Source organism: Haliotis cracherodii, unplaced genomic scaffold (assembly GCF_022045235.1).
Source record: "Haliotis cracherodii isolate W230 unplaced genomic scaffold, xgHalCrac1.p SCAF_27, whole genome shotgun sequence".
NCBI lineage: Eukaryota > Metazoa > Mollusca > Gastropoda > Lepetellida > Haliotidae > Haliotis > Haliotis cracherodii.
In genome coordinates, this window is record NW_027266283.1 from 3,398,076 (window position 1) to 3,470,164 (window position 72,089).

At 42.4% G+C, this 72,089-nt stretch overlaps 3 protein-coding genes across 9 annotated transcripts in view; 2 read left to right on the forward strand and 1 right to left on the reverse strand.

The window, feature by feature from the left end:
- Positions 1 to 606: 606 nt before the first annotated feature.
- On the forward strand, positions 607 to 42,241 carry LOC139473194 (neuralized-like protein 4). 7 transcript variants are annotated; one of them, XM_071255712.1, is made up of 27 exons: positions 607 to 777; positions 5,973 to 6,327; positions 7,951 to 8,249; positions 9,099 to 9,249; positions 11,308 to 11,396; positions 12,072 to 12,330; positions 13,205 to 13,292; positions 14,669 to 14,942; positions 16,151 to 16,313; positions 17,371 to 17,613; positions 20,169 to 20,237; positions 25,994 to 26,072; positions 26,573 to 26,742; positions 27,490 to 27,624; positions 27,820 to 27,959; positions 28,604 to 28,816; positions 29,625 to 29,723; positions 30,573 to 30,698; positions 31,848 to 32,021; positions 32,618 to 32,776; positions 33,885 to 34,064; positions 35,297 to 35,375; positions 36,556 to 36,663; positions 36,959 to 37,097; positions 37,424 to 37,539; positions 38,656 to 38,803; positions 40,553 to 42,241. In XM_071255712.1, exons 1-27 carry the CDS (start codon positions 607 to 609, stop codon positions 40,755 to 40,757), a joined length of 4,431 nt encoding a protein of 1,476 aa, XP_071111813.1. In that variant the 3' UTR covers positions 40,758 to 42,241. The 7 variants fall into 7 exon arrangements, with proteins under 7 accessions (XP_071111813.1, XP_071111814.1, XP_071111816.1 ...); XM_071255713.1 differs by having other exon boundaries at positions 14,669 to 14,936; XM_071255715.1 differs by having other exon boundaries at positions 12,072 to 12,291.
- On the forward strand, positions 41,320 to 48,428 carry LOC139473156 (uncharacterized). The gene is made up of 3 exons (XM_071255672.1): positions 41,320 to 41,421; positions 47,561 to 47,932; positions 47,986 to 48,428. The coding sequence occupies exons 1-3, from the start codon at positions 41,320 to 41,322 to the stop codon at positions 48,256 to 48,258; spliced, it is 747 nt and encodes a 248-aa protein (XP_071111773.1). The 3' UTR covers positions 48,259 to 48,428.
- A 15,350-nt stretch (positions 48,429 to 63,778) lies between these two features.
- LOC139473186 (uncharacterized) overlaps positions 63,779 to 72,089 on the reverse strand; it is a 19,174-nt gene continuing 10,863 nt past the window's right edge. Inside the window, exons 8-14 of the mRNA XM_071255702.1 lie at positions 71,898 to 72,057; positions 70,576 to 70,687; positions 69,701 to 69,851; positions 66,768 to 66,915; positions 65,816 to 65,981; positions 64,688 to 64,878; positions 63,779 to 63,880 (exon numbers count right to left, since the gene is read on the reverse strand). Of these exons, the coding sequence (XP_071111803.1) occupies positions 63,831 to 63,880; positions 64,688 to 64,878; positions 65,816 to 65,981; positions 66,768 to 66,915; positions 69,701 to 69,851; positions 70,576 to 70,687; positions 71,898 to 72,057 (978 nt within the window). The 3' untranslated portion in view covers positions 63,779 to 63,830. The remainder of the gene's footprint in view (positions 63,881 to 64,687; positions 64,879 to 65,815; positions 65,982 to 66,767; positions 66,916 to 69,700; positions 69,852 to 70,575; positions 70,688 to 71,897; positions 72,058 to 72,089) is intronic.

Sequence of the window (72,089 nt, forward strand, 5' to 3'; positions counted from 1 at the left end):
AACAAGTGAAGTATATCATGTCACCATGGTCGAGTTCCGAGCTCCAAATACGCAAATAAATCATCTTAACCAAACAGATTTGAGCTGCTTCCGTACAAATAAGAATTAAAAATATATATTAAACAATAGTGTGACGACGCTGTCCGTAATTACCCAATGTAGCCTTTTCAGATTGAATATAACAGCATGTGTTAGCAGATCTTTTCTTTACTGATCGAATGCATAAACTCTATTGAATAAGGACATACAATAAATAAAACAAAACAAGATAATAATGACAATAATTTTTTAAAATGATAATTGTGGAATACCTGTGATGTAGATTATAAATCTACATGTGTATGTTGTCGGACCTCTGTTGACATAAAGCCGTGCATACAATGTTAGTGGTTAGGCGAACACTATACATATTTTTGCACCCTCAAAGCAAACTATGTGGATTGCAAAATTGACATATTGTATATAATAGACACTACTTGTTAAGAGTACACAGTTATAATTGTTTATAATAGCGTTTGATATTGGAAAGAAATTGATGTATGATAAAATAAACGCATTAAGACATTTTGTTTAATAGCTTTGCTGGTTCATCGCTATTCCACCACAATGGCGGCGATGGCAGTGTTCCACAGCAGAACAGGGACACTTGTCACACTGAGCAATGGCAATCGTACCGCCCAGAGAAACCATCCCACTCAGGAATTTAACAACGGAGTTGTGCTTAGCGCAGATGCGTTGCGGGATAACCAGATTTTTGAAGTCAAAATTGATAAAAAGGTTAATGCTTTCTGCATAGTGGTTGCCAAGTTTCAGCCTTGACTTTGACATTTTCACAGTCTGGATTTCTTTCTTGTTTACAATACAAGTAGAGAACTTGGTCCAGCTCTTGTCACGAATATCCTCTGTGTAGCAATATGTTCGCTTTACTTGTTGTATTGAATGTGGTTCTGGTATGGTTTGTTATGTCAGAATACTGCACAATACACTGTGTGCACTGTTTTTTGAAAATGAAAATGATAGGTTACACCAGAGACCATATCATAGAGGGACGGCACTCTTGCCTATGTGCGAAACCATCAGTGCTACGGCTTGTACTGCGCAGCCTGTCCGGAAGCGAGCAGAAACGCGTTCACTGCAGTCATCATTGTCGCCTAGTTTTCCCATGCAAAAGATATATTTCACAACCCATATTTACACTCATGTATTTCTTAACGTCAACATTACAGCTGAGACTTGTTGGTGCCCAGAAGCATGTCGTTGTTATTGTATTTGATGACTGTGATCACGCTTTGTCTTTGTCCGAGAGAGCAAATTAGCGCATATGTAAAATCGGCAAAAGTGAAGATTGTGATTTTCAACAACGGCCACTAATTCGCAATGAAAGTCCTTGGTTACCGAGGTGTATGAAAAGGAGATATGTTAAAAATTGGTGTAGTGCCATTGAAAAATCTGGGCCGTTTGCGAAATTTCTAATTTTGACTCAAGAAATGTGACTAAATCCGAATTTTTCCGAAATAATTACACCAAAACTCGCATGCTTTCAGACGAATATGTTCCTGTTATCGGTCCTAATATAAACATTTTTACATTCATCACGATTTCCCCTTATGTTATTTAGGTACGATCGGTAGTTATTTTTGTATGAGTTTTGGCGCAAACCCATACTTTAGTCATACATTTTAAGTTGAATTGCCTTATAGCAGACGACATAACATGCATTTTGTCTGTGATTATCGTCTGCATATATCTTTTACAACATCCTATAAAGTGTCTTATTTTTATTGATATTAAAATACTTTTGTAAGATCCGTATTTTTTTTCCATTGTTTTCGCTATTTCTTCGTAAGTTTAACATATCTATATTAACTTTGTTTCAGTTAGGCTTCTATCACGTATCGCACTGAAGAAAACTTCATGTTTTGACGAGGATTTATATTTTGTATCATATGTAGATTTTATCTTTATTAATCATGACTACATTTAATCTATTTTTTTATTTCATGCCATGTAAATATTTATTATGAACTATATGATCTAGGCCTAAACACAATCATAATAATGCAAATATGATGAAGGTACTAGTTACTTTGTGTATTTACACAACAATCAAAACATCAAATAAAAGTTAAAAAAATAAAAGTCTGTTATATGAAATATTTGTATTATGAAATTATAATTTGCTTTGTAAATGCCAAGAAACAAGAAGGATTATATCGGCAGTTGTCACGAGAGAAGTTTGAGACAACATGGTCCAAGGTGTCTTTCAGCAAAATAAGCAGATGGTCTATTGTCTGACATCTACATATGTCAGAGTTTGTGATCTCTTGTTTTGTTTTAATAGTAATAGTTGCATGCCTTGTTCCAGGTTAGATTTTAAAGTTTGTTTTTGATTGATCAGGTATGAATAGAAAACCATGATGAAACAATTTAGAAAACTACAAACGTAACTATAGGTTACGTAAAATAGTATATATCTGGTACCATGCTTGTTGAAGCTATACTGTTATACCTGAAATACCTAATTATTCGTATGCTGAAATATCAAACTGATCGGGTAATATTAAATAACGATTGTCAAATTACAATCGTCCTCTTTGCTTTGGAATTTAACAGTAGCCTCCCTTTGAAAAAAACATCTCGCTCTGGCAAAACCCATTATCACTGATCATGTGCTAATGAGAGATATGATAAAAAATCTTTGTGATCCGCTAAGAGATGTCCTTTTATTGGATTGTTGCTGGTCGTAGTCGGTGAAATCTCGGCTAAGGGAATTAACTCTAGCCCCGGATATTATGTAATATTGTTTACGTGGTTACCAGAATGGTCAGTTGTGAATGTCTGCGCATCTATTGCGCATCTGCAGCGGTACAGGGAGGTTAACAGCAGGGTGTCTGGGTGTATCAGTTACATGCCAGACCGTAGCACTGATGGTTTATGATAAACTGTTGGTGAGGGCCGTCCCTCTATTATATGGTCTCTGGTTACACTGAGTAACTAACTCTCTTGGTGCTAGAATTTGCAGGCCCATGCACATCCTGTGTTCATTTTATCAGTGCTTAGACAGTGCCTCACTTTTGAAAATAAATGGGTAACCAGTTTTTGTTAATGGCACAACACCTCTAGGTACAGTCTGTGAAGTCCTGATGATCCAAGGCTGAGTCTAGTAAAATTTTGTTTCTGTCAAGTAATCGTAACTAATAAAGGTCCACATAATGACAGACCGCCTCCGTGGTCTAAGGGTAGAGCATCCACCCGGAGAGCGGAAGGTCCAGGGTTCGATCCCTGACCGCGTCATACCGAAAGACGCTTAAAAATGGTACTTGTTGTTACCCTGTCTGGCACTCGGCATTAAGGGGCTAAAACAAGGACTGGTCGGCTCGGGTCAGTATACTGTGTCTGAGTGGGGTATTCATGTTAAACTGCGGCATGGTATCTCAGTGTGCTGGCACTATAAATCGGCATCAGTCCGGACTAGTACAAGCAGCCACACAAACACACACGTGCATGCACGTCGCTATATAAGTGCAATATTATAATCTTGGACGCGACGTTAAACCCAATTTCACCTCACCTCACCACATTATGAAACAAATTCTACTGGAAATGATGCAAAATTTGGGTTGGTAGTTTCAAAAGTTTAGGGCACAGCCTGCAGATGTCTTGTCAATAAATTCATATTTTGTGGTGATTTTTGGACAGAATAGCTTCCACAATTTCCCAGGTTGTTGCAAGAGCTGACTGCAATAGGGATTGTGTCATGATGACACAAGATCTGGCTGATTGTGTTGGTTGGACAGTTGGTCATGACATGTACAACCCGTTTCTTTCCTGTTTAAACTGACATGTTGACAATTTGTCATATTTGGCTTGTAAGCATAATAAAATATTACATTAACAAATACACAACTGCATATGCAGAACTTGTTATTAAATACTGCATGCTCCATTTTCCTGCATTAAATATTTACCTGAAATTCTATATGATATATTCTGATACATTCAATGTCTCAAACAACCATTTTCGTAATCACCAAATTTGTGACATGGAAATTTAGTCAATATCTTGCCGTCCTACTGAACATGCTGAGGCCAACTTAACTTGGTGCAATGGAAGTAAACACCTTTCCATCGATAAGAACCACTGCAGTACTGCGAAATATTCTTGGTAACCATGGTAACATCAATGAATATTGATGAAATGTCATATTAATTAACGAAGACATAATTAACATAACTAAGGCTCAGTTTCTTTTGGCAAATAGGATGAAAAGATGAATATACCACCACTTGAATGAGATGCTGATCCACACTCATTCTTCATTTCAATATGGACCTGTGAAGATTCCGGGGTAGAATAGGTCTTCAGCAACCCATGCTTGCCGTAAAAGGCGACTATGTTTGTCGTAAAAGGCGACTAACGGGATCGGGTGGTCAGGCTCACTGACTTGGTTGATGCATGTCATCGATCCCAATTGCTTGGATCGATGCTCATGATATTAATCACTGGATTGTGTGGTCCAGACTCGATTATTCACAGACCGCCGTCATATAGCTGGAATATTGCTGAGTGCGGCGTTAAACAACAAAGCAACCAACCAATCATTTCACTATGATATGACTTCCACAGTCTGTCGACTGAGAGACCTTTTCTATAATTCTGTTTTTGGCTATTTTCATACACTGGTAGTGACTTGCAGATAATTTTCTCTTTCATCACGTCAGTGCAGGTGCATACACATGATTCTAGATCCTTCTAGAACATTTTCATTATGTTGGCATAATGCTATTATAGGGTCCTACTTTCCTTGTGTTAAGTGCCAAGTGTAAAGTTAAGTCATAACATCAAGATTAAAATCAGTTCGTGGTGCCTGAATGGCACACCTTGGTATCATTTAATAAACTCTATCAAGTGTTGGAAGTTGAATACATGAGTGAGTGAGTACGGTTTTATGCTGCTTTTAGCAATATTCCAGCAATATCACGGCGGGGGACACCAGAAATGGGCTTCACACATTGTACCCATGTCGGGAATCAAACCCGGGTCTTCGGCGTGACTAGCGAACGCTTTAACCACTAGGCTACCCGACCGCCCCATTGAATACATGAAGCCAGTGACAAGTTTACTCTTGCACAGATATTGGTCAATCAGTCATGACCATAAATGTGCTCAATGCACAACATGTTTCATAAAATAAACCTGGGGATTCAGATATTGAAAAGGGTATTATTGGTCTTGATGAAAAAGAGGCAAAGTTTCTCTATTGCAATGGTTTAGAGGATGATGAAATTACGTTAATCAAAATTGAAGATAGATAAAAAATACTGTTCAAGTTTAAGTTCCCAAAGGCACATTTGACGAAAAATACATTTCTACCCCTGCTATTATGATAATAAGACTTTGTCACATTTATGCGTAGACTTGAGAAATAAGACGTTCCCACCGACCTGAACACATTGCAAAAGGCCTTTAAACATGGGACAGATTGCATTTGGCATGTGGGCCGTGTCAACCACCTTCAAATAAAACCTTTTGTTTCAACAAGATCTTTGTCAATTTTCACAACTGTGCAAAGGAATCCTTGAGTCCTTGTAACAGTTTGTTGAGAATCAAATGAAACTCTGTTATAATGGTTATGTTTTTCTAGACTATGACAATTTGTTTTATTTGAAAAAATATGTGTACTGTTTTGTGATAAACGAAATAAATATATGATCATGTCATAGCTTGTTGGGGGCTGTCGGGTAGCCTAGTGGTTAAAGCGTTCGCTTGTCACGCCGAAGACCTGGGTTCGATTCCCGACATTGGTACAATGTATGAGGCCCATTTCTGGTGTCCCCCGCTGTGATATTGCTGGAATATTGCTGAAAGCGGTGTAAAACCAAACTCACTCACTTATAGCTTGTTGATTGGAAAGTACAAACTTTCAACTTTAATTCATGACTTTCAACAATGTTCAACATTCTTTTCACAGGTTAATTCTTGGAGTGGTTCTATTGAAATTGGAGTGACGACATGTGACCCAAACAACCTTAGCTTCCCCATCAGTGCCACAGGATTTCGTGAAGGCACATGGGTCATGTCAGGAAGCTCCATCCTCAAGGATGGACACTCAATGATCGAGGAATATGGGCGGGACTTGGACCAACTATCCGAGGGCGATCGTGTCGGGGTCATGAGATCGTCCCAGGGTGTTTTACACTTCTATGTGAATGGAATGGACCAAGGTCCCGCTGCTACTGGTATTCCTTCTCGAGTGTATGCCGTTGTTGACATGTATGGGAAATGTGCACAGGTGTCAATAGTGGACTCAAATAGCAGAGATGCAGGTAAGAGCAATCAAGTTGTAGTCTTAGAATGGCCCATTGACAAATGTCCAGTTGCCATGTGTATTAGGTCTCCATCTTGTGATGAATGGCCTGCCCTTCTTCAAAGTTACCTGCCCGCATTCAGAAATCAGAAATATTGAAAAGTGGCGAAAACCAAAAAGTAATTTTGATCTTGATTCAGTGGAAATAATGCTAACAATAACTTGAGAATCTATCAGGAGTTATGATAAAACTGGATACGTAAGTAGTCTTAAGATTATCTGCAGCTTCCAAGTCTGGCAGGAGGGACCACCTCCGTGGTCTAATGGTAGAGCGTCCACCCGGAGAGCAGAAGGTCCGGGGTTCGATCCCGAACCGCGTCATACCAAAAGACGTTAAAAAATGGTACTTGTTGTTACCCTGTCTGGCATGGCATTGAGGGGCTAAAACAAGGACTGGTCGGCTCGGAGTCAGTATACTGTGTCTGAGTGGTGTATTCATGTTAAACTGTGGCATGGTATCTCAGTGTGCTAGCACTATAAATCGGCATCAGTCCGGACTAGTACAAGCAGCCACACACACACACACACATACACGTCGCTATGTAAGTGCAATAATCTTGGACGCGACGTTAAACCCCATTTCACCTCACCTCACCTCTGGCAAGAGGAGGAAAATTTCTTGCAGCCTGACAGAAAAGTTGCCAGCCGTGGGTTGGCGGGCAGGCAGTTATTTCGGACATTGGAGCCTGTCACAACCATAGCTCTGTGTGTTGTCTGTTTCAATTCTAAGTAAACAATACAATAATAGACGTTCAATGAAATGACACTGTTCAGTCACATCGATGATACCAGTCTTCAACTCGACTTAGGATGCTGTCTCATAAACAAGATTTGTCCTCAGGAAAACATCTTTTCCAGCTTAGTTCATTTATGACATACTTCTGAGTTTCTTATTTTATGTATATCAAGGGCTTATTCAGTCAATGTTGATCTATGCCAGTCTCGCATTTGGAAGAAGCATTTTTATCGTGTGATGATTCCAAGCTTAAGGACAATAAAAAATTTAAAAAATGCTGTTAGCCTGTCGCTCAGCCTTAAGGGGATAAAACATGGCGGGATGGCTTGAAGTCTGTGTACTGTGTCTGAGTGGGGTATCCATGTAAAACTGTGGCATGGTATCTCAGTGGGCTAGCACTATGAAACCAGGCTAATATGAGCAGCCACACACACACGTGCATGCATGTCGCTATATAAGTGCAATAATCATAAACGTGACATCAAGCCCCATTTCACCTCCTCTCTGACAGATTGGACCCGTGAAGATTCCGGGTTAAAATAAGTCTTCAGCAACCCATGCTTGCCGTAAAAGGCGACTATGCTTGTCGTATAAGGCGACTAATGGGATCGGGTGGTCAGGCTCACTGTCTTGGTTGATGCATGTCATCGATCCCAATTGCGTGGATCGATGCTCATGATAGTAATCACTGGATTGTCTGGTCCAGACTCGATTATTTACAGTCCGCCGTCATATAGCTGGAATATTGCTGAGTGCGGCGTTAAACAACAATCCAATCCAATCCAATCCGACAGATTGACTTCTACTCTGACAGCATGTACTTATCCCTTCCCCTTGTTCTTTTAGCCTGTGCTGTGAATGCCGCCAGAATAACCAATGACATTGCCAATGAGCTTGCAAACGAGTTCCTCGCGGAGTTATCCAATCAGATTGCCAATGACCTGGCTGCCAGTCGGGATTTCGGGGCTGGAGTGGATGATGAACGGCATCATTCTAATGACCGGCTTACATTTCATGAACGCTGTGGAACGCTTGTGAAGCTGAGCAACAGTCGCCGTACAGCTGAACGCCGTCGACCTATGGATGAGTTCAATAATGGAGTTGTCATGACCAACCGGCCTTTGAGAGATGAGGAGGTGTTCGAGGTATGTTTCATACGGATGTTTCTGTTTTATCATGTTGATGACTTACGAGTGTCATTGATAAGTTGAATGAAAACATTTTTGTATGACAATTAATTTTTCACATCCAGATCTTTTGAATGAACTATTAATTTGTAATTAAGCTTTAAGCATGTTTAGACATTAAAACTTGAACTAGATATTAGCCTTGCTGCATAGTTTCATAAAAATGTTTTGAAAAACATAAAAGATGCTTTGATGTTTTGTCACAAAAAGTTATTATTTATTGATTCAGTAAACCTTGGAAACATGGCTTTTCGACACGTCAGGTGCTCATAAACTCTCAATCATGTCAATAACTGCAGATAATGTCAACAAGTTAGCACATTCACAAGAAGCCATTTGTTTTTGAACACACAATGCCATTTAGAATGTGGTCAAGTGTAACAAATACTATATTACGGATAAAACTTTCTCAGCGAAGTATCAGATTCTAGTACTCTTTTTGGTTGAGTTCTATCCGGGATTCGAACCCACACTGCCAGAGAGTGTAAATTGGCACGGCTCCCATGGCCAACAGCTATGAACACAGTATAGCTTTCAGCCATGGGAACCATGCCAGTTTACACTTGTCAGACGGGTACACAAAGTATGTGATCTTGACTACTAGTTGTCAGACAATGTCAGAGTTTCATATTTGTGGAAGCCTTGGAGGCTGAGTGGGTTAGATCACTGACTTTGTGTACTGGCAATTAGGTGCACACTCTGGCAGTGTGGGTTTGAATCCTGGATGGGATTGTTAGTGATACTGGATTGTTAGCTGCACAAGACAATCTTCCCGTGCTGGCTCATGTTGGTGTGGTGGTGTTGCAGATTCGGCTAGACCGCCTCGTGGACAAGTGGTCGGGGTCTATAGAGGTGGGCATCACGACACACAACCCAAACAACCTGGAGTTCCCTGCCACCATGACCAACATGAGGTCAGGCAGCACTGCTGGTGAGGCCCGTCGCAATACTGCACCTGGTATAACTGTCAATCATTACTCCACACATAGAGCACCTGGTATAACTGTCAATCATTACTCCACACATAGAGCACCTGTATAACTGTCAATCATTACTCCACATAGAGCACCTGTATAACTGTCAGTCATTACTCCACACATAGAGCACCTGTATAACTGTCAATCATTACTCCACACATAGAGCACCTGTATAACTGTCAATCATTACTCCACACATAGAGCACCTGTATAACTGTCAATCATTACTCCACACATAGAGCACCTGTATAACTGTCAATCATTACTCCACACATAGAGCAGCTGTATAACTGTCAATCATTACTCCACACATAGAGCACCTGTATAACTCTCAGTCAGTACTCCACACATAGAGCACCTGTATAACTGTCAATCATTACTCCACACATAGAGCAGCTGTATAACTGTCAATCATTACTCCACACATAGAGCAGCTGTATAACTGTCAATCATTACTCCACACATAGAGCACCTGTATAACTGTCAATCACTACTCCACACATGGAGCACCTGTATAACTGTCAATCATTACTCCACACATAGAGCACCTGTATAACTGTCAATCATTGCTCCATACATACTGCACCTGTATAACTGTCAATCATTACTCCACACATAGAGCACCTGTATAACTGTCAATCATTACTCCACACATAGAGCACCCGTATAACTGTCAATCATTACTCCACACATAGAGCACCTGTATAACTGTCAATCATTACTCCACACATACTGCACCTGTATAACTGTCAATCATTACTCCACACATAGAGCACCTGTATAACTGTCAATCATTACTCCACACATGGAGCATCTGTATAACTGTCAATCATTACTCCACACATAGAGCACCTGTATAACTGTCAATCATTACTCCACACATAGAGCACCTGGTATAACTGTCAATCATTACTCCACACATAGAGCTCCTGTATAACTGTCAGTCAGTACTCCACATAGAGCACCTGTATAACTGTCAATCATTACTCCACACATAGAGCTCCTGTATAACTGTCAGTCAGTACTCCACATAGAGCACCTGTATAACTGTCAATCATTACTCCACACATAGAGCACCTGGTATAACTGTCAATCATTACTCCACACATAGAGCATCTGTATAACAGTCAATCATTACTCCACACATAGAGCACCTGTATAACTGTCAATCATTACTCCACACATAGAGCACCTGTATAACTGTCTATCATTACTCCACACATAGAGCACCTGTATAACTGTCAATCATTACTCCACACATAGAGCATCTGTATAACTGTCAATCATTACTCCACACATAGAGCATCTGTATAACTGTCAATCATTACTCCACACATAGAGCACCTGTATAACTGTCAATCATTACTCCACACATAGAGCACCTGTATAACTGTCAATCACTACTCCACACATAGAGCACCTGTATAACTGTCAATCATTACTCCACACATAGAGCACCTGTATAACTGTCAATCATTACTCCACACATAGAGCACCTGTATAACTGTCAATCATGACTCCACACATAGAGCACCTTAATAACTGTCAATCATTACTCCACACATAGAGCAGCTGTATAACTGTCAATCATTACTCCACACATAGAGCATCTGTATAACTGTCAATCATTACTCCACACATAGAGCACCTGTATAACTGTCAATCATGACTCCACACATAGAGCACCTGTATAACTGTCAATCATTACTCCACACATAGAGCATCTGTATAACTGTCAATCATTACTCCACACATTTGAGCCCTATACATTGATAAATAATCAACAGTAATAACATTGTAAATAAATAATTATGTGGAACATTTCATTTGTGATGTGGACATGGTGTCATGTTTCTTGTCGTCCTTTTGATTATGTAAGTTATTAATAAGATGTTCCATTGTGTTGATGATGGTGATATGGCTGCAATATTGCCGATGCGATGTAAAATTATAACTCACTCACTCCATTGTGTTGAACCTGTGTTATACAGTTTAGACAGTAATGATGAGAATCAGTGTAGGTCTCCTCCGTGTTCCAGGGACAATAATGATGAGTGGGTGTGGCATTCTGACCAATGGCAAGGGAACAAGGAGGGAGTACGGCCAGTACAACCTGGATGAACTCACGGTAAGTGATAGTACTAGTAATAGTATTAAACTCTATCATACTATACAAATTAGTCTTAATAGTATTAAACACTATCATACTATACAAATTAGCCTTAATAGTATTAAACACTATCATACTATACAAATTAGCCTTAATAGTATTAAACACTATCATACTATACAAATTAGTCTTAATAGTATTAAACACTATCATACTATACAAATTAGTCTTAATAGTATTAAACTCTTATCATACTATACAAATTAGCCTTAATAGTATTAAACACTATCATACTATACAAATTAGCCTTAATAGTATTAAACACTATCATACTATACAAATTAACCTTATTAGTATTAAACACTATCATACTATACAAATTATCCTTAATAGTATTAAACACTATCATACTTTACAAAGTTGCCTTATTGGATGGTCAGACTCGGTGACTTGGCTCAATGCATTGTATCCCAATTGCATGAATAAATGTTCATGATGTCAGTCACTGGATTGTCTGGTTCAGATTTGATTATTTACAGATATTAGCTGGAATATTGCTGAGTGCAGCGTTAAGCAACAAACATATATCATGCTTCGGTATACATAAACATGTTTCCACAAATTTATTTAAATTATTTATTTTGTTTATTTGTACATGAATTGTTCTCCATGGTTGTTTATCTGACCCTGCAGGAAGGAGATATTATTGGTCTGGTCAGGAAGAATTGTGGCGCCCTTCATTATTTCATCAACGGCGTGGATCAGGGCATCGCCGCGACAAGCACACCCAGACCGGCATGGGGCGTGGTGGACCTGTACGGAATGGCTGTGAAAGTGACGATGCTGGACCGAGCGGACCCAGCGTACCCCAACAATCCCCCGGTCCCAGAGCGGAGGGCTAACAGCATCTTCCGTCAGTACCCCGATATGTATGATGAAGAACCATTGGAAGGTAGTGCCGTGCAGTGATGGTGCCCTCAGCTCATGAAGGAATGCCAGCGTCTTTTGTTACTTACAGGCTTAGGAAATACACTTAGGGATGTTTGGTTAACCTAGAGTTGTGTCCCCTTCTATGCATGACAAGAGTTGTGTCCCCTTCTATGCATGACAAGATGGGCAGGACATAGGAATCCAATCCTCTGTGTCACATGACTTGACATTGCTCAAATATTGCTACAACTAATAAAAAAAGATCAAGGGCCCTCCAGTCAAACACCCAGCATGAAAGTGTTTATTTGTATGGCTTGTTATAGATTTGAAATGGGAACTTTCGAGGCTTGTTGTCAAGGTCATTCACTGGTTATGCTTGCAGCAAAAGAAAGTTGCAGAACTGCCCAGGATTAGTGAAAATTTGCCTTTTTAAATGATATTGCGACATGTCATTATAAGGCTTTATAGTGGACTAAAGGTATTTGTTTCTATCACGGGGCTTGGACCAGTTGTATGATGTTTGACCCTTGGTTGTCCTTTTATGGTATTTATTAAGAATTGAGTAATATTTCTTGTGTTTATGACGACTTTGAGAAGAGTTAAGATCATGTTTTCACATCTCTCCTGAAGGTGACAGTTGCTGTAAAAGGCGACTGCTTGTCGCAAGAGTTGATGCATGTCATCGTATCCCACCAATTTCACAGATCGATGCTCATGTTGTCAATCACAGGATTGTCTGGTCCAGACCCGATTATTTAAAGACCACCGTCATATAGCTGGAATAATGCCAAGTGCAGCAAAAAGCAAACAAACAAACAAAACCCCTGGTATAAGCCCTGGAGTACCCCGTCTGTCTCAGTATTTCATGTATTCATATCTCACCTTCTGGTCCACAGAGGAGGATGGGGAGAAGCTGCTGTTCAACCCACACTGTGGAGCTCACGCTGCAGTCATCAACAGCCACCGAACTGCCCACAGGCCAAAGTAAGTCCACACTAGTGTTCTGGTTACTGGTGGCTTATAGCCTGTGTTTACTGCAGTTGTAGGTAATATTGTTATGCCCAAATATGTTTGACAAATTTGTATTTTAATATCACTTTGTATTCATGATGCAATTGTGTATATATATGTCTCGTTGCTATATGACTGAAATAATGCTGATGTGACGATAAATTTTAACTCACTCACTCACTCTTAGTTAGGAGTTCTGCAATCAGGATGATGCAAAATTCCATCAATGAGTTGATGAAGTGACAGGAGAATAAAATTGAGATAATTGAGGATGATGCCTTGGGTAGCAAATATCTCGTCAGGTTTAGAACCGTGTCAAGCGAAACAATTGCTGATGCAGCATTTTGCAATAATTACTCACTCCCCACTGCATCACTTTCATCTGTGTTTATTATCCCCCTCTCGGGGCGGTAGGGTAGCCTAGTGGTCAAAGCGTTCGCTCGTCACGCCGAAGACCCGGGTTCGACTCCCGACATGGGTACAATGTATGAAGCCCATTTCTGGTGTCCCCCGTCATGATATTGCTGGAATATTGCTAAAATTGGCGTAAAACCTCACTCACTCACTCACTCACCCACTCATTACCCCCCTCCCCAACAAAGTTAACGGGAATTTAGAAACTGACTCTCTCCGTCCATCAAGTCAAGAGTCTTTGTTGTGTTAAGATTTAAAAATTAAAAATGATTTCCTTATTTCAGTGAAGTGACACACCAGTAGACACTGCAACAAACAAAGTTTTATGAGGATTCATTGTAGATATATTAGAAACTCACCCGATTTTGAGGGTCAGCATGCACACAACTTTTGTATCTCATCTGTACTGGGTACCTTCGTCTTAATTAGTGAACTGTGCAGTGCTCAAGGATACAAAATATTCTTAGCCGTCACATACTGGAAAATGATTAAAACTTTGGTTATTAAACAGTCTTACTAAAATAGATGTTGTACGTTTGTTTTTTGTTTAACACCGCACTCAGCAATATTCCAGCTATATGACAGCGGTCTGTAAATAATCGAGTCTGGACCAGACAGTCCTGTGATTGACATCATGAGCTTCGATCCTTGCAATTGAGATAAGATGACATGCATCAACCAAGTCGGTGAGCCTGACCACCCGATCCCGTTAGTCACCTCTTGCGACAAGCATAGTCGCCTTTTACAGCAAGCCTGGGTTGCTGAAGACCTATTCTACCCCGGATCTTCAGGGAGATGTTTGGCAGTAGCTCTTGTATACAACCTCTTCCTCAAGCAGGTGGACAAACTGATAATTTACAATGTCACATTTCATTGCATATATCATTGTCTTTGACAGTGGGCAGGGATAAAGATAATTCGTCTTCTTTTTTCAGTGCTCTTGATGACTTCAACAATGGTGTTGTGCTTACAAATCGATGTTTGCGTGCTAATGAAGTTTTCGAAGTTCGACTCGAGAGAATGGTTGACAAGTGGGCGGGGTCTATTGAGATCGGGGTGACGTTACACTCCCCCGAGGAGCTGGACTATCCCTCCACGATGACCAACATTCGCTCCGGCACCTGGATGATGACTGGGAATGGCGTCATGCACAACGGAACCACCATTATTGATGAATATGGTCAAAACTTGGATCGCTTAAAGGTAGATGTATGTTATTTTTATTGCTTTTTGAAAATATTTCATATCTCAAACTTGTAAGATAATTTTTTAATAGAAGAATAATGGATTACTTATTTTTACATGTCAACATGATTGATTAGATAAGTTGGATAGCATGTTCAGCGTCATTTTATAGGATTTCGTTATTTCCACCCGGTCTGCAAGAAAAATATGTTTCTTATTGCAAGGAATTTCCCTCCTCAATTTTGGATGTGGATTGTTTGCAATCGGATCATATTGATGGCCAATATGTCTACAAGCTGTCTGCCAAGCCAATAAACGTTTCTACTCATGGAACGGAATGTGTATGGCACATTTATTCTTAAATGTCTTCAAAAACAGAAGAAATATCTATTCATTGCTGTTGGTCCATGTATGCAAGTTTTACTGGTTCGTACATCTTCCCGAGACAAGGGATTTGACTGACTTTAAAGGTCCAGTTTCCACACTTGCCGAATTAGGCTGGAATTATGGAGTTTTGGGCTGGACTGACGAGTCTATGCAAAGTCCAATCGAGTGAGTGAGTGAGTGATTGAGTATGGTTTTACACCGCTTTTAGCAATATTCCAGCAATATCACGGCGAGGGACACCAGGAATGGGCTTCCCACATTGTACCCATGTCGGGATTCGAACCTGGGTCTTCTGCGTGACGAGCAAACACTTTAACCACTAGGCTACCCAACCGCCCCTAGTCCAATCGACATCTGATTCATAAACAACATGGCAACTGCGATACCGATTTCGTTCGATTGCAGGATTTGCAGAGCATATGCACCGCCAACTGGGTTTTGACAGATACTTTCCAAAACATTTCATGTTTTTTATGAAAGTTCTCAAGTGATTTAATGCCAATATAGTTTTATGACAGTATAGATTTTGATTATGGATCACATGGTCTTAACTGGGCACCGTCATTTTTTAAAGCAAATGCAAGTGATATGAGGGGTGGAATCTGATTGATCAGTAAGATGGACATAGAAGGGACATAAATCGTAATAGCCACTGATTGTGCCCAGAAATTCCAGCCGAGTTTGGCAAGGGTGGAAACTAAACTTTTAGAGTCTGTTATCTCCCTTGTGTCGGGTAGACGTGGTCCGATGTGTATGTTGATGCTTCAAGTTCACTCAGTTTCATGTAAGAAGATCTCCTACGTCCAGTACCACACATACATAATACATGGATGCTGTTTCTGCAGGTGGGAGACAGAGTGGGCGTGGTACGCAAACCAGATGGGACTCTGCACTTCTTCGTCAATGGTGTTGACCAGGGTCCAGCTGCATCCAGTGTTCCCGAGATGGTGTACGGGGTCATTGACCTGTATGGCCAGGCAGCACAGGCTACAATAGTTGACCAGTCAGGTGGGCAGTCAAACGTTAGCATGACTCCAACTCCTTATTTCTAGTGCAGAAGCCGAAATGTTGCTTTTAGGGTAGACATGTATATTGCCAGTCCCTGCCCCTGGTGATTAGGAGATAAACATACTGTGTTTTCAGTGTATACGTAGAGCTAGGTTACCTGTAGATATAACCCGTGAAGATCCGGGGTAGAACAGGTCTTCAGCAACCCGAGCTTGCCGTAAAAGGCGACTATGCTTGTCTTAAGAGACGACTAACGGGATCGGGTGGTCAGGCTTGTTGACTTGATGGTGCATGTCATCGTATCCCAATTGCGTGCATTGATGCTCATGACATCAATCACAGGATTGTCTGGTCCAGACTCAATTACTTACAGACTGCTGTCATATAGCTGGAATATTGCTGAGTGCGGCGTCAAACAACAAACAAACAAACATTAATACCATCATATAAAACTTTACCTAGCACTAAACAAGTTGCCCTAGCGACTATGAAGTCAATCACTTTTGGAGCCGCCATCTTGAATAAAGATTCGCTCTTGCGAGATCTTTTCTTGCTTAAAAATATGAAAGAATTGCTTCTTAGGCTTTTGAAAATATACTGCCGTGGGTGGTGGTTTTTTTGTGTACTTGTTCAAACTAGTAATTCAGTATGCAACCAGATAAACAGTTGTGTCCCATCAACCTGGGGAAAGGGCCTCCCAACATAAACAAGCATACAAACTCCTATTGCCGCCATGACCATAACACAAGATGCACAGTAAAGCAGTGCGCATGTAAAGGGAGGTAACTGCGTGCTACGTTGGATCGCATTGTTTTTAAGTATCAGGATTTTTTGTAAAATTTAAAATGGAATCAAAAACAAGAGTTGCAGCAGACTTTATGATGATGTGGGCGGTGCCTGAGAACCAAGACTATTATTTTTTTAGTCTGTTGTATTTACAAACGAACTTAAACAGTTAACATTTGGATTACTTTTTCTACATGTGTGTCTGTTGGGCAAGTGATGGGGAAAGCGTTGTTGTCTTTACTGATGACCCGTATTGTTCTGGGTGTTGTAGAAGTGCTGAGTTCTCCTGACCTGGAGTCCAGTGTCTTCACCGATGTTGACGATGTGCGGTTCCACCACCTGCACGGTCACAATGCCACCGTCCTCAACAACGGCAAGACTGCCGCCAGACCAAACGCTACGGGAGAGTTCAATGATGCAATCGTGATGAGCAGTCGTCCGTTGAGAGACAACGAACTGTTCGAGGTGGTCATTGAGAGGATGGTCGACCGGTGGTCAGGGTCGATCGAAGCAGGTGAGTGACCGTTGACTGTAGCTGTCTGTCTGGCTTGTGTGGTCAAGCTAAGCTGTGTACTCTTCAGAGGAATAACAAACAACATGACTGTTGAGAGCTTCACTTAGTTTGGTACTGACGATATGAGGTCTACAGTAACAGAAGTTGATCGAAATCATGTGTTGTAAAGAATTTCTCCGAGTGGCTTCTCCAATACACACTGTTTCAGGGTCCCAAGTATCCAAGATGTATTTCAGTTTTATCAGTGGGAGTCAGGGGACTCGGGGTGTTGAAAAGGTCCAGGACATATTTCTTGACAATTAAGAAAAACGTACTGTGTCTCATCCACTGTGACGTTGCCACATGGGAACAGCAAGCATAGGTTGCACACATAGGGCCATGTGAAAATCAAACTGGGTCTTTGGCTTCAACTATTAGGCTACCTCTGCTTAGTGATTAAGTTGAAGCTGCATGTGTTTCCAGGGATTCCTCTAGACCTCAGAGGTCGATACTCGGCTCTAAATCTTCAGCAAATGTCATTAAACATTTCCAAATTGGATTTAAATTTCTCACTTTTGAACGGGATATTTTCATCTTTTAGTGACACACAAAAATATTTCTCATAATATGTCAAGTGTATATTTAGATAGATTCACATATCTGATACCAGGATCAATAAAGGAAGAGGCTTTATGCAGAGTTTCACACTATTGCATTGACTGCAATCTTCAAATACCAGGTTAAAATACCCCTGGGTTCAATGAAAACAAAAACTTTGATTTCCTTTGCCAATTTGCCTGCCATGGTTAAGAATCCAAGATTAATCCCTTCTTTACATACATTCACTGTCACTGCAGCAGAGGATTCAGAGGAATAGAGATCCCCACAAGATAAGCTTGATATGTGGCGATAGAGAATGAGTAATATCAGTAAGATTCCATCACTGTCTAAACCCTGTGGGGAGTCCTCATCTCAACATGTTACTCTTAGGAGCAAACTTAGGAAGTAACTTTGTGTGGCAATATTCATCTTTATCCATGTTTCCTCTGTGAGTTCTCATCTGTCTTCAGTTTTACATCTTTTGATTTCTATATTGTGTCAGTAGTTCCTAGAATGGCCATTTGCACATGTTAGAATGGACACTACCATCCCTTGAGTACATGCGCACCGGAGTAGTACATCCCACTCTGGTCACAAGACTAACTGAAGGAATGGTCACAATGGTTGTTCACGTGTTTTGTTAAATGCCGCACACCGCAATGTTTCAGCTACATGGCAGTCTGTAAATAATCAAGTCTGGGCCAGGGACCTTTTACTTTAGTGAAACGACCATCTCCATCGCCCTACCTCACACTATCACATTTGTGTGAAATTTGATCAGTGTCATGTCATTTGACTCCAAGTCAATAGGTTAGCCAATGGGTTGTTGGTACTTGTCCTAATAGAATGGGGATATGGTATACTGGATAACTGAGCTCTACTCGATGAAGATCCACTGTCACATTATCAACCTCAAGTTCACCGTCGTCAGACCAAGTTTAACCTTTTCCCTCTATTGCCGAGCCTCAACATCCCCATGATATTGCTGCAATATTGCTAAAAGTGGCGTCAAACCATATTCACTGACCCTCCAGGGGAACGGTCGGGTAACCTTGTGTTTAAAGCATTCGCTTGTCCCGCCGGGTAGCCTAGTGGTTAAAGCAATCGCTCGTCACGCCGAAGACCCGGGTTTGATTCCTGACATGAGTACAATGTGTGAAGCCCATTTCTGGTGTCCCCCGCCGTGATATTGCTGCAATATTGCTAAAAGCGGTGTTAAACCATACTCACTGACCCTCCAGGGGTCCTTTCCATTTCCTTAAGGGTCTGGTCATTTATTATTGGGAGTGGGGAAGGGAAGAATGGTCTTAGAACTGTATCATATTTATCTTTTTTTATTTGAAAAAGTAGATAGAACTGTGTGGTCTTCTTTACTTGAAGACCCCTGTCTGAAACAGATATAGAAGTCCAAGCGCCCTTGTCACGATCCTAATGCTACTGACTCGGTGACTTGGTTGACAATGATACCTACAGTGTGGATTGTTGCTCATAATATCAACCCCTGGCATCCCTGGCTTAGTCTTGTTAACTTACAGGCTGATCTCATATCAATAGAATATTGCTGAGTGCGGCATGAAACAACAAACAAAACAAAGCAGTTTTAAGAAGTTTTCTGTTGATAATTTACATCGTGAAGATCCAGGTTAGAATAGGCCTTCAGCAACCATGCTTGTCGTAACAGGCGACTATGCTTGTCATACGAGGTGACTAACAGGATCAAGTGGTGGTCAGGCTTGCTGACCTGGTTGATGCATGTCATCTTATCCCTTATTGCATTCATTGATGCTCATGATATCAATCACTGGATTGTCTGGTCCAGACTCGATTATTTACAGACCGCTGTCATATGGCTGGAATTGTTCTGAGTGCGGCGTTAAACAAGAAACGAGCAAGCACAAGTTGATAATTTCCATGCCACAATACTGCTGTATTCATATATGTGCTGGGTTTGACTGTGGTTTACCGTGTGTCTCTAGGTGTCAATGGGTGCACACCTACCTGGCCAGATCATGTCACGTCCCTGAAACAACCCGGGGTGAAACTTGGTATGTTGCATCTGCTTAGATACTAGTCATGTTTGCACGTTTGGCCTTCACCTTCATATTTAAGGTTTGAAATTGCGCCCCCAAGTCTGCTTACTCCAGATTGAGGCCAGTGAGGTTTGGACCTTGAATAGAATGCCCTTCCTGTATAGTGCATGCAATTTTTCTGCTTTTTATTGAGTTTCCTGTGTTCGGATGTTTTCTTTTTTCTGGCTTCAAATTTTAATTTTAATTGGTGAATGTTTTGTCTTGTCTTTAAAAAAAGCCATTAAGTACATTATTATTAAGGTTGATTAGGCTGCGCTTCAAGGAACTGCCTGTCTCTCTGTGTAGATCTCATCTTGCTGAACTTGCAAGGTGTCCACCACTGCTTATAGGGTTAAGGCCTGTAATTGTTGCAAATGACTCCGTGGCAAAAATCTACAAATTATTTCATGTTTCTGCAAGGAATGTTGCCTGTTACGTGCATGTGTTTTCTGCAAGAAGTAATGTTTTGAAGAATAAGTTTTGTTACAAAAGAAATTCGGTCCATGAGGCTGGAGTTTATAAGTGGTACAAAGAGAGTTAACAGGTTACCATGGTGACAGGCATGCCTTTTCTTAAGATTGTGTGTAACAAACTTGAATTTCAGTGTAAAACTGGGCACAGTTTCAGTAACGGTAGCCATTATTTTTACCATTGAGTCATGTTTATTTTGTTTTTTCTATTAACGTTCACTACTTTTGTCCAAATCCATCATGTGACCACTGAACCGTATTTGTCCTAAGAAGCACCCACCCCAAGAAACACCCCTGATCAACTTCAAAACAAATCTCAAAGTAATCTTCACGCTGAAACTAAGATTTACATGACACCTGACCTGATTTCCTTGTGTATACAACAGGACCTTTTACATAGGATTACGTTTCATTAAAAATATTTTATTTTCATCAGTATTTGAACTAAGTGTGTTCCACACCACTCGATCTCTGACAACAAATTTGACTTTTGTCAATATACAAAGCACCAAGGGCTGTTATTAGGGTGATTACAGTATGTGACAATTGATAGGATTCAGTTTCATCAAGTTCTGAAACTAACCAGAAACTTCTGTCATCTTTCACTCGTGTTTATGTTGAACAAGGCAGTGCTGGACACCCCGCTTGTTTGCTTTTAACCAATAACCCCAGAACCTTTGTTTTACTAATACCTACATACATCTCTATATATAGAGCTATATATAAGCTGGGCTATTTGACAAGAACCTTTGTTTCATTGCTTTACTAATACCTACATACACCTCTATATATAGAGCTATATATAAGCTGGGCTATTTGACACCAGGACACTGCACCACTGAAACACATTGGGCTGGGATGAGTCCAAATTTACTACCCAGTACCCAACCCCCTATTACCCCACCCCGATACCTGCTGTAGGCCTCAAGAGTTGCCTACAAAATGTCCACTTGAGATTTGTTTTACAGGAGCCCTGGATAAAACTACTTAAATACATGCATAACATGATCTGATGATGCATACACTGATGTTGACTCAAGCTTTATCTTTACTCAGACATGTTAAATTCAGAAGGAAATTTGTGCATCGTCAGAAGGAAATGTGACCATATAGTGACTTGTAGTGTAACCATGGAGTATGATTGTTATTGTCATTAAACAGAATGTCACATGACTAACCACGGTTCCTGTCGTCCTGTGGGTACCCGGGGCCTAATCTGGACCCACCCCACCCGAATACCCGAGTTACCCATCCCAGCCCTAGAATCGAGGCCACCCACTGTGTTCTGTGATGCAGTGCTGTCTTGCAAGAACTAGTTACCCATATTACTAATTTCATTTTGCTGATTTTCTTAATAATTATTGTGTAATGTTTTTACAATATGAAAATAAGCACATAAATAACATATTTTCAAATTTCAGAAGATTTCTGTGTAACATAAATGTTTTGTCTACCAGAGTAGACTACTGTAGAGAACAGGGTATGGATTGACCTTGGTCCAGTTCCACTATGTGATCTTAATGCCATGATGCTTGTAAGTCTATGTTAAAGTATGGGAGTTACGATAGTTGTGGCACTAAGATCACCTTTTGTCTACCAGAGTAGACTACTGTAGAGAACAGGGTATGGATTGACCTTGGTCCAGTTCCACTATGTGATCTTAATACCATGATGCTTGTAAGTCTATGTTAAAGTATGGGATTTACGATAGTTGTGGCACTAAGATCACCTTTTGTCTACCAGAGTAGCCTACTGTAGAGAACAGGGTCGATGCCTATGATGTCAATCACTGGAATATCTGATCTAGACTCGGTTATTTACAGACCAGCGTCATATAGCTGGAATATTGCTGAGTTCTTTGTCAAACAACAAGAAACAAACACAAAGAAACGAGTTAATCATTGAGATACCGAGTATGGATTCCAGGGCAAAATAGGCCTGAGCTGCCTCATGTTTACTGTAAGACTGATTTAAACGTACCGATACACTAAGGCTGACTTAAACGTACCGATACACTAAGACTGACTTAAACGTACCGATACACTATGGCTGACTTAAACGTACCGATACACTAAGGCTGACTTAAACGTACTGATACACTAAGACTGACTTAAACGTACTGATACACTAAGGCTGACTTAAACGTACCGATACACTAAGGCTGACTTAAACGTACCGATATACTAAGAGCTGACTTAAACGTACCAATACACTAAGACTGACTTAAACGTACCAATACACTAAGACTGACTTAAACGTACCGATACACCAAGAGCTGACTTAAACGTACCGATACACTAAGACTGATTTAAACGTACCAATACACTAAGACTACACTTTTTTCACTCTGTGTTTCTGTGCCATCTCCATGACTGTCCCAAGTGCGGCGTAAAACAACATACACTTACTCAATAAAAAAAACACAATCTTTGGTTCAGTTTCTTGTGTCAGAGCAATGTATGTTGTTTGTCAGCGTGTCATGTTGCTTCCTCTATGAACCTATGCTGCTTTTCATGGACTTTGCCATTTATTTTGCTGATGCGGCGTAAAATAATATTTATTCCTCCTTGCCTTTACTCTGCGGCAGTGGGCCTGGTATGTGTTGTCCTCCCCTTGGTACAATGTAGCTGTTGTGAAGCTGTGTAGCTGATTGCCTGGCCTCCCTCCAAATCCAGTGTATTATGTCACCAGTTTATTATGCCCCACCACCAAGTGGAAGGGGGATGTAGCAATGGGGGTGCTGTCCCTCCGTCCTTCCGTCTGTCACGCTTTGTTTCCGGAGCAAAACTAAAAAACCATGAAAGATATCTTAACCAAACTTGGCACATAGATAGGTCTAGTGGTAAGCTGCTGCCTTTTGATTGTTTGGGATTTTTGACCAAAAAAAATCCCAGTTTCCATGGTAACGACTTTGATGTAGACTGAAAATGGCATCAGTGCTGCTTTCTGGAGCAGATCTTGAAAACCATATGATATTTCTTCACCAAACTTGGCACATAGATAGGTCTAACAGTAAAGTGGTGCCATTGGTGGGGGATATGAGCATTTCATGCTTGTTTTGATAAATACAATTCACATAGTCTCCACTGTGGCTTAATTTAGGAATTGATGAGAAGAAATTGCCATAAACTTATGATAGTGGGTTGGATTATGTTTCTAGGTTTGTCAGCACCATACCCATGCTCGTGGGTTTCACCAAAGTGGTAAACGTCTGAGACCTGCATCACTTCGGGCTTTCCCCCAACATCTAGCTGACAATATAGCTGACATAACTGAAATACTGTTAAAGCAGCATTAAACCCAACTCACTCACTCACTCACTCAATAATACATGTTTTACCGCTTGAAGTGCATCAAATTACGTGAGCACCTAGATATAAAAACATGAAAGAATTTGCAAAATGTTTGTAGACACCCAGCTGGCGGTACACATGCTTTGCAAATCCAATCATGCAGTCGACCGAAATCTGCACGTTGAAATGCATGTTGTTTACGAACAGGGTGTCTAGTTCGTTTTGCGATTTTGATAGGTCTATGCATAGACTCGTTAGTCCAGCCAAAATGAAACTCCATAATTCCAGCCTAGTTCGCCAAGGGTGGAAACTGGACTTATACAGACAGTTAACTCCCTTACCTTGGGAGGATGTCTACTGCCAGCCAGTTGTGTGGGAGATGGTACGCCAAGGGTGGAAACTGGACTTATACAGACAGTTAACTAACTCCCTTGCCTCAGGAGGGTGTATACTGCCAGCCAGTTGTGTGGGAGATGGTACGCCTGATTGTTTCAGTCAGGAAGGAATGGTGTAATTTGATTGTATAGCCAGTTTTTGCATTGTGTCAGTGACTACAGTGTATGTACATTAAAGAACAGACAATAGATTGCCACGTGATGATCTGACTGAAATGTCTCACTACTGCCTGTAGTCAGAAATATGTCCTTGCAGAGCAATATAATGTCAGTGGAACAAAAGTAATTTGACACTTCTTGGGCCTTGCCAGGATCTGCTGATCAGTTAGGATCCCAGATTTGCTCCAATTACGACCCTAGACCTGTCAGACATCTCTGTGTTACCTCCCTTTGTTGCACCAGGATCCATTCATTCTGTGTTCTAACCCCCTGGTTTGTCAGCCCTGTCTGTTGTTCATGGGTTTCAGTGGTAAACATGTCTTCCTCCCTAAGTAAGCACACAGGCCGTATACTAGCATGCCCTTCATCCAAACAAGGATCAGTGCTCACACTAAGCTTTGGGGCTGCCATGACATACTAATATTACTGACAACAGCATGAAACTATTATGTGATACTCAAAAACAGTAGGACTGACTGGTGCAGGTTCCTTTAGAATTGTAGGACTAACTGAACTTGTAAACCACTCCACAAAGTGATGTAGCACTATGACTGTCGTAAGTCCCATACTCTAACACAGACTTGTGATCGTTGTAAGCCTGAGTCTGGGACCCGTGAAGATCCGGGGTAGAATAGATCTTCAGCAACAGATTCTTGCCATTAAAGGCGACTATGCTTGTCGTAAGAGGCGACTAACGGGATTGGGTGGTCAGGCTCACTGACTTGGTTGATGTCTGTCATCGATCCCAATTGCGTGGATTGATGCTCCTATGTCAATCACTGGATTGTCTGGTCCAGCGTCGATTATTGACATCCGATTATTGACATCCGCCGTCATATAGCTGGAATAATGCTGAGTGCGGCGTTAAACAACCAACCACCCAATCAAACTAACTGAGGCTGGAGTCGTCTTAAATCAATTGGTGTTTCCTGAGCCTCCAGCTTAACCATCTTTGGCTTCTTGTCCCTTTGGATATATTGAAGATTTACCAAATATTTAGACAATCCCTCAATATTGGCGAAATAGGTCTTGAATTGCAAGTGACTGCTTTCTGGACATATTTCTATATATTTTAGCCATTTTTAGATATTTCACATGGAAACAGTGTATGCACTTTTGATCAGTTAGTATAAGTTTGGATATGTACAAACTATATTTTTATTTTGCATGTAATGTTGATAATTGTAAATCTATGTATATTGTATCAAGAATATCTGAAATGTGCATACAGTTTGCATGAAATGTCAGTCCTGTTTATCACTGAAGATTGCGTTTATGTTGATGTGTTCTTGTCATTTTCGATGTTCATCCGTAGAATAAGTTTCTTCTTCATGACGTGTACACTTATACCACCACTGAATGTGATAGAATGCCCTATTTCAACAACCACTATAATGACCTGGCACTGGTTTCAGGTGTGACTCTCATTAAGCCTGAGGACTTGGACTTCCCCAACACCATGACCGACATCGAGTACGACACCTGGATGCTCAGGTAGGCGTTAGTCATTTGTTTGTTGTTTAGTGCCTCACCCAGCAATATTCCAGCTGAATCCAGCATTGGTATCTGGGGACCAATTCTTACCCAGAATCCCCACAGGGAGACCAGCATTGGTTTCTGGGGACCAATTCTTACCCAGAATCCCCACAGGGAGACCGGCATTGGTTTCTGTTGACCAATTCTTACCCAAATGCCCCACAGGGATTCCAGCATTGGTTTCTGGAGACCAATTCTTACCCAAATGCCCCACAGGGAGACCAGCATTGGTTTCTGGGGACCAATTCTTACCCAGAAGCCCCACAGGGAGACCAGCATTGGTTTCTGGGGACTCTGCGACAAGTTCATTCTGCTATGGATGTGATCATTTATGATTAATGTTGTTGCTATGTTGACTTGACTTTGCGAAGGCTGCTATTGTTATTGACAAAGGTTTATAGTATCGTTTGCTTGATTGCCCCGAGTTGCTCCCATTACCTACTGTTTGTCTTCCACAGTGGGTCAGCGATCATGCAGGATGGTTCGACAATCAGAAACGGGTACCCACTTGATCTGGATGCCATCGTGGTGGGGTCACGCATCGGGATGATGAGATGCTCTGATGGCAGCCTACACTTCTTCCTGAACGGAGAGGACCAGGGCGTGGCATGTCAGGACATAGCCCCAGGTAGGCACATCACACAATGTGGATACAATGTCCCAGATATAGACAAAGTGTCCCAGGTAGACACAATGGCCTCAGGTAGACACAATGTCCCAAGTAAACACAATGGCCTCAGGTAGATACAATGTCCCAGGTAGACACAATGGCCTTGGGTGGATACAATGTCCCAGGTAGACACAATGGCCTTGGATGGATACAATGTCACAGGTAGACACAATGGCCTCAGGTAGACACAGTGTCACAGGTAGACACAATGGCTTTGGGTAGATATAATGTCACAGGTAGACACAATGGCCTTTGGTAGATACAATGTCACAGGTAGACACAAAGCCCTTGGGTAGATACAATGTCACAGGTAGATACAATGTCACAGGTAGACACAAAGGCCTCAGGTAGATACAATGTCACAGGTAGACACAATGGCCTTGGGTAGATACAATCTCACAGGTAGACACAAAGGCCTCAGGTAGACACAAAGGCCTCAGATAGACACAATGGCTTTGGGTAGATATAATGTCACAGGTAGACACAATGGCCTTGGGTAGCTATAATGTCACAGGTAGACACAATGTCATAGGTAGACACAATGTCACAGGTAGACACAATGGCCTCAGGTAGACACAATGTCACAGGTAGACACAATGGCCTCAGGTAGATACAGTGTCACAGGTAGACACAATAGATCCTGCTGCAGGGATGCAGACCTACCTGAGTCATCCCCTGATGTAGATCCGCTGTCTTGTGTTCCAGGTGTGTATGCCGTGGTGGACCTGTACGGGCAGTGTGCCCAGGTGAGCATCACCAGCGGCTCAGGTGTGTTGCCCACGGACAACCATATCGTCATAGCGGACATAGAACAGAGTCTCTCATCTGCTCTTAATTCAGGTGAGTACGACGTTGTGAAGACGAATGGCATTAGAGAATTTTCATTGTTTTATAGCATAGGACATTCCTTTGTCATTACAGAATTTGAAAATATCTTTTTGACAGTTCGGATGATGAACAATGTCCTAGAAAAGGAACATAAAGTTGCTTTAAATAGTATCCTTCAGTGCGTAATCTCTTCCCATATAATTCCAGAAATAACGCACAGATTTAGTAACTGCTGTGGAAAGAATATTGTGATAAAAAACAACGGCTGCACTGCGAACCGAGTGAGGAACTTCAACCACGGGGTGGTGTTCAGCTCCGAGCCACTTAAGTATGATGAGCTGTTTGAGGTGAGTATGGGGAAGTTTCATTCTGGTATGGTACTGCTGCTGCTGGGTAGGGGGTAGTCTAGTCGAGGATGTCAAGGACCGGCTCATGATGTCAATCACCAGATTGTCTGGCTCAAACTTGATTATCTACAGACAGCCGTCTTATTCCACTTCTATCATCATAATGCTGGGACTTGAGTCTGCGCCCATTTCACTCACATATCTAGGCTTTTCGTTTAGAGTGAGTGAGTGAGTGAGTTTGGTTTTAAGCTGCTTTTTGCAATATTCCAGCAATATCACGGCGGGGGACACCAGAAATGGGCTTCACACGTTGTACCCATGTCGGGATCCGAGCCCCTGTCTTCGGCGTAATGAGCAAACGCTTTAACCACTAGACTACCCGACCGCCTCTTTTAGTTTAGATCAAGGATGATCCTCTCACCTCGGTCAACTTAATAGTGGAGGATTCGTGAATGGATCCAGTATACAAATATCAACTGTTACAAGCCACAGGATAATAAATAGTTCATGTTGAAAGTAATGAATTACTGATCTTGAAATTGTAATTCAAATTATGGGTTGTAATCCAAAAAGTACTTGGTAACCATCGTAACTCTTCTGATAAAAAAGTACTTGGTAACCATGGTAACCCTTCTTTCCTGCAGATGAAGGTAGAGGAGGTGTCCAACCAGTGGTCTGGCTCGATACACATCGGCCTGACAACCATGGCCATCTCGGACTCCACCCCGCTCTCACAGATCCCGGCCAGCGCCGAGGACATCACCTCCAAGGTCACATGGATTGTGTCAGGGTCGGAGGTCAAGAAGTCGGGCAAAACTATCAAAGAAAACTATGCCCCTTCCCTGGAGAGATTAGAGGTACACACAGGGGTGTTTGATGGTGGTGGTGTTGTGGAGCTTAGTGTGGAAGTACAAGATGAGGCTACAAGATCTTGTGTTTCTGTTGTCCTCGGCTGAGAGAAAATGTCTTGGTGGTTAAAAGGGGGGCTGTGCTTCATGATGTTGTGCTGGGTTCCAGCCGCAGCCTTGACTTTGCAATAACTATTGAACTGAGACAATGTGTGTGTCTTGGAGATTAGAGGGGGACTGTGCTTCATGATGTTGTACTGGGTTCCAGCCGCAGCCTTGATGTTGCAATAACTATTGAACTGAGACAATGTGTGTGTCTTGGTGATTAAAGGGGGACTGTGCTTCCTGATGTTGTGCTGGGTTCCAGCCGCAGCCTTGATGTTGCAATAACTATTGAACTGAGACAATGTGTGTGTCTTGGTGATTAAAGGGGGGCTGTGCTTCATGATGTTGTGCTGGGTTCCAGCCGCAGCCTTGACGTTGCAATAAGTATTGAACTGAGATTGATTGCTGGAACATTTCAGTCGTCAGACTAAACCAAGTGTTTTGTGTTGACTTGAATGTAACTTTCTGTGATTGCCAGTTGACCTGGAACAAGTCTTCCTTTCAATGGCAATCCACATCAACTAGAATAATGAGTGAGTGAGAGAATATGGTTTTATGCCACATTTAGCACTATTCCAGCAATATCAGGCACTGGGACACCAGAAATGGGCTTCACACATTGTACCCATGTCAGGAATCGACCCCAGGTCACAACATCTGTACTGTTAAACCCAGCTCTTTCTCTCTCTCACTGATGTTTTTCTGTTGTCAGGTGGGAAACAGAATCGGTATCCGCAGGTGTTCTGATGGCACTCTTCATATCTACCTGAATGGGGAGGACCTTGGAATAGCTGCTTCCAACATTCCAAAGGTAAATAAGTCTTTCAGCATATCTTGACATCATAGGTCACACTATTTCCGCATAACACAATCCATTGTCTTCACTGTTTCTCTTTACCATGGTGGCCACAGTGGCTGCCCAACAACAGTGGAGATATTTTACCACAACCGACCAGGGCCTCCTTCAACACAGCAGGGGTATGGGTGGCCCAGATGTCTGAGCGCCCCGCCAGTGCTCATGGGTTTCGGCAAAGTGGTAAATGTCTGAAACAGGGATCACAGTGATGTAACTGAAATTCTGTTCAAAGCAGTGTTAAGCTCAATCTCCCCACAAAGATTTTAGCACTACAATTGTCGTAGGTCTTTCCTTGACAGGTATGATTATTGTAAGTGTATGTGAAAGCACAGGTTGGTTGGTTGGTTTGTTGTTTAACGCCACACTCAGCAATATTCCAGCTATATGACGGCGGTCTGTAAATAATCGAGTCTGGACCAGACAATACAGTGATTTATCATGAGCATCGATCCACGCAATTGGGATCGATGACATGCATCAGCCAAGTCAGCGAGCCTGACCACCCGATCCTGTTATTCGCCTTTTACAACAAGCATAGCCACCTTTTATGGCAAGCATGGGTTGTTGAAGACCTATTTTACCCCGGATCGAAAGCACAGGAGACCCATCAGAGACCCATCAATGCTGAGAAAGACGGTCAGCATGGTCAGTGGAAAGTGACTCAGGGCTCAGGGCATATGGATGTATTTTACCCACAGTCACTATTTACTCATGTTTTGTTTAGTTTACAGCTTGCTTGACAGTAGTCGTTACCTTGGCCTTCTGTAACTGTCTAATCATGTATTGACCTTTGTGTGTGTACAGAATGTGTTCGCTGTGATAGACCTGTATGGATCAGTGGAGTCAGTCAGTATTATCAGCAGTGCAATAGCTGAAACCCCAAGCACCCCCAAGTCTCCTCCCGTCATCCTGGACCAGGTAGATTCCCAGGTGAGAAACTGGCACTCGTCTAGCGCCTATCAGGCAGCTTGGGATTTATACTCCCCAGGGAGCTGCACATACCCCTGAATGGTGTGGACATATGCTCCCTCTACACACAACCCAGACAGCAAATGGGACTTCTTCTTATTATTAACCAATGGTATGCATTACACGGTATGCATTACACTCATCGTTTGACCAAGGAACTGCCTAGTTGATATTTTGAGGGTAGGTGACTGGGGTATTTTTTTAATATAATTTGTTCAAAGAAATACTGCAAAACCAAATTTTACCTCAGGATTTGTAAACAAATAAATTGTTCACTGGTTTACTGAAATATAATGTCTTGTGAAGAAATATAAGTGTGGCTTCTCCTTTCAGAGAATACAATTGTATGAAAAACTTATATGAAAAATTTACTGTCCCTACCAAAACTCCCTGGCCTCATGGGAATAGTAAGTGCTCCTTCGTGAACATTTGGAGGTGTTCTGTGTGGATGATCATCCGGAGAAATATGAGTTGGACAAACACCCCATCATCAGTTTATCTAGACCTGCTCAGAGGCAGATATTCTGCCACAAGTCTGCAGCCAATGTCAGTGCAAATGGCCGCATCATACCAAAAGACATTAAAAGTTGGTACTGATTGTAACCCTGTCTGGCACTGGACACGAGGCACTGTGCACGAGGCACTGACAGGATAGAATAAGAACGGGTTGGCTCAGAATCAGTATGCTGTGTATGATTGGGGTGTCCATGTTAAAACTGTGGCATGGCATCTCAGTGGGCTGCCACTATAAAGGTGGAATATGTCCAGGCTAGTACAAGCAGTCACAACACGTGCACGTACATGCACACGCACACTCACATGCAAACACATACACGCACACACACACACACGCACACGCTCACGCACATGCAAACACATACATGCACACACACACACACACACACGCAAACACATACATGCACATGGCCAGATCAAACCCCAGGGTTTTACCTTGACTTACAAAAGAGGGGGTTTCAGGAGACCCCCAATAATTAATTTGAAGGGTCCTTGTAGGCAATATGAGGGTCCTGTAAAGTAATAAAATGCTGTAGTGCACTGTACGTTTTGATAATTACTTAAGAGCCTGGAATGAATGCTGCTTGTGTGCAGGCTGATCGAGACCAGGACCACGACACCATGGCAGCAAGTATCACCAGTTTCCAAGGCAACCATGGGAAGAATATTCTGCTGAGCAACAACAACCTGACAGCCCGGCGGGTGGCCAGCTACAACCAGGGCATCGTGGTGTCCCACAAACCCCTCACACGCAAGAAGCTCTTTCAGGTAGGTTGGACATTGTGTGCATGTTAGACTAAGGGGGCGTGGTAGCCCAGTGGTTTAAGTGTTCACTCGTCACACCGAAGACCCTGGTTCGATTCCCCGCATGGGTACAATGTGTGAAGCCCATTTCTGGTGTCCCCCGCCGTAATATTGCTGGAATATTGCTTAAAGTGGCATAAAACTGTACTCACTCACTAAGACTGACGTTTGTCCCTGATAAGCTAGTACAAGAGACGTGAGCATTAGGCATGGCATGTGTCTTGACTGAAAGTGGTGGTGTTTTGCATCAGAGGACAATAGTGTGGCTGGAATAATGCTGAAAGCTGCAATATACTCACAGATTTACACAAGTGACTTTAAACTGTGGGTTGGCAGATCTATGAACAACTGGTAAAGTGACAAGCAAAGAAAAGAAAATGCTTCAGTCCTGAGTCTTGGAAGTAACAAAACCTGTCACTTCTTACATTTCTGACACCCATGCCAACACCAGCTGCGTGCTGTGAATGTTCAAATTCAAATCTGTCTCTGTTGGCCACAACTAAATATATTTCTAACTACAGGTGAGCCATGGAATATGAAGTCAAGTTGTCATGTTGCAGGTTCGGATCGACAAGCTGAACCCCCGCTGGAGCGCCTCCATGATGCTGGGCGTCCTTGGCTTCTCCTGCGACCGCTACAACTTCCCCGTCTCAGCCATCAGTATTAAAAAGTCATCACTAGTCATACATGGAGACTCGGTCTTCTCCTGTGGGTGCAAGGTAGGCAACTGTGATGTACACGGGGACACCACTGTGTCTTAGTACACAGACCTCAGAATTGATCCCCAGCAACCTTTGCTGGTCCTAGGAGGAGAATAAGTGGATCTGGTGGTCTGGATTAGTGACCTGGTTGATTGCGTATCTTCATACCCTGTCGGTGTGGAGGATTGCTCACTATATCAATCACTGTTTTATCAAGGCCCACTTGCACAAAGCAAATTTAGCGCTAAGATGATCCTAACTCCCATACTTTAACATAGGCTTACAATAGTCTTAGGGCTAAGATCTCTTTGTGCATGTGGGCCCTGGTCCGGACCTGATTATTTACAGTCCGCCATCATATAGCTGGAGTATTGCTGAGTGTGAAGTCAATTAACAAACAGACACACACCTTATGACAGATCTTCAGGACAGGCCTGTCAGGAGTTTTCTTATTGTGTGATTTCCAAGTCACTGTGGCCATGGACAATAACCCACCAGGCAGGCTAGCTCCAGTTGATTGAATCCATGAACCAAACAAATAGCAGGTGTCACCTTACACACCATGGTGATATGACCTGTGAAGATTTCGGGGTAGAATAGGTCTTCAGCAACCCATGCTTACCGTAAAAGGTGACTGTGCTTGTCGTAAAAGGCGACTAACCGGATTGGGTGGTCAGGCTCGCTGACTTGGTTGATGCATGTCATCGATCCCAATTCCGTGGATCGATGCTCATGATATCAATCACTGGATTGTCTGGTCCAGACTCGATTATTTACAGACCACTGTCATATAACTGGAATATTGCTGAGTGCGGCGTTAAACAACAAACCAACAACAACAACTATGGTGATATAGCTGTGATACTCAGCATTAGGAATTGGCACTAGTCCTGTAGTCCTTGCCAAACTGCCCAAGAGTTAAGGTATCATAAAATCAAAGCCATTTTTGAGGGTCTTGCTACATGTTATCAATATAAGGACGAGTGGACTGCAAATGTTAGTTTCTATCACTGAATTACTGCTCACACACTTCCCCTAAGCGTTACGATGTGTCTACAAAGCACAATCCTTTGAAGCTATCTATTTGTGACTTGAACCAGCTGAATGGGATGTGATTTGTTGTCAGGTGCGAGACCTGTTGTCCTGCAACTTGGACAGCGTACAGGTGGGGCAGTATGTTGGGCTACTGGTGGATGACGAGAACTGCCTCCACCTCTACATCAACGGGGTCGACCAGGGAGTAGCAGTCAAAGACGTCCCCACGCCTTGTTTCGGAATGGTCGACTTGTACGGCCAATGTGAACAGGTAACCAAGAACCAATTGTCCAAATTTGTATTAGTAAACAGAAAAAACACTTTTGGCCTTGATAATTAAGGCACCTTCACTTGTGAAGAATGGATGCAGGTAAGCTGGCTTAAGGTCTAAAATCTATTTTTAGACATAACTACCTGTATCTTGTGATTGTTTCACCTTCATTTGGCATTCTACTTGAGGGGAGCTCAGGTGGCCCATCACCCAATGCACCACAATGCGCTGTGGACAGTTAAGTTCCTTAGGCGTGCCGGAAACCTATGGTCTGAGTTCAAATCTGGGATCACCAAGCATTGACGGCACCAAGCATATGCTCGTGGGTTTCACCAAGCATATCCTCATGGGTTTCACCAAGCATATGCTCATGGGTTTCACCAAGCATATGCTCATGGGTTTCACCAAGCATATGCTCGTGGGTTTCCCAATAGTGGTAATGACCTGTATGCTGACATGACGACATGACGTCATGTAACTAATATCAGTCTGCGGCTTTAGTCACAAGTCAAAGGCCTGAGTCTAGTAAGATTCTGTTCGGTCTTGTAAGCTCAGTTATAATACTCTACATGATGACTGTAAACTGAACATGATACTAAGAGGCACATTTGGGGGCACAGGTAGCCCAGTTGTCTAAGGCACCGCGATTCGCTGTGCAGAGTTGCGTCCTTTGGGCACGCCAGAAACTTATGATTGTGGGTTCGAATCCCGGTTCGCCCTGATTATGTTTCTAGGTTTGTCAGCACCATACCTGTGCTCGTGGGTTTCACCGAAGTTGTAAACGTCTGAGACCTGCATCACTTCGGGCTTTCCTCCCACATTCAGCTGACATGCCGGAATATAACTGGAATACTGTTAAAAGCGGTGTTAAATCCAACTCACTCACTCAGTAGAGCCAATATTCAAGCTAATAGACTCTCAGGTATACTGGTGTTAGTGGTGTTAAACCCATCATACTGACTCAAACCCTGGATATGTTTGTGTGGAGAAATATGCAACTTTGGTGATGTCAGAACAGTTTACATCCATTGAGAATACAGACCTTGGCATCTATGAAACCAAACAAAACACCTTTTACTAGACCAAATTGATTAAATATTTGAACATTTTAAATACAGGGAAATGTCAGTTGATTTGCAGGCTGATGATGTGGTACAGAAGTGGCAGTTGAGTTGTTGTGATATTGTGGTGTCAGACTTTCCTGTTATCTCAGACTTTGTGTGGTGTTGCAGGTGACGATAGTCAGCGAGGAAGGGAACATGCCGCCCCTCAACGTGGGCGACGACCGAGAGAAGGCAGACATTGATGATGGTGAGTGGTCTTGCAACCCATGTTGACAGGGAGTTCAACCATTTGAGGTCTCTCTGTACCACCAGATAGTGTCAACCATTTGAGGTCTGTCTGTACCATCAGATAGTGTCAACCATTTGAGATCTCTCTGTACCACCAGATAGTGTCAACCATTTGAGGTCTCTCTGTACCACCAGATAGTTTAAACCATTTGAGGTCTCTCTGTACCCCAGATAGTGTCAACCATTTGGGGTATCACTGTACCACCAGATAGTGTCAACCATATGAGATCTCTCTGTACCACCAGATAGTGTCAACCATTTGAGGTCTCTCTGTACCCCCAGATAGTGTCCACCATTTGAGGTCTCTCTGTACCACCAGATAGTGTCAACCATTTGAGGTCTATCTGTACCATCAGATAGTGTCAACCATTTGAGGTCTATCTGTACCATCAGATAGTGTCAACCATTTGAGGTCTCTCTGTACCACCAGATAGTGTTAACCATTTGAGGTCTCGCTGTACCACCAGATAGTGTCAACCATTTGAGGTCTTTCTGCACCACCAGATAGTGTCAACCATATGAGATGTCTCTGAGCCAACAGATAGTGTCAACCATTTGAAGCTTGTCCATACCATCAGATAGTGTCAACCAATGGAGGTCTATCTCTCTTCCACTGTACTTCTTGCTTAGTGCCACATTAAGCAACACACAAAACAAAACAACATTCAATCTTGTGGCTTCATTTTTACCCTGGTCAAATAAATGAATGCTAAAACAGCAATCTAGTCAAAGTGCACTTTTGAGAGAGAAATTCTGTGCAACGTTATCAGTGGTTATTGGTAAGAGAGGTTGTGATGTCACTTCCTGAAATCTAACTATGTTAACAAATAGCTCAAGGGTATTTATCAGAATAGAATTAACAGATGAGCATTATGTGTTTCCAATGTAGAGCTAAGTTTCCTTTATATCTGACCTCAATAAACTAAGCTTGGAACCAGAACCAAGCAAGCAGAGGTTGTTATTGTCATTTGAAACCTCTGACCAATCAGAATCAAGTATTATCCTAATTCATGGTAGAAACAGCGACTTCACTTCCTAAACCAAAAGCAGGTGGATCCAGGGCATTTATCCGGATGGAGATAAAGTACCCTGGATGATGGAGGATGGTGATTGTACTGAGTGTGACTGATCTGTTGCAGTGGTGAAGGAGAAGCAGGGAGGCAGGATGGTGTGTGACCTGTCTGTCATGAGGAACTGTGAATATCAGAATCTTTGCTCAAGACTACGCACATCACTGGGCTTGCCAGGTAAGACATGATGGTAGTGCTCCTTCCGGAGCAGATCTTGAAAACTGTACAATATTTCTTCACCAAACTTGGCACATAGATAGGTCTCGTTGTAAACTGGTGCCTTTTAAAAGTTTTGGATTTTAAAAGACAATGTTTCAAGTTTACATAGCAATGACTTTGACTTAGACTGAAAATGGCGGGAGTGCTTGTTTCCGGGGCAGATCTTGAAAACCTTAAATATTTCTTGCCTTGCACAGAACCAGACATGTCATATTGGCGGGATATGAGTATTTCATGCTTGTTATTGTTTCAGATGGGTATTTCGACATGCAGTACAACATGTGTTACTGTGAGACCTGTCATAAGATGAGGGGAGACGACTTCTACGTGCGGAGGGGGGACCCCCCAAGTGATTACGCTGTACCCTTCGGCTGGTGCAGATTTGTGCTCAGGTGAGCTGTCACTTTCTTGTCTTAATACTTCAAAACAGATTCACTCCAGGCGTCTGTGTAAGTGAGAAGTTACTTTTTGAAATGAATAAGTCATTAATTTGTCTTCCTGTATACAAGGGGCGGTCGGGTAGCCTAGTGGTTAAAGCGTTCGCTCGTCACGCCGAAGACCCGGGTTCCATTCCCGACATGGGTACAATGTGTGAAGCCCATTTCTGGTGTCCCCCGCCGTGATATTGCTGGAATATTGCTAAAAGCGGCGTAAAACCATACTCACTCACTCACTCCAGTATACAAAATAACTTGAGATTGGTGTTTCTGACACGCAGAGCTCCCTGTAAAGCGCACTCCCTGAATGTGTTTGAGAAGTGGCACGCGGCCTACCATGGGACCAGGGTGGAGGTGGTGAGACGAATACTGGACTATGGTGACCTCTTACTGCCAGGTACAGCAGCACTAACACATCTCTCTCCTCTCCAGTACTCAACACAGAGGGTTTCATTCCCACGGGATTAACAATGACACTGTAAAGACTTCCTCCAGAGTAGTGATCTAGTATGCAAGGTTCAAATCCCAGATTATGACTACTTACTCCAGACTTCCTCCAGAGTAGTGATCTAGTATGCATGGTTTCCAGACTGGCATGGCAGCACCTGTAGGGCACGGGTGCTCTGTCATCTAAGGTGCAGCAATTCGCTTTTCATCCTGTGCTTTCCAGGATTGTTGATTTTTTGTTCGAATCCCAGATTATAACTAATAACTCCAGACTTACAACATGCTATAGATACTTACTGAAGACCTTGAGAGTGTTATAGAGACTTACTTCAGACTTACAGGGTGTTTTGGAGACTTACTCCAGACTTACAGGGTGTTATGGAGACTTACTCCAGACTTACAGGGTTTTATGGAGACTTACTCCAGACTTACAGGGTTTTATGGAGACTTACTTCAGACTTACAGGGTGTTAAAGATACTTACTCCAGACTTACAGGGTGTTATGGAGACTCACTCCAGACTTACAGGGTGTTATGGAGACTTATTCCAGACTTACAGGGTGTTATGGAGACTTATTCCAGACTTACAGGGTGTTATGGAGACTTACTCCAGACTTACAGAGTGGATTGAGTGTCTCAGTGTAAACGTGTGTATGCAGGGGTTTATCTGTACCTGCTCAGAGGCTGATATGTGACTCCGAGACTGCAGCAAATTCATGGTTGTATGTGACCAATAACTAATTAATAATCTGTAATTCACTGATAACAGGACCAGTAACTAGAAAGAGGCTTCGTAAGGATAAGATTTGTAGAAGAAGAACTTCTTTATTACAATTTCATACTTAGTGCTTTATCATTGCTTTGGATACAATCTAATAATACAATGTTAATATGCCTCTGTTTTTAAGCATTGTTAAGAAAATAAGAATGTTAATATAGTCCCACTTTTGAATAAATGATGATATTTTCCCAGTTTGTGTGCCAGGGTTGGTTTAGAATCCAGGATTAATCCCTGGCAGGTACAGTGACAGGTCTTTACATGAAGTAACTGTTGCTTCCGTCTCCAGGTGACCCAGTCGGGGGGAAGAGCATCCTCATTCCACAGCCACAGGTGTTCACAGAGAAAGCCAAGCCAGACAGCTTCGGGGGGCAGCAGATCTTCTTCTCCCCCACAATACGCTACGCAGGAGCCTCCGAGTTCGCCCCAAAACACAGGTAGGTGTACCAGATCAGGGCTCTGTTATGTGGCTGCGATATTGCTGACTGGCATCACCCCCCATGTCAGCACAGGTGACTCATCACAGGATTGTCTGGTCCAGCCGTCATATAGCTGCGATATTGCTGACTGGCATCACCCCCCATGTCAGCACGCATGCCTCATCACTGGATTGTCTGGTCCAGCACACATGCCTCATCACTGGATTGTCTGGTCCAGCCATCATATAGCTGCAATATTGCTGACTGGCATCACCCCCCATTTCAGCACACATGCCTCATCACTGGATTGTCTGGTCCAGCCATCATATAGCTGCGATATTGCTGACTGGCATCACCCTCCATGTCAGCACACATGCCTCATCACAGGATTGTCTGGTCCAGCCATCATATAGCTGCAATATTGCTGACTGGCATCACCCTCCATGTCAGCACACATGCCTCATCACAGGATTGTCTGGTCCAGCCATCATATAGCTGCAATATTGCTGACTGGCATCACCCCCCATGTCAGCACACATGCCTCATCACTGGATTGTCTGGTCCAGCACACATGCCTCATCACTGGATTGTCTGGTCCAGCCATCATATAGCTGCAATATTGCTGACTGGCATCACCCCCCATTTCAGCACACATGCCTCATCACTGGATTGTCTGGTCCAGCCATCATATAGCTGCGATATTGCTGACTGGCATCACCCTCCATGTCAGCACACATGCCTCATCACTGGATTGTCTGGTCCAGCCATCATATAGCTGCAATATTGCTGACTGGCATCACCCCCCATGTCAGCACACATGCCTCATCACTGGATTGTCTGGTCCAGCACACATGCCTCATCACTGGATTGTCTGGTCCAGCCATCATATAGCTGCAATATTGCTGACTGGCATCACCCCCCATTTCAGCACACATGCCTCATCACTGGATTGTCTGGTCCAGCCATCATATAGCTGCAATATTGCTGACTGGCATCACCCCCCCATTTCAGCACACATGCCTCATCACTGGATTGTCTGGTCCAGCCATCATATAGCTGCAATATTGTTGACTGTCATTACCCTATGAGTGATATGGTTACAATGCATTCATAATCAGCATCATCATTGCCATAAGGGGTGGTCGGGTAGCCTAGTGGTTAAAGCGTTCGCTCGTCACAATGAAGACCCGGGTTCGATTCCAGACATGGGTACAATGTGTGAAGACCATTTCAGGTGTCCTCTGCTGTGATATTGCTGGAATATTGCTAAAAGCGGCGTGAAACCATACTCACTCATTCACTCATGGCCATAAAGCATTGACTTCGTGGGGAGGAACGTGTATATTCTTTTTTAAATAACTAGCATCCCTTCAAATTATGTGGACCAATGCTGGTTGTAAGGGGTGACTCACTGGATGAGGAGGTCAGACTTGGTACCTTGGTCGATAACGATTCAATGCCATGTATCATTCATTGTCACTATAACAATCACTGATTGGATTTTTCCCGACTCATTTATTTACAGGCCCTCGTCATTTAGCTGCACTATTGCTAAGCAGCCGTAATAATTGTAACTACTCCTGTAGTCCTTGCCAATTTGCCCAAGAGTTATCATAAGGACTAGAAATTTGCTCTTTTTAAGGGTTTTGCTATATTGTATCATTGTAAGGACTAGTTGACAAAAACTGTTAGTTTCTACCATTGCTGAGTGTTACTTTAAGCAACAAACAAACTTAAATGATGCATGTAACCATGTTCCTGTTTCAGATTTACAGACCTGAAAACAAAGAAGCTGTACCAGGCTCGAGTCGCATTCCAGGTGTGGGTGAAGCCAGGGTCGTACAAGGTCGGCCCACAGACCATTGAGGCCAGTGACCCCATCGATCCCAAGTTTAACAACAGTGAGCTGGAGTGGTCCACGAAGGAGCGGGGCTCCACCATGTTGTATGCCTTGCTGTTGAGGGTGGAATGAACAAGGCGGTGTATGTGTGTGTGTGTGTGAGAGATAGACCTTGAATCAACTATGGACGTGTGTCCATCCATATGGCTGTGATCCAACTAGGAGACTTGGTTTACCTTACATCTACTTATCTGAACGTGTATACTGTTGAGGTGGATTGTCAGGCAGACAGCTGGAACACCTGCTTGATATTCTACTGAAGCCCATACCTCACATCCTCTGGGTCATGTTTCGAACAAAGTGGCAATCTGTGTGGCCAACAGAGTAGAGCCAGGGTGTAATGATGTACTTCAGTCAATCCTCAGACTTATTCCTGAAGATCCTGAGGTCTTGATGCCAATTGTACTCCAGAGAAATATTAGTGAATCCATTCTTGGAGGATGTATATATGGAGGATATTCAGAGGACATTTAAGACATACAGGAGGTCTGGAGGAAATAGCCCAGGGTTTGGATTCCAAACATTGCCACCGTTGTTTGTGGGATGATTCAGGTAGTGATTTCACGGTCACGTTACGGAGGCAAAGCACGACAAGGCAAGCTTAGCACAAAGATGATAACTCCCATACTTTAACATGGACTTGGAAGTCGGAGCGCTAAGATCGCTTTGTAGAACGGAGCCCTGGTACATCGGCCTGACTGACCCCCACAAGCTGAGAGCATCAATGAATCAGGAGGTTGGGGTTCTTGTAGACAGAACCACAGAACAGCGTAACTCAGGACCTGACAAAAACCTGCGACCATTCTGACATAGCCCTGAGATACCCCTGCAAACACCCCCACACAAAGTGTCCTGGGCAAGGGTCAGTATCAGTCAGAGAAGCTGTGTTCTGAAACTGATCTAGCGATGGCTGGAACTTGGTGTTACCCTGGTTACATCGTGAAACTAAGCCTTTGTTCTCTACATCAAGGATACAATGTCTCCAGCCTGTTTTGGACCTCCTGTCTCGTCTGGACATTGACCAATGCTGATACGATTACTGCAGCTGATCTTCCATCTTCAATATTGTCTGGAATTTCTCCATCATTTCAACCAAAACTCAAGCAAATCAAATATTGGTGTTGTGTTCCTGGTATGGCTAGATGTACTTCACAGGCTTAATGTTGTAGTGTCACAGTGTGAGAGATGTACAGCCTCCATGGAAGGCCCTGCTTCGTCAGTGAGAGGACAACTACCAGCATCTCAGACTTTTCAATCTTGTGATACTCTGTTCTGAGGAATGCCATGTTGATCATTTGTGAACACTTTTAAAGCAAAGACCATTTTGTTTTCAGTATGTTCTTCAAGACTTTAAATTGTATGAATGTAAAAGAAACCTGTTTTACTCCAGTGTTTTTTGTTCCAATGCTGGAATTCAACTTGTTGGATGTGGATACAATGTGTCTCCTTTAAAAGCATGCCTGTTGCATATATATATATTGTCTGTGAATTTTCTGTGGTGCATAGCCACCGGTGAAGTTGCATTGTTGATATATGCGAGATGTGTTTATTTATTTTGTCTGTGGAATGAAAGGTTGCTGAACTCACGGAACTGTTGTCAATGAAACATGTAGAATTGTCAAAGACTATGGAACCAAATAGTATACTTGTGAACGTGAAAATGGGGCATCTTGGAGAGCGAGACTTGATGTGATTCACAGATGTTTTCCATGGACTGTTTCAAGCTGGAACTGTTTTCTACAGCCTGTATTTGCTGTAATCTTCATAGTTCTCTTTACCTCAAGTCAACAGCCTGAGAGATAGTTTCAACTGGTTCACTGAATCTTGCACAAATAATGTGTATCTGTTTTCTGAAGATCATGGGAGCCACAAATGTCTGTGCAGAGTTGCTTCCCTTTGCCTTTGAAAGATCCATTCTCACTGTGTTCCTATCCCACTTTCCCCCGATTATGAACATTAGTTTGCCAGCACCGTACAGTGTTCAAGGGTTAAAGCTGTGTGTCTAGGACCTGTCACACCTTATGGTTTCCTCCGAACTTGCAGACACGCCATCATGACAATCTCATTTAGATCAGATCTTAGTTGTCGCTACCTTGAAGCAAAGATCTGAGAACATCCCATTACAGGTCACGACAGAGTGACCTTTCATCTGACCAATGAGAGTATAGCTGACGAAGTGACAGTGGAAATGTGTTTTTTAATCATGCAACCTCGAATAATTTAACACAGACAACAGTTACGGGCTTTATGACTGAATCCATACAATCTAGGTCATCTCTTAATCATTCCAGAATGTTCTTTTGTTCAGTTTTCAAATTTTTAATCAAGGATTTGTCAAAATATGTTTCAAAGCTTAGTCGCCAGTTTAAAACTCAACTGCCTTCTGATTGGCCAATGTTGACTTCTTTTCAGTCATTCCACTGGTTGGTCAAAGTTTGCCGAAGTTCAGTCTGATGTGACCCATAATGGGATGTCCTCAGATATTTTGTTTAGCGGTGGCGAGAACTGAGATTTGAATGATATTGGCCATCATAAGGTCCTGTTGAACATAGCGGCAGTGAACGAAATCCCTCCCTCCTTGGAACATGTTCTATCAGCTGTCCAGTGCAACTGTGTGATGTCCAGTAGAACAAGCACCTGTTCCGTGTTTGTTGTCATGCTGCATGATATGCCCTCAGGTAATGTGAGTCAGGAATCACAGCCAGTGAATCTTCATCCTCTGTGTTGATGAAGGGAACACGTTCAGTTTCTGTAAAAGATGTGTTCAGTAAGCCCACTTAATCTTCAACATTCGATTTCTAGACGCGAACTTTGAACCTTGCTGAAAGCACAGGAAATTAATTGTATACATTAGCAGATTGTGCAATGTTGATCTGTTGGCAGTACCCTGTGAAAAGACAATGTATGTCAGCTGAAAAAGGGAGAGAGTTCCAAACCCCAGATTTGTGTTTTCCTCCGATGACCCCTGACCTAAATTTGCCCCAGATCAATTCTGCAAACTTTTTTCAATCTCCATTGTCAACCTGCTATTCTTGTCTTTCAAATCCTATAGTCACGGTCATGGCTAGATTACTTGAAAATAAGTAATTTCCAAATACTTTACTGATGAAAACCGTAATGTCTGAAGAAGTTTTTGAACCTGTAATAGTTTTTTAGCTCACCTTATTGAAAGTCAAGTGAGCTTACGATGTGGCACGTCGTCAGGTCATCCGTCCTTACCTTTTCATGTTCAGCCTCTCTTCTGAAACTATAAGGCCTATAAAGCTGAAACTTTGTGTGAATGACCCAAGCTGTAGTGTCTCTCAGCAGCATTTAGAAAACTAATCATGGCATGAACATTCTTGTTAAGGGTTCTAGTTTTCCTGTGGTCCCTGTCAGCATGTTCATGAAGCGTGCAGGTGATTGTTGAACGACATGTCAGGACCCCACGACATTGTAAAGAACGGTGTACCATGCACTGTAAATATCAACTCATGAAGGAGTTTGGCGCACATGCAACAGCACCAGATGACCTATTTCCGCACGCATCACACAAAGGCCGCTCAAACACTACAAATACAGGCTGCATAGAGGTCTGGTTTATTATTATTCTTATGTTTGGGGGCAAGGGTGGCCCAGTCGTCTAAGACACCACGATTTGCTGTGCAGAGTTGCAGCCCTTGGGCACGCCAGAAACTTATGGTTGTAGGTTCGAATCCCGGTTCGCCTGGATTATGTTTCTTGGTTTGTCAGTACCATACTGCTCGTGGGTTTCACCGAAGTGGTAAACGTCTGAGACCTGCATCACTTCGGGCTTTCCTCCCACATTAAGCTGACACACCGCTATATAACTGGAATACTTTTAAAAGCAGCGTTAAACCCAACCCTCTCTCCCTCAACCTCAGCTCGTCGGAAATGTTTCGAGATGTAACCTGAAGTTGTTCAGGTTTTTTCAAACAGTTTTTATTCCATTTCCATTGGCATAACAGCATGTGATTTTAATTGAATTGTACATGGTTGAAGGCATACAGGGGATATGTGGATATAAACATGTATAATGGATAACATTCAGAATTGTAATTATATTATTATATTTTATTAGTGCTTCAATCGATCAGTGGGGTCAGGCACTTGACTTGAAAACATACAAATAATGAAATTTAGATAAGATTTTGTGCTATGGTTGCAAAATTAGTTGTATTAAAGGAATTAATATATGGTGAGTAGGATTTTAATCTTGATCTAACAGATGGTATGTTTAGCAATTTGGATACCATGATATCAACCAAGTCAGCCAGCCTGACCACCCATTAGTCGGCTCTTATGACAAGCATAGTCGCCTTAGAGGGCAAGCATGGGTTCCTGAAGTTCAAATTCTAACTTAGATCTTCTCAGGGCAGTAGAACATGTAGGTATTCTTGTCAAACATTGAATTAAATTAATTATTTTGATGCTGAGTTATCAAATTGTGACAGGCACATGATCTTGGGACCCCCAGTGACCCCAATGCTGACCATCTCTGATACTGCTTAATCAGAAATTTGGCATGCAGGTTTTCTTTTGAAGATATTTTGTGATTTTATTTTATTTTAATTTTATTAAGAATAACTGTTCCCAGGGCTTGGACTTTGTTTGAGTGTAATGAGAACACAGTTTGTTCATTGCATCCTTAAGTTTACCTCAACGATGTCCTGAACAAGTTAGCAAAAATACTTTCGTTTTACCACTAATTTTTCTGTTACATTCTTTTAGATATTTGTACAAAGATCTAGTTAAAGTGTAACAGAATTGTAGCTTCATAAGTCAGGTGAGCTACAAAGCCTTGTGGCTAAAGTGTTTTATGTAAAAGTTGGAATTTGACTTTTCCATCCCACTGTTCGACTTCTTGAAATAGATTTATTTGTGATATTACATTTAGAACTAGACGTGTGAATATTTTGATACATCAGCCAATGCTTGCACAAATCTTTCACAATGCATTGCTCACAATCCAAGCCATCCATATTCCAAGTTCTGTACAAATTATTGATCCTATATTTCTGCATGAGCAATTTCAGTGTTAGCCAGTATGTAAAATGTCCATATTTGATATGGAGAGAAAATGCCACAAGATACCAGTCCCTGATCGGAGATGATACATCGTCTTTTGATCAAGTGCTGATGTATTTGATGTTGAAATAGTGTGTGTTCTGAGGTAGTCCTGGATATATGGTAGCCGTGTCCATGTAATTTAATAAGTATCAAACCTGTTGCCATGGTTTCTGTATTGTAAATTTGTGAGAATCTCCTACCTGTATACTTGTGTGAGCTGTTTGTAAATAATACTCCATTATCAGGAATTGTAAAATCTTGGTCACACGTGTGTTCCTTGATCTTCTATCTGTTGACAGTATTTGTTTGGCAGGAATTCACATTACCTGTGTAAGCCTGTGTGTGAGGCAGTCTTCTCTCGTGCTGGTCTGTTCATGTAGAACTGGTTTGTATCTGTACCCTAATCTAATAACCAGGAAGATTGTTTTCCAATGTTTGGTGGTTATAGAATCATTCAGCCATGTCTTCGACTATATTCGTTATCGTGCTTATGACTCACACTTACTCTCTTGTAACTATTGACGTCCTACCTTCAAAACCTTTTCACGACATCCATGTTCAGGGCTAGATATTTAGAAAGTATTGGCCTGATGCTGTATTATATATTCCACATGGGACACCCTATTTTCAGGATGTGAGAACCATGTTTAGCCAGTTGATCTGCACGAGTCGATGCTTTCTTATATTCAATGATCTATTCCCATTTTCCAAAGTCAAGTTATATAAAAATATCAACCCTAATCATGTGCTGTCAGTTTTCTATTCACCATTGATTATTCTATGACAGTAATTTTGAAACAAATGGCATTTAGTTTGTTATATGATAATTTCATTTTATTAAGGGCCCTTATCATGTATGGTGAAATTGTTAACGTTATATTTGTATGTGTTTTGACCAACCCCAACACTGTATCACTGCCATGATTTTTTATACGTTTTTGAAAAGTGACTCTAGAGCTGTGGCAAGGTGATGAAGCCGGACAATAGGGATGAAGGGAGTGGAGTCGAGATCCCGTGCGTTGTAGTAGCCAAAATTCATTATTGACATGGCCTTTGGTTGAAGACAGAGTATCGATACTGATGTGTATACTGAAAGCACAAACAGACCCCTGCAGAGTTATCTCTCTCTACAGAGTTATTCCCCTTGGCATGTTTATTCAAGTAATTGATTTGTCTGTCGATTCACATCAAGATGATAGGAGATGTTTTCTTGTATGGCCTGTGTAAGTCACCCCAAGAAGGATGCTGTTCTGAGTATTCCTGGTTTAGTGCAGTCATTGTATTTGTCAATGTGTCCGCTTACGATCATCCTGTGATATTTAGTTTAGATACCGTATGTTTGAACTGGTGTGGTAAAGTGAATGAGTACAGATCATGGTTATTTGATTGTTACAATAAAGTTGTGTCCTGACTTGAAACATGTGAGGAATATTTGTTCAGATCAGGTGGACATTTGCTGTGAAATGAGAGATGTTTCTCTGTATTTGAGATCATCGGAACTTGACACTTAATATTATACATGCTGTTCATCATACTAGAATACAAACCAAAATGTTAAGATTTTAATTTCCTTATATGAATATGTGCTGGTATATTTGTGTTCAGTAAACACGTGTATAACTTTTGGTGTCAAACATTTTTATCAAAGAATAGATGTTAAAGGATACATTTCCAGTTGCCTGGAGTCCATTTCCTGGCTAGGCCTGTGTTTACTGCAGTTAGTATCAATTGTGAAACAGACATTGTATCTGTGTAATTAGGACAATCATGAACTTTTATTTTGATCACATCCTAAATTGAAATAGAACCCAGCTGGAGGTTTGAAGGACATCTCACCATGTGGAGGTTTGAAGGACATCCCACCATGTGGGGGTTTGAAGGACATCCCACCATGTGGAGGTTTGAAGGACATCCCACCATGTGGAGGTTTGAAGGACATCCCACCATGTGGGGGTTTGAAGGACATCCCACCATGTGGAGGTTTGAAGGACATTCCACCATGTGGGGGTTTGAAGGACATCCCACCATGTGGAGGTTTGGAGGACATCCCACCATGTGGAGGTTTGAAGGACACCCCACCATGTGGAGGTTTGAAGGACATTCCACCATGTGGGGGTTTGAAGGACATCCCACCATGTGGAGGTTTGAAGGACATTCCACCATGTGGAGGTTTGAAGGTCATCCCACCATGTGGGGGTTTGAAGGACATCCCACCATGTGGGGATTGAAGGACATCCCACCATGTGGAGGTTTGAAGGACATCCCACCATGTGGGGGTTTGAAGGACATCCCACCATGTGGAGGTTTGAAGGACATCCCACCATGTGAAGGTTTGAAGGACATCCCACCATGTGGAGGTTTGAAGGATATCCCACCATGTGGAGGTTTGAAGGACATCCGTTATGGAGCTCCTCAGTCCACAATGATGACTAACATAGTCGGACACGGGTGGCCAAGTTGTCTAATGCCCCAATTAACTGTCACACCAGAAACCTATGTTTGAATCCCCAGTTTGACCTGATTATGTTTCTAGGTTTGTCAACACCATACCCATGCTCATGGGTTTCACCAAAGTGGCAACCGTCTGAGACCTGCACTCCCAGGTCCTCTGCCCACATTAAGCTGACAAGTATGATACAACTGGAATACTGTTAAAAGCAGTTAACCCAGTTCCCTCACTAACATGTTCATAATCTTTTCCCCTTAAGTTTGAAGAATTGGGGGATTGATGAGGGGCAGGTTACTTGTTCCCAAGCAAGTTATGCATCTTGTTTAGTGTCTCTCAGAAGGCGTGTGTTAATAATCTTCAGTGGGATGTTTAACATCATTTTAGAAATCCTGTCATGTTTCCCAGTAATCCAATGTCTTTATCTTCTTGTCCTCAGTCAAAACGAGTTGGGGCAGAGTTGGGGCATTCGCTCGTCATGAGTAAGGCACAGGTTTGATTCCCCACTTGGGTAAACTGTATGAAACCCATCTCTAATATCCCCTTGATATTGCTGGAACGCTGCTAAAGGCTGCTGGAAGCCTAACTCCTTCATCCAAAGAGAGCTGCTGCATGTGTCTTGTGAGAATCTCACCCGGGTGTCTTATTATATCAAATATATCAACACGAGTTGATAAAAGTGGGAAAACTCCGAGGCTTGCCGAGGATTTTTCCCACTTTTATCAATGAATGTTGATATATTTGTTATCAAAAGACACAAGGGTGAGATTATATTTATCATCCAACATCATTCTTCCAACTTTTTCAGTTTGTAGACAATAATAAGCAGTGTCTTAACTGTAAAAAGTACTGCTAACAGCTGGTAACATGGTTACAGCATGGTAACCAATCTCACCCAAGAGATATCTCCTGTGGGAGCCTGTTTTGGTTGATAAAACGGTGTTAATGACAAGTGGCAGTTATTTAGTAACTTATATTTGTATGCGTCATCAAAGGGGCAATATGTGACAATCATAAACCAGTGTTAACAAATGAAATCCACAGTATTCCATTGTTCAGGAGACTGTTCTTGCAGTGTACACTTTGTACCAGAGGCAGGAGCCTGTCAGAAAGTAGTACGCTCCAAGGTGTCCTATATTGTATTTAACTCTCATCTTCCCTGTGATTGGGAATAACAATCTTGAATATTTGTAAGAAATAACTTTTTGTAGCTCAAATTAAGTTATGTTGTGTCATTAAATATTTCATGACAGCATTGCACTTGTCTGTAAGTCCTTGGCATCAATCTAAATCCAGTGAACGTTTAGGAAGGAGTATGAGGCAACTTAAACGTGTGCTGCCAATAGCTGCAAGATTGCTGAAGCGTTTTACAATATTCATGAATTCACTGGTGATTTGGTTGATTGTCATTGTACGACAGAGGGGCGGTTGGGTAGCCTAGTGGTTAAAGCGTTCGCTCGTCACACCGAAGACTCGGGTTGATTCCTAACATGGGTACAATTTGTGAAGCCCATTTCTGGTGTCGACCGCCGTGATATTGCTGTAATATTGCTAAAAGCGGCGTAAAACCATACTCACTCACTCACTCGTACAACAGTGGGTCACATTGCTCACAACATCAAAGGCTTGTCTGGTCCAGACTCATTATTTACTGTCTTGTCGTATTGCTGGGTGTTAAACAACAAACAGTCCTACTGCAAGAGTGGACCTTTTAAGACTACTCCTCAGAGGAAGGAGTGTAAGAGTGATTGACAATGATGTCATAAGACTTTACTTTGTATTAAGACACAGTGTTATGGCAGTGATGTGTATGAATGAAACTGTATTCTGTTCCGCTTCCTGAAGGAGTGCTAGTAGCCCAACATGTGTACAGATATTTGTTGAAATTATTTATGGAATAATATTGTCAGCAAAATAAAATGTCAGAAATTTGTTGCAGTTTGTTTGTCTTTCCATGGATTGGCTTGATGGTGGTAATCTTGTTTGTGGATTTCTTGGTCAATATGACAAGATGTTGATGGCACAGAAAGAGGGACAATAATAATCAAGATGACAAATCCAAATGTTACAACTACAGAAACAGTGTACAGTCTGCATCAGAAGGCAAGATCCCAAAATCTCACTACGACTAAAGTGAAACCCCCTGAAGACTGGGGCGTGTTCTGTATGTCGAGACAAGTGCTCAGTGTTCATACTTGGTTGGTTTGTTGTTGAACACTGCACTCCGCAATATTCCATTTATATGGCGGCGGTATGTAAATAATCAAATTCTGGACCACACAATCCATTGATTGATATTATGAGCATCGATCCACACAATTGGTTGGTTGGTTTGTTGTTTTGCGCCCACTCAGCAATATTCCAGCTATATGACAGCGGGCTGTAAAAAATCTAATTCTGGACCAGACAATCCAGTGATTGACATCATGAACATCGATCAACACAATTGGGATTGATGACATGCATCAACCAAGTCAGCGAGCCTAACCACCGGATCCGTAAATCGCCTCTTACGACAAGCATAGTCACCTTTTCTGGCCAGCATGGGTTGCTGAAGACATATTCAGTGTTCATACTTACTCTGCCAGGAACAAACATGACATAGACAATATATGGAGGCAATGGAGACCGAGAAGATATATTTGTTTTCAAACATAGCACGAGGAATTCAAGCATGTCCAGTCGTAGAAATTTCGTATTTTCCCCTTTTCTGAAACTCCGATAGTAAGATTACATAGCTCATCCCCTCTTAATTCTTTTTAAAATCCATCCAAACGAGTTGTCAACGTATTTATAACTCAAGGTGAACTGAAGTCTAAATAAAAACACTCAACCAATTAACATTTCAGCATTACAAGACAAGATGTCATTTTGTCCGCCCTTTTGTGGAAGGTCATCGCTGGCAGACAGCTACAGGGGAGAAGGTCACGTGGGTGAGGAGATATGACATTTATTACACGGCAACGTCAGGTGCTTATTAGAAGGCTGAACACAGTCTATATGATAGTCGGAGTAACACCATGTGTTACGAGAATTGGTGCGTCTGTAAAGGAAGATATCACGTGCGTCAGTTGGCAGTCCAGACAAGTATTATTCAAGTCGCTGAAAAACTCAAATTGCATCAGAGCAAGTAGGTTTTAGCTCACCTTCACATTATCTCACTGGATTGTCTGGTCCAGACTCCATCTTGCACAGACCACCGTTATAGCTGTAAAATTGCTGAGTTCTGCGTTAAACAACAAACAAATAAACAAATACTTGCACATAGTTAGATTACACCCGGAGCTATAGAGTTGTTCACAATATCAATCACTGGATTGTCTGGTCCAGACTCAATAATTATCAGACCGCCGTCATACAGCTGTCATATTGCTGCGTGCGGCGTTAAACAACAATTAAAAGTCAATACCATTGCCAGTGAAGGACCCACATTAATAACGAACATTAGCTTCTTCATATAGCACCTGTCGTCGTGATGTTTATATACCTATACGCCAGTAACTATTTTAAATTATCAGAAAATACATTTGAACGACCCGGCTTTATTGATCAGCATTATAATTTGCATGTTTTTCTATTGACAATCTTTAACAAAACACCATGCTACTCCAAGACACCCCCTAGCACTCGTGTTAACTAAAACATTTCACACTGCATCTAAGAAACAAGTACTAGTAATTTGGAGCTATGGCAATTCTCATACTTTCTTCAGATAAAGAGACCCGTGATTGCGGCCGCGAAGATCCGGGTATAATAGGTCTTCAGCAACCCACGCTTGTCGTAACAGGCGACTATGCTTGTTAGAGCTAGGCGACTAACGGGATCGGGTGGTCAGGCTACCTGATTTGGTTGATGCATGTCATCGTATCCCAAACGCGTAGATCGATGCTCATAATGTCAATCACTTGATTGTTTGGTCCAGACTCGATTATTGACAGACCGCCGTCATATATAGCTGGAATATTGCTGAGTGCGGCGTTAAACAACACTTGCACCATGAATTTAGAAATTACTTTCTTCTGATTGCTCAATCAGAGGCTATTAAATCACAATAAACCCCTTCTGATTGAAACAGCTGGTGTGACGGCCGCATCACTACGGAAGCTAATATTCAGTCATTGTCAGTAAGCATATTTAAATTTTTATGTCTACAATTCTAGGTTACAAAATGCACGGTGCGGTTACTACAACATACAAAGGAGGTGTGGCAATACATTTCACGAAGAACACACGATAGAAATCTACAAAGAGAATGTGTTCAATTTTGGAGACAGTGAGCTTGGAATTTGGCCCTTTAATATTTACGACTGTGACGTGATGTCTGAGCGATATGACGTCATAATGGTGACGTGCGGCGTAGAACGAAAGCCTTGCGAAGCTTGCTAAGTATTCTTTTGTGATGCCCATCTCATGTTAGCTTCTACCATGTTGCCGTGCTTATATGCTTTCAATGCCTGTGATATGTTCGAGTGAAGTATTAGGGTGTAAACAAACTGCTTGAGTATTCACAGCACCATATTTTGTTTAAAGACTGTTGTCGGCGGATTTTCGTAATTCACATCGACCACCCACGCAAAACACTGGCCTCGACCCATGCCGCTTCCCTCAATTTATTTGCTAACACCAAAGAGTTCGCGTTTTATACTTAGTCATGCTAGAATGGAGATAGACATACTGTGTTTTCACTGTAGAGCTAGCTAACCTGTAGATTTAACCGCGCTAAATTGAATTTGGAACCGAACGCGCAGTATGTTAATTAATCTTGAAACAAAAAAATCAGATAAAGAATACAAGATACTTCAACAAGAAAACCGATCGATTCTCGTAACTGTGTACTTTCAGTGTCCGCCTTACACAGCCGAAGAAAATGTCGCTTACAGAGTTTTATGTTCGTCCAGTGCACAGTGTACGAGTGTCAAGAGACAGGTCTAACTACATAAGGCATTACATTCTGACTGGGTGTAGAAGCGCGCCTCCCTCTCCCGGAACAATGACATACATGTGCAGTATACTTATCTGTTTGGTACTTATTCTTTGTGCACGTGGTGCTGATCCTGAAGACAATGGAAATTACCGAAATGGTAAGTATCGGGGGTCTTTGGCAGGACATGGGTTTCAACAGGGAGTTTCTATATGTCGTATATATATTCTCTGAGTTAAATAATTATATCTATCTCTTCTATCTAAATATTAACAGTGAAGTCCATACGAATCAGATAACAGAAGTTGGCTATGATTACCGTTGCCAGCAGAACAGTCAAAGACCGCCTCCGTGGTCTAGTGGTAGAGCTTCCGCCTGGAGAGCGGAAGGTCCGGGGTTTGATCCTCGCCTCCTACCTAAACACGTTAAAAGATGGTACTTGTTGTTACCCTGCGGATGCTGGGATGTTAGCTGCCTTAGCTCATTCCCAGTTGATCCAGTCAAGAATGTTTTGTTCCGCTGTCGGCTGAAAGTTAGCGCCCCGTTGTAAAGGCGGACTCACAGTGTTCGACCAGTGTAGGTCGCGAAGCACTGTACATCGGTTGCAAGCGATTTGCCCTCTGCAACGCACCCTAGCAGTCTGTCCGAATCACATGACGTCACAACCTCCAGTGTGACGTCATGTCAACCTCAAAACTGAGTTCACGTAGAGTTTGTTTTGTTTGTTTGTTTGTTGTTTACCGCCACACTCAGCAATATTCCAGCTATATGACGGCGGTCTGTAAATAATCGAGTCTGGACCAGACAATCCAGTGATTGACATTATGAGCATCAACCCACGCAATTGGGATACGATAGCATGCATCAACCAAGTCAACGAGCCTGACCACCCGATCCCGTTAGTCGCCTTTTACGACAAGCATAGTCGCCTTTTACTGGTAGCATGGGTTGCTGAAGACCTATTCCACCCCGGAACTTCATGGGTCAGTTCACGTAGAGAGATTAATGATAACAGTTGTATTTCATGATGTCGAGAGAAATCTGAAAACACTTAAACGGTTATATCCTAAATGAAATGTTTTCATGGCCTTGCAGGCATGGCGTCAGTGAGGACGCAGGGGAACGCCTATGATGACCTAGCAAGACTGATCTCATATCTGACCCGTCACTCCTTCCGTCGACCCTTTTGCGAGTGTTCATTGTGCTGTTTCGTTCAGGATCCTGGCGATCGGCAGAGATGTATAGACATGTTCTGCAACAATACGAACCCCCCATGTAATAGATAAAGTTCGTTATAAACATATATATTGCAATTGAAAACTGGACATATTAATCAACAAGGAATTCAAATGACTTTGCACGTGATCACATCAAGCAGTTTTAATTGCAGGTGTACAACTGTAAACATAATGGATTTGTATGTAACGTCAAAGAGCACGGAGCTACACAAGCTTTCAACTTGTTGTTTGTTGTTTAACGCCGCACTCAGCATTACTCCAGCTATAGGATGGCGGTCTGTAAATAATCGAGTCTGAGAGTGATTGACAATGTCGTCATAAGACTTGACTTTGTATTAAGACACAGTGTTATGGCAGTGATGTGTATGAATGAAACTGTATTCTGTTCCGCTTCCTGAAGGAGTGCTAGTAGCCCAACATGTGTATAGATATTTGTTGAAATTATTTATGGAATAATATTGTCAGCAAAATAAAATGTCAGAAATTTGTTGCACTTTGTTTGTTTTTCCATGGGTTGGCTTGATGATGGTAATCTTGTTTTGTGGATTTGTTGGTCAATATGACAAGATGTTGATGGCACAGAAAGACGGACAATAATAATCAAGATGACAAATCCAAATGTTACAACTACAGAAACGCGTACAGTCTGCATCAGAAGGCAAGATTCCAAAATCTCACTACGACTAAAGTGACACCCCCTGAAGACTGGGGCGTGTTCTGTATGTCGAGACAAGTGCTCAGTGTTCATACTTGGTTGGTTTGTTGTAGAACACTGCACTCAGCAATATTCCAGTTACATGGCGGTGGTCTAAATAATGAAATTCTGGACCACACAATCCAGTGATTAATATAATGATTTGGTTGGTTTGTTGTTGAACACTGCACTCAGCAATATTCCAGTTATATGGTGGCGGTCTGTAAATAATCAAATTCTGGACCACACAATCCAGTGATTGATATCATGAGCATCGATCCACACAATTGGTTGGTTGGTTTGTTGTTTTGCGCCCACTCGGCAATATTCCAGCTATATGACAGCGGGCTGTAAATAATCGAATTCTGGACCAGACAATCCAGTGATTGACATCATGAACATCGATCAACACAAATGGGATTGATGAAATGCATCAACCAAGTCAGCGAGCCTGACCACCCGATCCGTTAGTCGCCTCTTACGACAAGCATAGTCACCTTTTCTGGCAAGCATGGGTTGCTGAAGACATATTCAGTGTTCATACTTACTCTGCCAGGAACAAACATGACATAGACAATATATCGAGGCAATGGAGACCCAGAAGATATATTTGTTTTCAAACATAGCACGAGGAATTCCAGCATTTCCAGTCGTAGAAATTTCGTATTTTCCCCTTTTCTGAAACTCCGATAGTAAGATTACATAGCTCATCCCCTCTTAATTCTTTTTAAAAATCCATCCAAACGAGTTGTCAACGTATTTATAACTCAAGGTGAACTGAAGTCTAAATAAAAACACTCAACCAATTAACATTTCAGCATTACAAGACAAGATGTCATTTTGTCCGCCCTTTTGTGGAAGGTCATCGCTGGCAGACAGCTGCAGGGGAGAAGGTCACGTGGGTGAGGAGATATGACATTTATTACACGGCAACGTCAGGTGCTTATTAGAAGGCTGAACACAGTCTATATGATAGTCGGAGTAACACCATGTGTTAGGAGAATTGGTGCGTCTGTAAAGGAAGATATCACGTGCGTCAGTTGGCAGTCCAGACAAGTATTATTCAAGTCGCTGAAAAACTCAAATTGCATCAGAGCAAGTAGGTTTTAGCTCACCTTCACATTATCTCACTGGATTGTCTGGTCCAGACTCCATCTTGCACAGACCACCGTTATAGCTGTAAAATTGCTGAGTTCTGCGTTAAACAACAAACAAATAAACAAATACTTGCACATAGTTAGATTACACCCGGAGCTATAGAGTTGTTCACAATATCAATCACTGGATTGTCTGGTCCGGACTCAATAATTATCAGACCGCCGTCATACAGCTGTCATATTGCTGCGTGCGGCGTTAAACAACAATTAACAGTCAATACCATTGCCCGTGAATGACCCACATTAATAACGAACATTAGCTTCTTCATATAGCACCTGTCGTCGTGATGTTTATATTCCAATACGCCAGTAACTATTTTATATTATCAGAAATTACATTTGAACGACCCGGCTTTATTGATCAGCATTATAATTTGCATGTTTTTTTTCTATTGACAATCTTTAACAAAATAACAAGCTACTCCAAGACACCCTAGCACTCGTGTTAACTAAAACATTTCACACTGCATCTAAGAAACAAATACTAGTAATTGAGAGTGAGTGAGTGAGTGAGTGAGTGAGTTGGGTTTAACGCCGCTTTTAACATTATTCCAGTTATATCACGACATGTCAGCTTAATGTGGGAGGAAAGCCCGAAGTGATGCAGGTCTCAGACGTTTGCCACTTCGGTGAAGTACACGAGCACGGGTATGGTGCTGACAAACCTAGAAACATAATTGTGGCGAACCGGGATTCAAACCCACAATCATAGGTTTCTGGCGTGCCCAAGGGACGCAACTCTGCACAGCGAATCGCGGCGCCTTAGACAACTGGGCAACCCGTGCCACAAAAGAAATCAGATAAAGAATTCCAGATACGTCAACAAGAAGACCGATTGATTCTTGTAACTGTCCTTTCAGTGTCCGCCTTACACAGCCGGAGACAATGTCGCTTACATTGATTTATGTTCGTCCAGTGCACAGTGTACGAGTGTCAAGAGACAGGTCTAAGTACATAAGGCATTACATTCTGACTGGGTGCAGCAGCGCGCCATCCTCTCGTGGAACAATGACATACCTGTGCAGTATACTTATCTGTTTGGTACTTATTCTTTGTGCACGTGGTGCTGATCCTGAAGACAATGGAAATTACCGAAATGGTAAGTATCGGGGGTCTTTGGCAGGACATGGGTTTCAACAGGGAGTTTATACATGTCGTATATATTCCCTGAGTTAAATATGTAAAATAATCATATCTATCTCTTCTATCGAAATATTTACAGTGTAGTCTATACAAATCAGATAACAGCAGCTTGGCTATGATTACCGTAGCCAGCAGAACAGTCAAAGACCGCCTCCGTGGTCTAGTGGTAGAGCTTCCGCCTGGAGAGCGGAAGGCCCGGGGTTTGATCCTCGCCTCATACCTAAACACGTTAAAAGCTGCCTTTGCTCATTCCCAGTTGATCCAGTCAAAGAATTTCTTGTTCCGCTGTCGGCTGAAAGTTAGCGCCCCGTTGTAAAGGCGGACTCACAGGGACCGACCAGTGTAAGTCGCGAAGCGCTGGACATCGGTTGCAAGCGATTTGCCCTTTGCAACGCACCCTAGCAGTCTATCCGAATCACATGACGTCACAACCTCCAGTGTGACGTCATGTCAACCTCAAAACTGAATTCACGTAGAGTTTGTTTTGTTTTGTTTGTTTGTTGTTTACCGCCACACTCAGCAATATTCCAGCTATATGACGGCGGTCTGTAAATAATCGAGTCTGGACCAGACAATCCAGTGATTGACATTATGAGCATCCATCCACGCAATTGGGATACGATGACATGCATCAACCAAGTCAACGAGCCTGACCACCCGATCCCGTTAGTCGCCTTTTTACGACAAGCATAGTCGCCTTTTACTGTTAGCATGGGTTGCTGAAGACCTATTCCACCCCGGATCTTCATGGATCAACTCACGTAGAGAGATTAATGATAACGGATGTATTTTATGATGTCGAGAGAAATCTGTGAGCACCTTTAGAGTACAGTACCGCAACTTCTCGTGAGGACGGTCTCTGCCGTAGGTCACATGTCTCAAAGACAAGCAACCAGTTTTTGTGAGAATTACTTGAATTACGAGAAAAACGAACTAAAAAACATATAAAAAATAAAAGTGCTTTCGTAAACTAGCGCTTGCTATAAAATGCGCCGCCGCAGGCTTGGCGTATTCAATGACATTTTGTGTAGAGATGATAGATCACTGGGAGGAGCTTACGCACACTCGATGACCCCTTACGTCACAGGGCATTGTTTCGCCGGTGTGACTGGCAACAAAAGACTACAAATTACGTCATAGGTTATTGTCACGTGTTTGAAAAGTTTGTGGTACTGTATTCTAAAGGTAGGCCGAAATCTGAACACACTTAAACGGTTATATCCTAAATGAAATGTTTTCATGGCCTTGCAGGCATGGCGTCAGTGAGGACGCAGGGGAACGCCTATGATGCCCTAGCAAGACTGATCTCATATCTGACCCGTCACTCCTTCCGTCGACCCTTTTACGAGTGTGCAAATTGCTGTTTCGTTCAGGATCCCGGCGAACGGCAGAGATGTAAAGACATGTTCTGCAGCATTACGGACGCCTCATGTGATAGATAAAAGAAACTGGTTGCGAAACACAGTATATTACGAACTAAAAGGGGCTGCCTAATTCCGTTAATATAACCGAAGTTCGTTATAAACATATTATGCAATTTGAAAACTAGACTATTAATCAAGGAAGTCAAATGACTTTGCACGTGATCACATCAAGCAGTTTTAATTGCATGTGTACAACTGTGAACATAGTGGATTTGTATGTAACGTCAAAGAGCACGGAGCTAGACAAGCTTTCAACTTGTTGTTTGTTGTGTAACGCCGCACTCAGCATTACTCCAGCTATAGGATGGCGGTCTGTAAATAATCAAGTCTGGACCAGTGATTGACATTATGAGCATCGATGCATCAACCAAGTCAGCGAGCCTGACCACCCGATCCTGTTAGTCCCCTTTTACGACAAGCATGGGTTGCTGAAGACCCGTACTATCCCGGATCCTTACAAGGTGTGAATGAGTTTCAACCGTATTTCAGTGCAACACGTGCCGTGGGAGAAGTGAGTGAGTGAGTTGGGTTTAACGCCGCATTTAACAGTATTCCAGTCATATCGCGGCGTGTCAGCCTATTGTGGGAGGAAAGCCCGAAGTGATGCAGGTTTTAGACGTTTACCACTTCGGTAAAACCCACGAGCACGGATATGGTGCTGACAAACCTAGAAACATAATTGGGGCGAACCGGGATTCGAACCCACAATCATAGGTTTCTCTAGTGCCCAAGGGACGCAACTCTGCACAGCGAATCGCGGCGCCTTAGACGACTGGGCCACCCGTGCTCCCTTCCGTGGGGGAAGGCCTGGTGTGACGCAGGTTATATGACGATGGCCACTTTGGGGGAACCACGAGCAAAGGATTGGTTCTCATGGACTTAGGATTATCTGGCAGCTGGAACACAGGACTTGTTGCTCCTGGCAACTGACTACTATCAATTGAAGTAACTGTATATTCAATTAATGCACCATTAAAGTTGAATGTAATTTAATGTCTTTCTCCATTTTTAGCCAAATCACAGCGGGGGACACAAACATATCTTATACACATTCTATTCACGAAGTGAATCGAATCCTGAATTTATTCTGATTTATTTACAGATCGATGTCTTATAGCTGGAATATTGGTGAGTTCGGCGTTAAACAACAAGCAAACAAACAAACGTCTTCCTTGATATGTTATGATTAGTCCACCCTTCCAAGAACCAATTTATTGATTAAGATGCACGTTTGTGTAAATATCCCTGGCCATTTCAACATTCCAAAGAGCCATGAACGGAAAATAACCTAGGATATTGCAGCCGTTGCAAGAATGAACGTCTTTCTGTTTCTCTGGACATGCTTAGAGTAGCAAAAATAGTTCAAGGTTTTTTGTTTCACCTGAATGTAGCTTATTATTCCAAAGCACCGGAATTGACGTAAGATTGTCACATACTTGAGACCTTGGTGACGTTGGAATTCTGCGCAGGCGAATAATTTGAAACCATATACAGTTATATAAAGAATCAGATGCAGTTGCTATCGATTAACCCCACAGTTGGAACGTGGCATGTGGCTAGCATGCAATGTATTTCAACAGGAATAGTAAATTTCACTAATATTTTATTTCGAGATTAGGGACAGACTAATTGGTATTTTGGGGGGTTGCTGGGATTTATTGGAAAAAAAAATTGGTTAAAAAAATGCTTGAAAAACAATAAGGGCATTGGAGTGAGTGAGTGAGTTTGGTTTTACTCCGCTTTTAGCAATATTCCAGCAATATCACGGCGGGGGACACCAGAAATGGGCTTCACACATTGTTACCCATGTCGGGAATCGAACCCGGGTCTTCGGTGTGACGAGCGAACGCTTTAACCACTAGGCTACCCGACTGCCCCCGGGGCATTGGAAATAATTTTTTTGTTTGCCAAAAAAAACATTGTTGCAATAGGAGTGTTTTTTAATAAAAAAATTTAGGCTCATTCTTTAAACTACATGTAAAAATACAATCTGGTTTTGAAGATGTAGCTGATAATATCCAGTCTTCATACAAAATCCCAACAACCAATAACTATAAAATGCATGTAAAATGTTAATCTGAAAGTAAATAAAACACACCAGAAAATGAGACATGTTTTTGATTTCATTGTAAGAGACTAAAGCTTTCATCGCTGTCAGTGAGTCAGTTTTGTTAAGCGTAGCTTTGAACACATCTTCCCGAGCCAAGTGAGTTAACTGTAAAAGTCAAGTTTCCATCCTTGCTGGGCTGGACTTGCTGGGGTCGATCGTAGCGCCACCACTGGCTATTACGAGTTATGTCCCTTCTGTGTCCCTCCTATTGACCAATCAGATTCCACATCTCATATCACTTGCATTTGCTTCAAACGAAATACGGGGCCCTATTGAGACGATCTGATCGAAAATGAAATCAAGATTGTGATAAAACGGGTCTTACTTTGCGAAGTGCATCAAAGTACGTGAGCACCTTGATTAAAAACCTGTAAAGATTCGGAAAATATCTGTTGACGCAGAGTTGGTGGTACACATGCTTTGCAATTCCTGCAATCGACCGACATTTGCTAGGATGTTTACGAACAGGATGTCCATTTCGTGACGCGATTTTGGTAAGACTATGCATAGACTCGTTAGTCCAGCCAAAATATAACACCACAATTCCAGCCAAATTCGGCAAGGGTGGAAACTGAAAAATTTTAAAGTCAGTTAATCCCCTTGCCTCGGGAAAATGCCGTGAACAGTATTAGTTATATCAGGTCGTGTCAGCTGAATCCCTTCTTACCACGAGTCTGGCTCTGTCAAACCTAGAAACATAATCAGGATCATAGGATTCTGGTACGTGTAAGGGACACAACTCTGCACAGCGAATTTCTCCAGCTATTCCAATTGGGCGGTAATGCTGATCATCCTGTCTCTACGATGACACATTAGAGGTGAGTGAGTGAGTTGGGTAAACGCCGCTTTTAACAGTGTTCCAGTTATATCACGGCGTGTCAGCTTAATGTAGGAGGAAAGCCCAAAGTGATGCAGGTCTCAGACGTTCACCACTTCGGTCAAACCCACGAGCACGGGTATGGTGCTGACAAACCTAGAAACATTATCGGGTCGAACCGGGATTCGAACCCACAATCATATGTTTCTGGCGTGCCCAAGTCAGTAATTAACAGTCATCTTCATGGACACTTCACATCAATATATGGGGAGTACAAAGGGTACACTATGACTGCTCTGGGGGCGGTCGGGCAGCCTAGTGATTAAAGTCCCGGGTTCGATTCCCGACATGGGTTCATGCGTACAATGTGTAAAGCACGGCCATTTCTGGTGTCCCCCGCCGTGATACTGCTGGAATATTGCTAAATGCGACGTAATACCATACTCACTATTGTTCCCTGGGCTCGGCTGTACAAAGCCAGTTTAGCCCTTACAGTATGGTAACTACCATACTTTTAGAGTTTTGCTTTAATCGGTTTCAGGACGAGGGCCACGTCCTGTAAAGCGATATTAGCACGAAGACGATCGTTTCTCTCATATTATTCTCAGTCGTAACGCTAGGGTAGAGTGACCCGTTCGTCGTCCTTGACGTAGCGCTAGGGTAGAGTGACCCGTTCATCGCCCTTGACGCAGCGCTAGGGTAGAGTGACCTGTTCGTCGTCCTTGACGTAGCGCTAGGGTAGAGTGACCCGTTCATCGTCCTTGACCTCAGTGAATGTTTGCATGACTGTGTGATATTGTGTCAACGTCCGAACGTTGTGACCCCTGCCGAACACTGTCGCTATGCCTCTGCACGTGGTGAAACACGAATAGTGTCACAACCTTGTGGCTCGCCTAACTAGTCTGACTACAGTCACATTATTTTATCATTTACACATTAACGTTTCGACTCTCTTGGTGTTGAGTGCTTTCTGAAAAGAAGTTGTTATCAGAAGAGATTTCTTATTAATATGGATTTAGCCGTGTCTGTATATTTATTCTGACATTGTTTACCAAGTTATGTTTTAATGATTGTGATGACTTTTTCAAATTCTCAACATTGATACATCCCATGATGCGTAAATTTTGGAAGTGTCCTTCACATGTCTACAATAAGTATTTTTTTTAAAAAACAACAAAACTTTACTGAGGCCTTGGATGTTGTAACTTGATCAGCTTTGAGGAGGCGACTAACGGGATCGGGTCGACAGGCTTGCTGACTTCGTTGATGCATGTCATTATATCCCAATTGCGCGGATCGATGCTCATGACGTCAATCAATGGATTGTCTGGTCCAGATTCGATTATGTACAGGCCGTCGTCATATAGCTGGAATATGGCTGAGTGCGGCGTTAAACCAACCAACCAACCAACCAACAAAAACAAACAAACGCTAGATCACGACGAAAGTGTTCTTTGCCCAATCATATACAGAGCGATGCAGCATTGGATCGGGGACCTATTAGGAAAACACTATGGGACAGCCCGTAGCTCCGTGCAGCGAAAAATAAAAAAAAACGAGGGATGCAGTTACTACGGAAGCCTTTTAAGGCCATTTGTTTTTTTAATTTTTTTCGATACTATCTTGATGTTTCAAGATACAAAGTTGAAATTTCAAGATACTAAGTTGAAATTTCAAGATAGTATCGAAAAAAATAGAAAAAACAAATGGCCCTTAAAGGCTTCCGTAGGATCTTGATATTTCAAGATTATTCACTTATTCACATATTTTTACATTTTAAGATGATAACTAAGTTTCTTGAAATTTCAACTTAGTATCTTGAAATTTCAAGATAGTATCGAAAAAAAAAACCCCAAAACAACCAAATGGCCCTAAAAGGCTTCCGTAGGGTTACCGCTGTTTCTTCATGACCAGACGAAAAGACGGCCCATGACTAAAAAGGACATGGCGGACAATCGCGAAAGTGAACACTACAGAAAAACGGACATTGTAAAGTTAATTTGCTTCATACACAGTTGTTATTCCAGTATTTTAAGTCTTTATATTAACAGATGCTATTTACAAGACAACCACTTTCCTTTCAGCTGTTTATTCAGATCTTTGCATTACAAGACCAAGACATGAATCAGTGTTTCTGTTCTGGATGCAGGTTTCTGTTGGCCAGAGAACGCAGACCTAGTGATGATAACAAACAACACGATGTTAGCACTGGTCAATGGACTGGACCATATATTCAGTTTTACTTATACGTGTGTACAGCTGTCATGCCGAGCCACGTGATGCTTTGGGTACGCCGGTACGACTGATGTAGTCTGTACGCCGTGACGAGCAATCGTCCTAGCCCTTCGGCTACTCCGCCCAGTTAGCACATGTATACAATAATAATGATAATAACAACAACAATAATAATAACAATAATAATAATAAAATAAATAGATAAATAAATAAAAAGAAAGAAAACAAAATATTATAAAATAAATAATAATAATTAATAATAATAATACAATTCTTTAGAATAGGCCCGTTTACAGCCTCAGACGTATCAGACGCATCTTGTCCTTTTTGATAAATCCAATGAAATATTAATATCATTGAATGTTTTGTCCCTTTTGACACTAAAGTGATTGACAAAATTCAAGATGAAAACATTGCAAATATGTGGACCTCGCTTTCGAAATGTCTCGCTTGCATCCCAAGTACCAAGTTGTCCGACTCCCCATTGCTCTCGGTGCCTTAGGTTTGGTACCTCCCAATCTGTTGACAGACATTGGAAGAGTACCCGGGTTTGCTACCAGGAATACAGCCCTTCTGACAATCTGGTTAATGCAGAAGGCTGCAGTGTTGGGGAGTCTTCACATTCTCCGAATAGTTCTGGGTGGGTTTGACTAGGCAGCGCTTCCTGGGAGAAGTCCCATTCGCTGTCTTATTTTTAAATTGTAGTTTGATCAGGGACATATATCGGTGCTATTTGTATACACACACCTGCAACAGCTGCTTGGAAGCCGGCGTTGTAGTCACAGGCCACCTCGTTGTTGACGTAGTTAGCGCGGTCGTCCTTGTAGGCGTCACTGTCGTCAGGCCCTCCTACCAGAGCTCCGAACAGGGTGTGGACATTTGGCTCATGACTGGACATGACCTGGGGCCCACACGCTGACGGCGGCCAGGGGCAGGAACTGAAGGGGAGATAACTCTTCTAAGTTACACGAAGGCGTAAATGTCTTTGATACGGTGAATCATTGAATATAGTATAAATGAGGTGAAATGCGATTTAACGTCGATTTCAAGATTATTGCACTTCTGAAAGTGCCATTTTAAACGTCGTTTGATATGAGCAACCGACTTTCCGCTTTCCGGGCAGACGCTCTATCTATGGTGGCGGTAAACTGTTTTATAAGCGTAATTTAATTAATTAACTGTATGATGGAAACTCAATGATGATATTTATCTCTAAAAAAATGGCCATTCCTTGAAAAGTGCACTTTGCAATTTTTGTCATTACTGTAAGAAATATTCCTGATCGGTGAATGGCTTGTTTTCATTTTATAAGTATTAGCACACATGAAGAAAACAGATATTCGTGCTTTTCAAAACTCCTTTATCTACACGAGATCTTTCGCCGTTCAACTGAAAGCTTTGTCTGTTTGAACTCTGAAAGCTTTCATTACACCTGAAGAGCCGTTAAACGGGGGAAAATCTTGTGTGGATAAAGGATTTTTGACAAGCACGAATACCTGGCCTCTGTTAGTGTGTATGTGTGTGTGTGTGTGTGTGTGTGTGTGTGTTTCTTTTTATCTGTCTGTCTGTCTGTCTGTCTGTCTATATCTGTCTGTCTGTCTCTCTATCTGTCTGTCTATGTCTGTCTAGGTGTAGGTGAGAAGCCAAGGAATCCAGCTACACAGAGGTTTTAAACACGTATTTCCCACTAATAAACCCCGCCGTGATATTTTTTATATATCTTAAAACGGCGTAAAACTAAACTCACTCACGGACTTAAAATAACCAGCCTGTTAGATGCCGGAACGATATTCTTCGATGTTGACCCCGCGTCTTCTGAGACCTGGTGGCCATTAGAGCACACGTCTAACGTATGTCCCTCCGACCTACACGTACCTAGATCTATGGTGAGGGCTGTGAGGGAAGTCCTTCCCCATCCCTATGACGTAGCTAAAGCCGGTGTCCCCGAGCGCGTAGTGGATCTGTTTCATGGCCCACTCCCGGTACACGGTAGGGTTGATTCCCTCCTCGGCCGCCATCAGTGCCACCAGCGCCATGTTGGCTGTAATACATCACGTGACACACCGAGCTGGTAGGACAGTACACCGTGTTTTGTTTGTTTGTTGTTTAACGCTGCACTCAGCAATATTCCAGCTATATGACGGCGGTCTGTAAATAATTGTGTCTGGATCAGACAATCCAGTGATTGATATAACAGGCATCGATCCACGCAATTGGGATACGATGACATGCATCAACCAAGTCAGCGAGTCTGACCACCCGATTCCGTTAGTCGCCTCTTACGACAACTTACGAGTTGTAGAGTTGTACGAGCAATTGTATTTTGAATATAGAAAATTGAGTGAGTTTGGTTTTACGCCGCTTTTAGCAATATTCCGGCAATATCACGGCGGGGGACACCAGAAATGGGCTTCACACATTGTACCCATGTCGGGAATTTAGAAAAACGTCACAATGTGGAAAGGTAAGGTACAGTTGGATAAGTTAACTCTTATGCATGATTCAAACAGTCCCGATTCAAGGACAGGTGGTTTCCCATTTATGGGCTGTGAAAACTAGTACACACATTGGCGAAAATCAGTCAATCAGAACGCAGTTAAAATGACACCTGCCAGGATTTTCTTTGCTTGTTGTTTAACACCGCACTCGGCGATATTCCAGCTATATGACGGCGATCTGTAAATAAACGAGTCTGGACGAGACAATCCAGTGATCCAGATCTTCACGGGTACAATCTGCCTAAAAGAAAATATGACCTGCTTGCTGATTGAGTATGCTTGTGGATAGGGACACGGCTTACGACCAGACACCACTGACTGTCACTTACACGCATATCTGAGAGATCCCCACTGCAGCCTCCACGCCAGACCTTTAGGTGTGTACCTGATGACCTGGTTGGGGAACCAGTACTTCTCGAATGTGTCTGTCATGTCCTGCTTATACTTGTCGTTCTTAGTGAGCTTATAAAACAGAACCTGTAACGCCAAGGAGTAGCATTTATTGTGGGAAATTCGGTAAACACATAAATACAGCTTTCCACTTGCTTGTTCTACAAGGCAGTTACAATTGGGCCGCTGACAGTGAAACTTGAACACTGTAACGAGTTAGTTCAACCGATCTACTCCTGATCGGACGTCAACAAATTCTTAACACATGTTATCTTACATAGTTTGTATTCGAAAAGATTTGAGCTGAATTCAATGAGGACAGTTAAAACCCAGATCGTGCTTGTCAAAATTCCTTTATCTACGCGAGAACTTTCCCCGTTCAACGGCTCTTCAGGTGTAATGAAAGCTTTGTATGTTTGAACTTTGAAAGCTTTCATTACACCTGAAGAGCCGTTAAACGGGGAAAAATCTTGTGTGGATAAAGGATTTTTGACAAGCACGAATACCTGGACTCTGTTAGTGTGTGTGTGTGTGTGCGTGCGCGTGCGCGTGCGCGTGTGTGTTAATATCTATCTATCTATCTATCTATCTATCTATCTATCCGTATTTGTCGTGTGTTAGTGAGTGAGTGAGTGAATGGGTTTAACGCCGCTTTTAACAGTATTTCAGTTATATCGCGGCGTGTCAGCTTAATGTGGGAGGAAAGCCCGAAGTGATGCAGGTCTCAGACGTTTACCACTTTGATGAAACCCACGAGCACGGGTATGGTGCTGACAAACCTAGAAACATAATTGGGGAGAACCGGGATTCGAACCCACAATCATAGATTTCTGGCGTGCCTAAGGGACGCAACTCTGCACAGCGAATCGCGGCGCCTTAGACGACTGGGCCCCCCGTGCCCCCCGTGTGTTAGTGAAAAGTCCAGGAATCCAGCTACACAGAGGTTGTAGACACTAATAAACCCGCCGTGTTATTGGTAATTTTTTTTTCATAAAAACGGCGTAAAACCAAACCCATTCACGATCTTAAAATAACCAACCTGTTAGAAGCCGGAACTATATTCTTCGATGCCATAGAGTAACGAGTTAGTTCAACTGATCTACTCCTGATTGGACGTACAACAAATTCTTAACACATGTTATCTTACATAGTTTGTATTCGTAAAGATTTGAGCTGAATTCAGTGATGACAGTTAAAACCCATCTTGAACAGTGACATAGCATACATTTACATTGTTTGTCGATTTCCTAGATTGTTGACGCGGTGTATTAATTACTCACTCACTCCGATAACTTTGAAGACGAACTATATCCAAAGTGAATGAGTAAGGTTTTACGCCGCTTTTAGCAATATTCCCCCAATATCAAGGCGGGGGACACCAGAAAGGTACGCCGTTTTACACATTGTCGGGAATCGAACCCGGGTCTTCGGCGTGACGAGCGAACGCTTTAACCACTAGGCTACCCGACCGTCCCAACTATATCCAAAACACTTTATATGCATGAACAACGAGAACTCCTTAATGTGTGATGGAGTGCTCAGTAGATCAAACGCCCTCAACAACAATCTGATCAAACATCTCAGCACCTGCCAGTTTATCAAAGACTTCAAACTGAACAGAGGAATATGTCTAGTTACTGTGTCTGGAAATATTCACTTCAATTGGGAAAGGAATGAGTGAGTCAGTGGAAGAGTTTAACGAGTCTTTGACCAATATTTAGGTCTTAGAAGTCTACTACGGAATCAAAACGAATAGGTAATTCGAACTCTCGTGGTTCCCCCGACCTCTTAGAATACTTAGACCTCAACCCAACACCATTTTTTTCTAAGTCTTTCCAAGATTTTAGTCAGCTCGCCCAAGAAGTAAATGCGTATTATATACTTGAGTGAACACTTCTTTGTATCCAACTCGAACGTCTGAACGCTTATCGCAGTTGCAGTACTATTTTTAGACGACCCATGCTGAGCGTTTCATGTAACTGCGATGTGCAGTGTTACTTGATACGGTGCTGCCATGAGCCCCGCAATTATTTTAAGAGGGAAATTCGGCAGTTATAAGTATATCTACTGTTGTAATTTTCATTTTGTTTGTCTGTCAGGGATGAAATCTTGAATCAGATCGACCCGGTTGTCTGCTATGGTAGTTGCCTGGAGCCATTCGAAATAAGAACAGCGATCTGATTGGATATCGCGCTTTTATCACAAGGGGCACAACTCGTGCTGTAAACGGGGTGGCGCCGCGATCGAGCCAAGAAAAGTAGCGTCAAGGGTTTTCGTTTTAGGGAAGGCAGGTTAGTTTTTGTTACCCTTAAGTTGAATACCGGTTTTTTTGGCCAAGGTCGTTTACATCACTGTTTTGACCCTCGCTCCAAATGGGACAGAAACCAAGGTGAGTGAGTGAGTTGGGTTTAACGCCGCTTTTAACATTATTCCAGTTATATCACGGCGTGTCAGCTTAATGTGGGAGGAAAGCCCGAAGTGATGCAGGTCTCAGACGTTTACCACTTCGGTGAAACCCACGAGCACGGGTATGGTGCTGACAAACCTAGAAACATAATCGGGGCGAACCGGGATTCGAACCCACAATCATAGGTTTCTGGCGTGCCCAAAGGACGCAACTCTGCACAGCGAATCGCGGCGCCTTAGACGACTGGGCCACCCGTGCCCCCCAGAAACCAAGGAATATGTAAATATAACTTATCAATGCAAGAGAATAACTTGATTATCAACCGCAACAGATTCCATTTGCGGTAAGAGGGCAAATTAGCTTTTGAAGTTATATGAATGGACCACTGAAAAAGTGCTCGCGAAAAGGGTAAGCGTGAGGGTAAGACATAGGAAAGGTCTCAAGCGCAGGTAAAGAATAACGTACATTGTTGGCCGCCTGGTTGTCGTCCCAGCTCATGCCCCAGGCCTCCCCGGGCTGGTGGTATTTCTCGGCCTCCGTCAGGTATTTAGGGTCCCCCGTCGCCTGATACAGCCACAGTCCGGCCCAGGCGTGCTCGTCTGTGTTGTTCGTGGATCTACGGTTTAACAGTGAGATGCTCAGAATAATACAACAGTAAAAGTATTTAACATTGTCGATACTTCACCGGTTTGTACACACTACGATCCTCTATTGCTCGTGAACATATACGGTCGCTTTTCCCGTGATGGTGAGGTGAGGTGAAATTGGGTTTAACGTCGCGTCCAAGATTATTGCACTTATATAGCGCGCGCGTGCGTGTGTGTGTGTGTGTGTGTGTGTGTGTGTGTATTATTGTTGTAATAAGGAACTGGTAATGTAGTATAAAGAGGGTAGGGGTGGGGTGTGTGACGTCATGAAATATGCTGACAGGGTGGAAGGGTGGGGTGGGGTCGCCAACATTTATCACAACTATTAGGGGTTGTGTGTGTGAGAGGGGGGCGGGGATAGTTAGAAAACTTGTCTATTATTTTCTTCAAATAAAATACCTATGAATTAATAATAATAATTATCAGCAAATTGTGATATAATCTTAACACCAACACACACACACACACCCCCTCCCCCCCCACTCCCACGTTAAATGACCAGCCCCTAAGTTATTCTTGTGGTACTATGCCAATTTTGTTTTCAATACAGGCGATACTTTTTCAAGAGAAAGATGTTCTCAGCAACATGCGGCACGCGTTAATTGTAAAACCTAGTAGTCCAGGCCCCAGTAAAATAAATACACCCCCCCCCCCCCCCCCCCCCCACACCTCTATTTGTACAGCACAACTTACGGGTAGAACTTGGCGGCGGCACTGACGCTCTTACTGTAGCGGCCTTGGTGTTGCATGGCGAAGTCGTACAGTTGTTTGGCGTGGGTAAGGAGGGTGCTGGCGTATGCGGGATCTGTCCGTGTTCAGTGTACAGCTTTAGACATTCGTTTTGTAAGACTAGTCCAGAGGACTAGTGTGAACATTTTGTCCCTAGTCCTCAGTGTATGTTGCTAGTTCTGCTTGAACAAGATAAAACTGTTTGCATACATTTTCATTTCAGCCAGAGAGCTGGTTCAGAATATAGCCCTCTAATAATACTAATCAATGAGCATTACCATCACTGGATTCTTACTTATCCTCTGCATAATTTTGTAGTTTCGGGCTAGCGGACAAGCGTGTATTTCCAAAGCACATTTTATGCATCAGAGGGGAGGCAGCTTGGAGTCAAAATCTGAATACAAATACTCATAGTTCTGATATGGATTTGTAGCTCCTGCCCAATACCTTAAACTATTCCCCTGTCGGGTCCCCCATTTTGGAGGATAAGATTCTGGTTTGTTTGTTGTTTTGACGCCGCACTCAGCAATATTCCAGCTATATGACGGCGGTAAAAAACTGCGTCAGGACCAGACAATTCAGTGATTGACCATCGTTCTACACAACTGAGATACGATGACGATGACAACAAAGTCAGCGAGCCTGGCCACCCGATCCCGTTAGCTGCCTCTTACGACAAGCATAGTCGCCTCTTACGACAAGCATAGTCGCCTTTTACGACAAGCATATTCGCCTCTTACGACAAGCATAGTCGCCTCATACGACAAGCATATTCGCCTCTTGCGACAAGCATATTCGCCTCTTACGACGAGCATAGTCGCCTCTTACGACAAGCTTATTCGCCTCTTACGACAAGCATATTCGCCTCTTACGACAAGCATAGTCGCCTCTTACGACAAGCATGGGTTGCTGAAGACCTATTCTACCCCGGATCTTCACGGTCAGCAGCATGGGTATACACCAGTCAATGCACACAACAACGTTAGAGTTTAAAGTCTATGTTCTACAAAATCAGATACAATTCCATATAATGCCATCATGTTATACCATACTTCCATGATAATTTTTCCATGGAAATGTCAGGACGAAACGAAACATGAAGAGCTGTATTTTTACCCAGTACTCCGAAAGTTTAACTGTAGGAGATCCTTTTTTTTGTTTATACAATTGAAAAAATGCCCAACCTATTTCCACGAGGACAGGGTTGTTTTTAGATTTGTGGTGTTCGCATTTAGACGCAAGATAGGCCAACAGATCTATGCGCAAAGAAAAAGACATCAAATGACCTTTGTCCTTGAAAGCAATAGAGCCAGCGGCCATTGCAGCAGCGGTTTGTCCAGCTACGTCACTTCCGGGACTGCTTGCGGTTATCTTATAGGCGGGTCTTGCCATCGTCATGTCCTCGGGTCTTCCCCAATAGTTGTGATCTGTATCTCCGTTACCGACCTTGAAAATGATTGGTTGTATATATGGTGGTA

Excerpts from the sequence above, each read along its gene's own strand:
- LOC139473194 (XM_071255712.1), top strand. The coding sequence starts at position 607 with ATGGCGGCGATGGCAGTGTTCCACAGCAGAACAGGGACACTTGTCACA. Across the intron at positions 14,943-16,150 it reads TGGATCGCTTAAAGGTAGAT|GTGGGAGACAGAGTGGGCGT; the intron begins GTATGTTATTTT and ends CTGTTTCTGCAG. Across the intron at positions 36,664-36,958 it reads CACATCACTGGGCTTGCCAG|ATGGGTATTTCGACATGCAG; the intron begins GTAAGACATGAT and ends TTATTGTTTCAG.
- LOC139473156 (XM_071255672.1), top strand. The coding sequence starts at position 41,320 with ATGGACTTGGAAGTCGGAGCGCTAAGATCGCTTTGTAGAACGGAGCCC. Across the intron at positions 41,422-47,560 it reads GAGCATCAATGAATCAGGAG|AACCCAGCTGGAGGTTTGAA; the intron begins GTTGGGGTTCTT and ends AAATTGAAATAG. Across the intron at positions 47,933-47,985 it reads CACCATGTGGAGGTTTGAAG|GACATCCCACCATGTGGAGG; the intron begins GTCATCCCACCA and ends TGGGGATTGAAG.